At 37.2% G+C, this 72089-nt stretch overlaps 2 protein-coding genes across 3 annotated transcripts; both read left to right on the top strand.

Moving 5' to 3' along the window:
* The first annotated feature begins 22848 nt into the window (after window positions 1-22848).
* LOC148877965 (protein MOTHER of FT and TFL1-like) lies at window positions 22849-24043 on the top strand. The gene is made up of 4 exons (XM_088947339.1): window positions 22849-23167; window positions 23276-23337; window positions 23446-23486; window positions 23596-24043. The coding sequence occupies exons 1-4, from the start codon at window positions 22967-22969 to the stop codon at window positions 23817-23819; spliced, it is 528 nt and encodes a 175-aa protein (XP_088803465.1). The 5' UTR covers window positions 22849-22966; the 3' UTR covers window positions 23820-24043.
* A 15373-nt stretch (window positions 24044-39416) lies between these two features.
* Window positions 39417-59829, top strand: LOC148877966 (uncharacterized). 2 transcript variants are annotated; one of them, XM_088947355.1, is made up of 6 exons: window positions 39722-40061; window positions 42594-43652; window positions 43755-43932; window positions 48547-48816; window positions 50574-50729; window positions 59352-59829. In XM_088947355.1, exons 1-6 carry the CDS (start codon window positions 40054-40056, stop codon window positions 59469-59471), a joined length of 1791 nt encoding a protein of 596 aa, XP_088803481.1. In that variant the 5' UTR covers window positions 39722-40053; the 3' UTR covers window positions 59472-59829. The 2 variants fall into 2 exon arrangements, with proteins under 2 accessions (XP_088803475.1, XP_088803481.1); XM_088947349.1 differs by having other exon boundaries at window positions 39417-40061; window positions 42594-43932.
* Window positions 59830-72089: the final 12260 nt, after the last annotated feature.

The raw sequence follows: 72089 nt of genomic DNA on the forward strand, positions 1-72089 counted from the left end.
TCTCTTTCTGTGATCTGAAATCTGATCTGATGTTGTGTATAAATGGTTCACCCCCTCCTCCTTTTATAACCTTAAAGAGAGCTCCTAATCTCATTAGGAGTTTCCTAATCCAAATCTGTATTTGGATCAGGAGTTCTCTTTAAGAGATAAGGATAAGCCCTTATCTTATCTGCAGATTAGATCAGCCCTCTTAATCTTACTAGGAGTTTCCAGATCCGAACCTGTATTTGGATCTGAACTCTCTGAGTGGATAGGGATCCCAGATCTGCCCCTCTCTTTAACTAATCAAATTAAACCAGTTCGAATTGGGCTTTAGGCCCATTAAGCCCATGTGCTCACTTACCTTTCGATTAGACCTGTTCATGGGTCGGGTGGCCCGACGGGGCTTGAACATGTTAATAGGCCCGCAGGCTTAAACTCGGGCCAAAAAGCTTAACCCGCAATAAAATCGAGTTGGGCTCAGGTTTCGTCAAAATAGCACGGACCGAGCCCGGCCCGACCCGACCTAAAATTAGACTTAAAATGGATTATGTGATTATGTCCATTTGAATAAATTTTTTTATTTAAGAATGTAAAATTGTGTTTCAAAACGTAAAAGAAAGGGAAAAAACCATCTTGTAGGCCCATTGTTCATTTAAATAGGAAAAAAAACCATTTGAATTTTTAATTCTAATTTGAATAGGGAAAATTGTAATTTTTTTATTAGGTCGGGCTTCGAGCTTGGGCCCAAGTTATAGGCCTATTGGTCGGGTCGGGCTTGGGCTCAGGCCTAGCGTATTTTCATTAATGATGAGTAAAAGCTCGAACCAAGCTCGGCCCGGCCCGACCCATGAACAGGTCTACTTCCAATCTGCTGCCTAGTTGGGTTTCCTTGTATGGCGTGGGACCCAAACTTTGATCCACACATCAGCCACATGGGTTCAGCCTAGCCCCTATTACAAGGCCTGGCCGAATTCACTGTTATGGGCAGTGAACCCTTGAGCCCACCACCATGGGCTATTAATGGGCCCAACACTTACATTAAGTGGTCCTTAGGCCAAGCCACCTTATAAAAATCCAGGGAATGTGGGCAGATGCAAGATTAGCCCATCAGGTACTACCCTCAATGGTCTTACACATAACCTCTCAGCCCATAATGATCAAACACTGCCCGACAAGAGAGGACCTCTCCCTTGACTACAAGGAACAGTGTTGCACTCTCTACTCACATGGATCCCATGAATTAAAATCTTTTGCAAACATTTTGAAATCACATATATATATATATATATATATATATATATATATATATATATATATGTATATATTTATATAAATATATTTTGCAAAAACAAATTTCAATGATTGAAATCGGCTGGTGGCAGATTTGGTTTCCATCAAAGAGAGTGCATCCCCGATCATTACCTTTGTCTGACAAAGGGGCTAATCTTGTCACTATGATCACCCACTCAGATGAATTCTCGGATTGTCCCAATATAACCAGGTTTTGACACCCTCTAAGGATCTCACTAATTGGCATATCAAAGATAGCCCAATCCAACACCTAGTGCAGTATCATAATCGAGTCTAGGGGTCAGGTGTAACATTCCAGTTTTGCCCACTAATCACCAAGGTCGAGGGCAATACTGGAATTCCAGTCTGGTTCAGGGTTTCAAGTAAAACTACACTGCATGTACCTAGGGTCTCACCCTAGCAGCTGAGACAGGCTACCTCAACCAACTTGGCGGCACATCAGTGTCAGCCTTAGCAGGATAAATCTCCCCATACTTATCCAATGGCTATGAACATTCTAAACTTACTTCATCGCATAGGCTACCTCAACCAACTTGGCGGCACATCAGTGTCAGCCTTAGCAGGATAAATCTCCCCATACTTATCCAATGGCTGTGAACATTCTAAACTAACTTCATCGCAACCCATAACCTCATTGCAACCCATCACTTCATCACAACCCATAACTTCATCGCAAACTGTAACCTCGTCGCAACCCGGAACTCATCGCAACCCATAACTTCATTGTAACCCATGACTTCATCGCAACTCGTAACCTTATCGCAACCCGTAACCTCATCGCAACTCATAACTTCATCGCAGCCCATAACTTCATCGCAACCCGTAACATCGTCACAACCTAAAACCTCATTGCAACCCGTAACTTCAATGCAACCCGTAACCTCGTCGCAATCCAGAACCTCATTGCAACCTGTAACTTCATCACAACTCAATCTAACCTCATCGCAGACTAAAACCTACTCGACACACCTCCTTCCCGCTCATCGCACCTACATCGCACCCATCTACCCTTTCCGCACCCTATTATTGCACCGCCCCCCTATCATAGCGCACTAAGTGTCTACCGTGACTAGCCTTCGATAAAGCAATAAAACCGTACAATTCCTGTCTGCCAAGCCCTTTTCCTTTTTTTGTTTTTTTTTTTGAGGTTTTTTTTCTCTTCTTTTCCTTTGATAATCTCTCAAAATTTGTAGTTTTTGCTTTCTTTATAACTAAATGTGATTAGCTTAATTTTGGGTAGCAATAAATTGCATTTGTTCCTTATTTCTTTCCTTCTCTTTATTTTAAAGCATCTAGAGAACTTAGCTTCTATTAGATCCCCAAATATGGCCACCTGAAAACTTGTAGGATTGCTTGAAAGCTTAAGCATGTGATTGCATTCTCCCCTTGTTTTTCTTGTTTTGTTGCTTTCTTATCCAACTCTCTTGCATGCTTGAACACTCACAGTCACACACACTCTCATAAAATTGGGACCCCATTTCGCCTATTAAAGGAAGGGTAGTATGTGTGTGCCCTTGGATTTTGGTCCTTAAAGGCTCCACCAGAACCTTTAAACTAGCCACCAACCAAAGAAGCCCATTTGTTCAAGGGTATAGGTTTGAAGGCTAGCAACCTTGTTGGAACCTTAGAGTCTAAAACTCCCCCAACAACTTCATGCGTTGCACTTAGAGTACCCATAAATACGAACCTTAGATCGAAGTAGGATAGAAGGACCTTAGCATAATTAGGACTAGGACACTAAGAGGTGAAATGGGATTCCAATTTTAAAAAACATCAAAGTACCCTTTAAGCTATCAATGTTATCCAAGATCAAAATTAAAAAAAAAATCAATCAAATCTGAAATCCAGATAAAAATTCATTAAGTTCTCCAAATCTAAAATACTTAAAAAGAAAAAAAAAGTCTATCTTGCCACTCAAGGTTGTTGTTCTCAAGGCTAAGTAGATGCATGCCCTTATGAGATTAGCTCTTGAAAAGAAGTATCAAAATGCCAAATTTGACCTCTTAGGTGCTTCATCATATGCCCATTTCAAGGCTAAGTAGATGCATGACTCTATGAGCTCAACTCTCGAGGAGTAGCATCGAAAGGCCCTTTTAAGTTCTACTATTGTTCATCCTATGCCCATTTCAAGCCTATGTAAATGCATAACTCTAAGAGTTCAACTCTTGAGAAGTAGCACCAAAAGACCATTTCGACCATCTTTATTTCCTGCAGTATTTAGTAGGTATGCATATGGCAAGAGTCTAACCCTCTCTTGACCAATATTAAACAATACTTCATCTCACAGTTGGTGTACTTTGGCTTTTCCCTATGTATATGGTAAAGGGCCTAACATCCCTTTGACCAATACCAAAAGATATTGTACATAACCTTTGTCTAGAGGTATCTAGTAAGTACAAATATGACTAAAAGACTAATCATCCTTTAATCAGTATTAAATAATATTTCATTAGTGTTAATATTCTTTTAATTAAAAACTAAGGGTGTTACAATAATGGCCTAGTAACCATCTTCTTGTTTTTGATAGAAAATGGATCAAGCCTTTTTCAAATATCCAGGATGCTGTGCACCCCTTAAAGATCAGATTCTCCCAAAAGAAGGTGACATCAGAGCCATTGGAGGGGCACTCCATTGGGAAAATGTTATGAACTTATCACTGGTGCAGTTGGAATGGCCAATGCTTAAAGCAGCTTTTGAATATTGGGATCCAGAAAAAATGGTCTTCTCTTTTGAAGAAATTGAGATGTGTCCAACATTAGAAGAGGTAGCTTATCTCCTACGAATGACATAGAAGATGAAATTGCCTTCCCAGTTGCCAAGCAGGGGTACAAAGCAAATTTGTGCCAATTCTTAGCATGCAAAAAGCCCCAACTACAAATGGCAGATGAAGAATCCATTACAGTCCAGTTTCTTCTAAATCATAGCACCCAAGTCTCCAAATTAGATAAGTTAGAGAAAAATAGAAAAGGACAGAAAAATGCCTTATTCATGGCCACCATAGGACATCTCCTCTTTCCACTTGACCGTAAAAGGATTTATGCAAGACTAGTCACAGTGTTGCATCAAATCAAAGAAGCATCATCAGTCACCTTGTTTCCCATGATCTTAGCAGAAATTCTAAGGGGTCTAACCATGTTGCAGACACATAGAGCATGGTCACTCCGTGGATCCCTCTAGATCTTGCAAGTGTAGTTGATACAACATTTGTTGTATTTGGTTATCCACACTCAAAAGTTTTTATCTCAACCTACATACAAGGTAAAAGAAATATTGAGCACTAATCCACAAATAGTAGCCTTGACAAAGAAACAAAACTTGGCGTTATTGCAAAGGGTCACGGAAGGAAAAGTTAATTGGAACATGGGGTTGTCTATCAAAGAAGGGTGCAACCAACCTCGCTTAGCCACAGAAGTAAGACAATACATGGTTTTAGCAGGCTTATATGGATCAGCACCATACATCCCAATACGAGTCCTAAGGCAACTAGCCTTCTTATAGTTCATTCCAACCACCGATGACATCAAAGGGGGCATGGTTGATTTTATCAAGTATTGTGGGAACATGGAAAGAAGGTTCCAAGAGCACTGAGCTTCTAGTAAAAGGGAATTCTCTACTATGTTGCCAACCTCCAAGCCAATGTGTGATCATACATATAGGGATCGGGTGGGCAGTCAAGGTTTCCTGTCACCTCAAGCACCATCGCCCGAGCTCCCCACCCCAGTAAGGCCTCCATCCAAAGGTACCATGTCAAAGAAATCTCTCAAGCACCCTTCAGATGATCCATACTTGAAAACATCACTACAATTTCTTGAGTAAAATATGATAAATGAGGAGCAGGAAGTAAGGATCGGGAGGCACAATGATTCTATAAGGAAGTAGATAAGAGAGTACGTCAAGCAAAAGCAGAAAATGGAAATAGAAGAGTCAGATTTAAGGAAGGAAATTATGGAATTAAAAGAGAGATTGGAAAGTCAAAGGAAAAAGTTGAGTGAAGCCCAAGCAAGTCATTTTGAAACAATGAAAAAATTATCAAATTTAAGAGAGGCAAAGGTTGAAAGTCAAAACCAATGAAACTTGCCGCTAGCTCCATCAAGCTAGGAATGAGGCTACTAGTGCCAATATCAGGTATGAAGAATTAGTCAAGCACGTGGAAGCATACATGATGCAAGTGGCAAATTGAATGGCGATACTCGAAGGCACTTCGCGTATTTCCTTTTCTTTTTGAAAAAAGTGGATGTAATGAACAATAATGAAGGAGCTATCTCTCATTTTGGGCCATTATTGTCTCACTCAAATACTGACAAAATCGTCAAATTCATCGAGTCAACTCCTTAACTATCAAATTTGGCAAATTAACTCATCAAGTAACAAAGATCAAAATCAAAGAATCAAATCAACTCATCAAGTAGCAAAAATTAAAATCAAAGCATCGAACTAAGTTGTTAAATCAACTCATCCAATCATAAAAAATCGAAATCATGTTTCTTTAAGACAATTTGTTGAATATCAAAAATCAAGATCAAAGAATAAAAATCAAAATTAAGTTAACAAAGTCAATCAAATCAACCTATCAAATAGAATCAAAATCAAAATTAAAAAAATAAACAAAATCAAAAAATAAAGAAAATAAACAAATAAAGAATTTAAAAAATCAATCTCATCAAATGTTGAAAATTAATTCCTTTGTCTTCTCTCTAGCAATCAGTGAATAACTTTCGGCCTACTCCAAACCAACATGAGGACCAATAGAATTGTGACCCATTCCTTCACCCGCACCATGGAAACCGAAGGCATGACTCGGAGGGCTCAGTGCAACAAGACACGACTAATGTGGAGACCACTACACCCGCTACTATTTCATAGCGAATTTTTCTATCTTCAAGAAAAGCTTTCAGAAATGTCCACTCAGGTGGATTCACTCTCAGAAAGAAATCCTAACAACCCCTAAACCACTACCCAAGCTCAAACCTTTTCCATCCCCACCACTATTGAGTTTCCTACCCTGTTCATGTTCACCTCAGGTACCACATCGCCAACTCCAAGGCCACAACCTACCATCTTCACCAAGCAACCCACAGCTCCAGTAGTCAACCAACTTGATGATTTTGAAGAAGAAGACCCTCATGTCTCCTAGTCTATCCTCCCAACTAAACCATCCTCACTTACGAACAATCCTAAGAAGGAAGAAATGGAGAAAATGAATGAGGAAATCCAGAAATTGAAAGGGCTCATAACCTAGGAACTACGGACTTTAAAGAATTGTGCTTATACCTTGATGCAGTACTCCTAGAGAAGTTTAAATTGCTTGAACTAGAAAAGTATGATGGAAAAGGATGCCCATAAACCCACCTTAAGATCTTCTATAGAGATATGTTCCAATACGAATCAGATGAGAGTCTCCTTATCTAGGTTTTCCAGAAGAGTCTGATAGGAGATGCACAAACCTTGTTCACCATGTTGGACCCTGCAAAGAAGAGGTCTTGGAAGCAAGTTTTTGAAGCCTTTTTGGATCATTACTCCTTCAACATGAAACAAGTTCCCGATCGAGCCAAATTAGAAGCCTTGTCATAGAAGGAATGAAAAAGTTTTCTTGAGTATGCATATCGGTGAAGGGAAATGGCATCAAAATTGAGGTATCCAATGCATAAGGAGGAAATGGTAAGGTTGTTCGTAAAAACATTAGACAAATCATATTATTCAATGTTGATGACCAGCCTCTTAAGGATTTTAATGAGGTTGTCAAGGGGCTACAAGGATCGAGGAAGTCATAGGGGAGTAGGCCCGTCCCAAACCTTTGTCAGAAAACTCCCCATCAAGAAAAATTCAAAAACTGAAGTGCATGCTATTTCTCCATCCCCTCACCAACAAGTTCGGCCTAATTTTGTTGCAACCACTTATTATAGTAATCATCGACCACCATTTTACTTACCTTCTCCATCACTGCCAGCACTTGTCACACCCCAACCATTTCATCCAATGCATGTTCCACCCATACCAGCCACCCACTCCCAAGTAGCCACCAATGGTAATTGACCAAAACCCTCGTATCCAGAAAGAGAAAAGGATGGAGTTTACCCTCTGCCATACCATCACTCTCAGTTATTGCCTGCATTGGTAAAATAAGAGTACTTAAGTTTGTTGACATGGAAGCCGCCTCAGGAACCTAAGCCAAGAGGGTACAATGAAAATTGATGAGAATAAAAATTATCATATTTTTATCCCTAAATATACAGTTTTTTACACTTAATTAGTATTTAATTAGACTCATTGTTCTTATATTTTGATTCAGGGCATGAAAGAAGGCGTCAGGAGAAAAACAAGGCTAATCGGGTAATTTTGTACAGTTTCGGCGCCGTGTAGTAATCTGGGCATAACTCCCCCATCCGGACTCCTATTGAGATGATTCAAGATGAATTGGAAAGATAAGAAAAAACTCTAAAACTTTCATGTTTTGAGTTTTGATAGATTCGGACTGCGTCAAAGTCAAAATTGGGCCCAAAGTCTGAGAAAATTCGTAGAGAAGCCCAGTTCGCAGTAGAAGCCCAATACGAGTACAAGAATAAGGAAATTCTAAAGAATCCTATCAGATTTAATTTTCTTATGTAATTCTAGAAAGATAAAGGAGATTGAGATTACCAGATAAGAGATAGGATATGATTAGATCTAAAAGGAATTAGGACTTTCTATTTTTGAGAAATAACTCCAAAAAGGAGTTGGAAACAATCAATCTCTGGAGCAATCAAGGAGAAATCCTCCAAGAAAGCTTTAGCCTTCAAGAAGACAGTCAGCAACATAGGAGGAGAAAATGAGGAAGGTGGCAGCAAGGAGAAGACAAGCTCATCAATCTCAACCTCAAGGACGACATCATGAGTTCTTTCTTATACCTTGTTTGTTTAAATTCCTTTATCATGAATTAGTTTATTTATATCTAGGGCTATGGAAAGCCTAAGCACGACCATGGAGGAATTCATATAAGAGAGTAAATAACTCATAGTGTGAATTGAATGGTATATAAGAATATATATACCTGATTCATCTGATGATACAGGCTTTTCATAGAATTTAATGCACTTTCTATCTCGAGAACTCTAGTCGAGGAATCGAATGGTTACTTGATAGAAGTAGGTTTGGTATAACCTGAGAGTGAATATTAAATAAATAAAGAAAAACTTCAGTTTATGAAAATAACAAATTATCTTGGTTAATTTAATAAATTGATGTTCATTGGAATGGTTAGGTGGACCAATAGTCCTAGTGCTTTCAATTAGATCGTTGCAAGTTCAGTCACTGATTGCCCTTGTTTTTATTTCTTTTTTTTTTCCGTCTTTAATTTTCAGTAGTTAAATTTGTTAGATCCAAAATTCGGTTGTCCAAATAATCAAAGGGAAACTATAATTTTAGAACTTATTTTGTTAAATCTTCATGGGAATGATATTTTTATACTACTTGATAACTAGTGCATTTGCTAGGGTTATGTAATTGTAGCTATCAAGAATGCCCACTGCGCCTACCACCAAGGCCTAGGGCACGTGACCAATAGATGCTGGCAACTTAAGTATGTAGTTCAGAGGTTGATTGACGATGGACACATCACCGTTCAGGCAAAGCAACCGAAGCAGCAACTAATGGGGATCATTGAAATCCCATGCCAACACAAGTAGCAGGACCAAGCAAAAGCATTAATTGCATTGAAGAGAGGCAGATCATGGACCCCATTGTGTTGATTGTTCCGATAGGGACCCTACCAACAGTACCAGTGTCATGCATTCACCCACCTTTTGACACAATTTGCACTACTAGACCTCCCTTCTGCATCCTGGTCCCTTCTACATAGCCTACCAATACCCCTTTCACCCCTTTCACTATATCAAATAACGACCTTCTTCGTAAACCCTTTGTCATTCCCTACTCAGAACTCTATGGAGAAAATAAATCCAAGGTCCCATGGAACTATTACACTGAGCCAGTGGTGGCACAAGTAGACCAAACTAACCCAGAACATGGAGTCTTATTAAGATATGGAAGATTTTTGCCCCCAAAATAGGTGATTGAGACAGTGGATAAAGGGAAGGCTAAGATAGGGGAGGAGCTAGAAGAAGAGAGCAAGAACAAGGAGAATGATGATTTCCTAAAGGCCACTGAAAAGTCTCGATACAACATAGTGGATCAGCTGGCAAAAATGCCAGCAAAATTTTCAATACTTGGGTTGTTATTGTCGTCAAACAGGAATCAAGTTATGAAAGTTTTCAAGAGGGCTCTTGTCCTCCCAAGTATAGAACCAAAAAGGCTATCACAGATGGTCAGCATGTTTTGGCTCCTCATGTCATAACCTTTTTAGATGAGGAGATTCCGATAGATGATGTTATTCACAATTTTCCATTGTATATCATAGTCACTTGCAGAGGAATGAGGCTCCCTATTGTCTTGGTGGATAATAGGTCCGGGTCAAATGTTTGCACTCTCAGAACACTACAAGCACTTGGAATGGGTATACATGATGTGAAGAAGAGACCAATTGTGGTAAGGGCCTTTGACAATTCAATTAGGCCAAATTTGGGAGATGTAACACTTAATGTGACTATTGGAAAGGTTACTTACCAGATTCAGTTCTAAGTTCTAGACATTCAAGCATCTTTTACCTTGTTACTAGGGAGACCTTGGCTTCATTCAGCCGGAGCTGTGCCATCTTCCCTCCACCAAAGATAAAAATTGGTCCATGATAATGAACTCATCAGAATCCTTGGGCACAGTCATATTCAGCACCAGCTACAAAATCATCAAGTCATGTTCAAGAGGCAAAGAAAGTTCAAGGAAGGATAGCACCACCCCTCTGAATGATGGCTCATATGAAATTCGACCCTAGCAAAGAGTTAGGTATCAAGCAACAAGGGAGATTGAACCCTATTAAGGCTAAGGGATCTCTCCCTCGATTTGGAGTGGGCTATAAACCTGATGAACATGACTTGTCTATCCCACGAGGCAGGAAGAAAAAAGGTGTATCTCTTTCAACACCACTTCAATTTGTCAAACCCAGTAACCCAGCGACCATGCTTGAACCATCACCAACCTCTCAAGCCAATCTTGAAACCCCCCTTGACATCCCAAACATTTCACTACTTTTTCTTGAAGACCCAGAAGATCGGAAGGACATCAGCTTATCATAAAAGGCTTAGGAAGAAAAGGATACTGAGATGATCTATATGCCCTGTTGTACCATTGATTGAGGCACTATAGAAATCCCTATCAGACCAGAGGTAGTTGACGAGATTGAGGATCGTACCATTTGGGATTCCTATGATGGAGATGTATGTGCGATAGGAGGTGAATTCATGGAAGACCCTACCAAGTCAATTGTCCCTTTGCAAGAGCCCATTCGTAACTGGATGTCTTCTCCAACTACCTTGGGCCTAGAGGCCCCTTATCTTGAGGTTTGTTAAGTTGTAATTCTCAGTCCAGGGGGTCAATGATTTTTACCCTGTGTCTCTATCCTAAAAGTAGTTTTTGTACTCCATTGATCCAAATGAAATGAAAATCCTTTTGTTGAACTACGAATGGCCTGATCCCCCTCAAAAGGGTATGAAGATATCCTTGGTTCACAGCCTGGGCCCGGCCGCTTTTTTGGAAAAATCTACTTTTTGTCCAATTCTAGTTTCCATGTTTATTCCTCCTATTGATCTTACAGGAACCCGAACCCATTTCACAAGCCTATGACTTTGACCTTGAGTTAGACTTTGCTCTCATGGAGATAGAGGAAAAACCTCTTGAGGAGGAGATCCATAAAAGTTTCCTTGATCAGATTGAGCAACAAGAGGAAATAAAACCATAAGCTAACTCAAAAGAAGTTAATCTTAGAACTGACGATGACCCAAAGTTGATAAAAATTGGGAGCCATTTAATCCCAAAGCAGAAGCTTGACATAATAAAGTTGTTGAAAGAATTTAAGGATGTCTTTGTAGGTTCCTACAAAGACATCCTAGGATTGGACACCGACTTGGTGGTACATAAGATTCTCATATATCCCAAGGCAAAGCTAGTAAATCAAAAGTTCAGGAAGCTCCATCCCAAGTGGTCTTGATAGGTATAAATATAACCCTAGCAAGTGTACTAGTTATCAAGTAGTATAAAAATATCGGTTCCACGGGGATTTAACAAAATAAGTATTAGAACCATAGTCTTCCCTAATTATGTGGACAATCCAAATTCAAATTTGATCAAGAATTACTGAAAATAAAAACTAGAAAAAGAAAATAGAAGCAAGGGTGATCACTAACCGAATATGCAATTGATGAAATTGCTAGGGCTTTTGGTCCACCTAACCAATGTAATGATTATTAATGGATTCGATTAACCAAGATTACTTGTCATTCCTATAATCTGAGGTCTTTCCAATTTTATTTAATATTCTCTCTCGAAATATACTAAAACTACGCCCATCAGGTAACCCTTCAATCTCTCGAGTAGAGCTCTCAAGATGGAAGTGCATTAAATCCAAGGAAAACCATTAAATTCAGATGAATCATGTATATATATATATATACCATTCAATTCACACTATGAACTATTTAGTCGATTATGTGAATTCCTCTCTCGATTCATTCACATAACCCAAGTCAATTAAGAGGTGGCCAAGCTCTTAATTGCATTAAGCACAATAATTCATAGACTATATGGAAATCACAATCTTGGATAAATCATAAAGATAAAAATATACTCATTAACCTGGTTAGGCTTTCCACAGCCCTAGCAAAAACAAATCTGTTCATGATAAAAGAATTAAAGCAAACAAATGGAAAGAAAGAACTCTTGAATTCACCCATGGTGTTGAGATCTCCTCTTCTTGCTGCCACCTTCTTCTTGAGGTTTCTTGAATTCTTGATCACATTCCCCAAGTTTCTTGATTTGTTTTCTCCTTTCTTGATTGATTGCTCATTTGCTTCTTGATTCAATCCAGAGATTGAGTGATGCCTAAAGCTGGTCCACCCCCCCCCCTTTATATAGCTTAAAGGGGAGGGGGTGGTCTTCTACTTCCTCTTGAAGTTTATCTTGCAAGAATAGAAAGTCCTAGTCTAATCCTACTCTTATCTCTTTATCTAGTGAACTCAATCCCTTTATCTTTCTAAAATTACATCAAGAATTTAGATCTGGAATGACTCTTCTCAGTTTCTTGTTCTTGGATTCGTATTAGACCTCCTCTATGAATTGGGCTGCTACTAGGCTTTTCTGCAAGTTGGGCTTCAGGTGCGGATTGGGCCTTCCTATGAATTTTCCCTGACTTCAGGCCCAGATTTGACTTTGATGCAGGCTGAATCTGACAAAATCCAAAACACAAAAGTTGTGGATTTTTCTCTTATCTTTCCAATGGGTCTTGAATTAGACCAATCGAAGTTTGGGTATGTGAGTTAGGCTCAAATTACTGAACAATGCCAAAACTATGAAAAATCATTCGATTTTCCTTTCTTTGCTTCTGATGCCTTCTTTCATACCCTGAACCAAAATACAACAAATATGAGTCCAATTAAGTACTAATTCAGTATGAAAGACAGAATATTTGGGGATAAAAATATGATAAATTCTACTCTCACCAGGTCTCTGAATATTCAAGAAGATGTTAAGAAGTAGTTTGAAGCAGGATTTCTAGAAGTAGCAACATATCCTAAGTAGTTAGCCAGCATTGTACCTGTGCCTAAAAAGGATGGGAAGGTTTGGACATGTGTGGATTTCTGGGATTTAAGCAGGGCTAGTCTCAAGGATGATTGTCCCTTACCATACATTGGCATTCTTGTTGATGACATGGCAGGACTTGAAATGTATTCTTTCATGGATGGATTTTTGGGGTATAACTATATCAAAATGGCAGAAGAAGACAAAGAAAAGACGGCTTTCATAACACCATGGGAACCTTTTGCTACAAGGTCATGCCATTTGGGCTTAAGAATGTTGGGGCAACTAATCAAAGAGCAATCACAATGCTTTTTCATGACATGATACATAGAGAATTGGAGGTAAATGTGGATGACATGATTGCCAAGTGCAAAACGACAAAGAATCATTTAAAGGACCTCTGGAAGCTCCTTGAAAGACTCATGAAATGTCGCTTCTGGATAAATCCCCAAAAATGCATATTTGGGGCATCATTAGAAAAGCTATTGGGCTTTATCATTAGTAAAAAAGGGATTGAAATTAACCTTGCTAGGGTCAAAGCCATTGTCGATATGCCTCATCCCCAAACAGAAAAGGAAGTCAGATTTTTTGGGAAGATTGCAATATAATCATAGATTCATAGCGCAACTTACACCAATATACGAGCTAATTCTCAAGTTGTTAAGGAAGAATACTCCGGTGAAATAGAATGAACACTGTCAAGAAGTATTTGACAAAATTAAGGAGTACTTGACCAATCCACCAGTATTAGCTCCCCCTAGGCTTGGGGAACCCTTGCTTATGTATTTGTCAGTACAGGAAGATTCCATTGGATGTATACTGGGGCAACATGACGAAACAGATAAAAAGGAAAGAGTCATTTGCTACCTAAGTCAAAAATTCTGTGACTATGAGACAAGGTACACCCTGCTAGAAAAAAACATGTCTAGCCCTTGTTTGGGCTTGCCAAAAGCTATGCCATTACCTTTTAGCTCATTTAGTGTTGCTCATTTCTAGAATGGACCCCATCAAGTACTTGTTTGAGAGGCCTACAGTTACTAATCGAGTCTCCCGCTGGATCATGCTCATTTCTGAATATGACATCAAGTATGTGATACAAAAGGTGATCAAAGGGCAAGCCGTTGCAGACCATTTAGCTGATAACCCCACCTCGGAGTATTAGGCAATCCCAACAAGTTTCCTTGATGAAACCATTTTGGAAATACAAGTGGAGAAAAGGTAGAAGGCGTACTTTGATGGAGCATCAAACCAAAGCGGATGGGGAGCGGGATTGGTCCTTGTGGACCCCCAAGGCACTCACTTTCCTTTATCTATTTGTCTGGACTTTCCCAACATCGATAATACATGTGAGTGGTAAGTGGTGTGTCCGAAAGCGTGTCGTTAACCACTTTGGAATACCAGTTTCAATATTTATAAATTTTTTGATTATCAAAATAACTACAAAATGCAATTAATGGTGAGAAAGGGGTCGTATCCATAGGGAAGCAGGGGAAAATTTGTTATGCACTTCAATCCGAACAAAACAACAAGATTTGATATTGTAGAAACACAAAATTTAATTAACAGAACTGGAATCCATTTAAATAAAATTCTGGCAATGTTGAAAGTAAAAATTGTAGAAAAATAAATAAATAACATAAATAAAAAACTAAATAAAAAACCTATAACTCGGTCAGAGGTAATAGTCTCTAGATCTATCCTTTGACCATCGAACTCCTCGAGTTGGGCCTTCTGTCTTACCTGGCCGAATTTTAGATCTGCAAAAAGGAAGACATAAATTAATTTTTATAAAAATAAATTGTAGAAATAAAATAAAAGCTGAAAATTAAAGAACAAAAAGTAAAAACACGTGTAAAAAGCAAGTCTAAAGCTATGCAAAACTGGTTGGGATCCGGATCCAGAGGTGGCAGTAGTGGCTAGGCAAATTGCATGTAGGAACCCCTCCTCTTGCCTAGGCGTTCTCCTCTTCCTCTACCCTTGAACTTCTCAAGAACAACCTTCCGTCTTACCTGGGGGCAGAATCCAACCAAAATTAAATATAAAAGATTGCTAGAATAAAAATAACATAAAACAAAATAAAGAAAATGAAAGGGATGGTTGATCAAATCCAGTGCATGTAGTTGCAGATTGGTTGGACTTCTTGCAAGAACCCCTTCTAACAAGATCTAGGTGTCCTTTCTTTCTACAACCCATGAACTCCTCAAGAAACCTTAGCCTTGTGATTTGGGTAAGTTGATCAACCCCTTCTCTAGGGTCCTGGGGTCCTTTTTATAGAGAATGGTGGACAAAACTGGGATTAGAGAGAAAGAGAGGGGCATCTAATGGGTTTATGCAAAAAATGGGCGCCCCTAGGGTTTAGGAATGGAGGGATAGGATTAAACTAGAGTGATCCTACGGCTAGAGTGAAAAAGAGAGGGCGCCTATAAGTATGGAGGGATGGAACTTAAGCTCCTAAGATTGAATGGTGGAGATTAGGAGTTAGGTGGCGCCCTAGGGTTAGATTGCTAAAGAGATGGCACCCTAGAATGGAGGGTGGAGATTGAAAGGTGAAGATCTAAGGGTATGAAAGGTTGCTAAGGCTTGGATGGTTGAGACTAGATGTTAGGGTGGAGTGGAAAGTGAAGATTTAGCTGTTAGGGGAGGCGCCCTAGGGTTTACTAAGGAAAGAGGAATATGTGAATACAGTAGGAGGGGCGCCTTTCTGGGTTTAACAGATAGGAGGGGTCCTCTTGTGTTTAGCTTTTCACGGAAACACCCCTCTCTCAGTTGGAATTCTCACAAACTTTCCAAAATCAGCAGAAAACTCTATAAATTTCCCAATTTTTACCCAGAATTTGCACAGGGACCCTCAAAGGTTACAACATTGAATTTAACCAGAAAAGGGTACATATTAGTCAATCTAAAGTCTAAAATACCTCTAAAACGATGCCCTAAAGGGATCATAATACAGAGTTATCAAGAAGCATGCCTAAGAACAGTTTGAATGGCACTAGACTGGGGCATCGATGAATTGGAAATTTATGGGGACTCTTTCTTAGTCATCAGTCAAGCCAAGGGTAACTGGGATGTACAGGATGAGCGATTAGCAATGTATCATAACTATTTCAAGGAGTTGATCAAAAAGTTTAAGTGCATTTTTTTCAATTACCTACCTAGAGAAGACAACCACTTTGCAGATGCTTTAGCCTTTCTTTGATCAGCCATGCGCCTACCTCCCAACATGGCAGTAGAACCAATTGATTTAAGTTAGGATAGTGAGCCTGCCTACATGAGTAGCATACTAGCAACCACAATAGAAGATGACGAGTCAGATGGTAAACCATGGTTCTATGACATCAAAAATTTCTTGGAGCACCAAGCATTTCTAGAAGGGACAAATTCCAAGGTGAGAAGAACTATAACCAGGCTAGCAGGGCATTTCATCATAAAAGGAGGAGTACTATATCAAAAGTCCCCAATATTACCTTGGCTTAGATGTTTAGATGAAGAAGAAGCACAAAGAAAGATGGAAGAGGTACATTGTGGTATATGTGGTCCTCACATGAATGGGCATATGTTAACAAAAAGGTTGCTCCGAATGGGATTTTATTGGATGACAATGGATGAGGATTGTTGTTGACAGGGGTAGAGATGTCATGCTTGTGAAGTCTTTGATCGAAAGATAAATGCACCTCCCTCAGAGCTATATCATTTCACTACACCTTGGCCTTTCTCAATATGGGGAAATGACATGGTTGATCCACTGCAACCTGCAACGAATGGGCATAAGTTCATTTTAGCCTCCATTGATTATGTAGAAGCAATGTCTAGCCCCCCAACAATAATGAAGATAGTTCAATTCATCAAGAGCAACATCATTGCCAGATATGGAGCACCTTGCGAGATCATCTCAAATAATGGAAAGTTTTTCATTAGAAAGGAAGTCACAACCCTCTGCAATCAGTTCAAGATTAAGAAGTTGCACTCATCCCCTTATCGGCCTCAAATGAATGGAGCAGTAAAGGCTGCAACCATGAACATTGAAAAAAATCTGAAGAAAATGTCTCTTACCTACAAGTCTTGGCAAGACATGTTACCATACGCTCTTTTGGCTAACCATACGTCAATCAGGACATCAATTGGGGCAACACCATATTCTTTGGTGTATGGCATGGAGGCAGTCATACCAGTAGAGATTGAAGTGTCATCTTTGCGTGTGATATTAGAGTTAGAGGTCCTAGAGACAGATTGGGTCCAAGCACGTTATGAGCAGTTGGTGTTCTTAGATGAAGCACAGCTAAGAGCTATGGCCCATACTCAAGACTATCAAAGGTGAATGACACGTGCATTCAACAAGAGGGTACGGCCCTGAGATGTGCACCCGAGCGAATTAGTGCTCAAAAGAACTATTCTGAATCAGCCGGAAACAAGGGGCAAGTTCACTCCCACTTATGAAAGCCCTTACATTGTTAAAAAGAGGTTATATGGAGGAGCACTAATACTCAGCAGAATGGATGATGAAAACCTCCCATAGCCAGCCAACTTAGATCAAGTGAAAAAGTACTATGCTTAAATTGTAGTCCATTCCATCTATCAATTTTTATCAATCAAATGAAGGAAGGCCCTCTTTGGCCATTTTCTATTACCTTTCCTTTTGTCCAACGCAATTGTAATAATTCACTAATTAGACATTTGAGCTTTGTGACTTTTTCCTTAAATGTCCCAATATGCCGATACTAGCACTCCTCGAAGATAATGCAAAGGGAAGGAGGAAGTAAAGGAAGAAGCAAAAAAAAAAAAAGAAGAATAAGAAGAAAAGAAAAAAGGTGGTGAAGAAAAAAAAAAGAAAGACAAAAGAAATACAAAAAAGAAAATGAAGAAAAGGGAAAAATTAAGAAGGTTTTAAGAATTTCAGCTTCCTAGTAACCCATTAGCCAAGTTGTGCTAGTATCCCGCATACCCCTGAGCCTTAGCCACATTCCGTCCTAGTACTAAGACCTCCCTAATCAGAGATAAAAATAAGAACGTGGAATCAGAAAACAAAGAAAACGTCTCCCTAATCCCCTTGTGGCAATGATGGGAGAAGGAGCAAGTGGAGAGAAATAAAAAGTAATCGCGCGGCTTGAAAGGGCACTCAGAGTAAAAGCATCAGGCCATGGCAAAACCAAATTTCGCCGGCCCGGATGAAAACCAATAATAGCTCCGGTGTACAACAATTAGGCGACACCCCGGCTCAGTGAAAACTTTGATTAGGGCACTGAGGGAAAAAAAAGGGTAAAAAGAAAAAAAGAAGAAAAAAAATACAAAAAGGGGGTCCATCTTGTCAATAGATCGAGGAATCCTATCGTTAGTAGATTCTCCCCTCTATTCATATGAATGCAAAGTCTTTTTCTTCCTTAGTTTTTTAAAAGACCTTACCTTAGTGTTTGATATGCCTCCTAATTCCGACAATTACAGCAAGACTAAAGTTAAATCAAGGTTACATAAGGTCTCATGACTAGACGGAGTTAACATTGACCTCGTCCTTCCTATAAGTTTATGTACACACAACATTCTTCAAAAAAAAAAAGAGTGATAATAACAATAAATAAAATCCAAAAATAAGAAAAAAAAAATCAAATATCATCATCAAAGATAAAAAATATCAAATCATCAAATTCATCAAATATCAAAATTATCAAATCTTCAAATAATCAAATATCAAATATCAAAATCAAATAATCAAATTCAAATCACTAAATATCAAATATCAATCATCAAAATCAAATAATCAAATTCATCAAATATCAAATTTATCCAATATCAAATATCAAAGTCATCAAATTCATCAAATATCAAATCAAAATCGAATCCTCAAATATCAAACATCAAGTATCAAAATCAAATCATCAAATTTATCAAATATCAAAATTATCAAATTATCAAATCATCAAATAATCAAATATCAAATCAAAATCAAATAATCAAATATCAAATATCAAACATCAAAATCAAATCATCAAATTCATCAAATATCAAATATTAGTCATCAAATTCATCAAATAGCAAATCAAAATCAAATATCAAATTTATCAAATTTCAAATATCAAACTCATCAAATTCATCAAATATCAAATATCAAATTATCAAGTTCATCAAATATCAAAGTCATAAAAAAAAATCAAAATCAAATCATCAAATATCAAAATCAAATCGTCAAGTTCATCAAATACCAAATTCATCAAATATCAAAATCAAACCATCAAATATCAAAGTCATCAAATATCAAAATCAATCATCAAATATCAAATCAAAATCAAATCATCAAGTTCATCAAATACCAAATTCATCAAATATCAAAATCAATTTATGAAATATCAAAGTCATCAAATAGCAAATCAAAATCAAATCATCAAATTCATTAAAATCAAAATCAAATCATCAAATATCAAATATCAAATATTAGATCATCAAATTCATCAAATATCAAATATAAAAATCAAATCATTAGACCATTAAATAATTAAATATCAAAATCAAATCATCACATATCAAAGTCAACAAACTCATCAAATATCAAAATCAAATCATCAAACATCAAATTCATCCAACCAAAATCAAATCATCAAGTATCGAAAATTTAAATACCAAAACCAGATTACAAATTCATCAAATATCAAAATTATCAAATCATCAAAAATCAAAAATATCAAATATCAAATGTTAAATTTATTAAATACCAAATTCAAAAGTCAAAATCAAGTAAAACTCATCAAGTCATCAAAAATCAAACATCAAAAGACAAAATCAAATGATCAAATATCAAACTTGTAAGATTCATCAAATATCAAGAATAAGACTCATCTAATACAAAAAATTCATTAGATGACAAAATTCAAAATCAGGTTTCCTAAAGTTACAAGGGTTCAAATCGTCAAATTCAAAATTAACAAATCCAATCAACAAAGATAAAAGTTATCTATGACTTCTTCTGGGATGACGCCACTTTGTTGTTTGTATGATGCTTGCATTTACCCACTGAGGCTTGGGATGGTACTACGCTTTCCAGGCGAGGGTATTGCACTATATCAATTTTGACCTTGACCAAAATTCTAGGTGCTTCTTTTTTCCTTGTTGTTCAACAACTCGCTACCTTCAACAAAGAAGGACAGCTGTTAGCACCTGAGTTTTGTTCAATCCCTTGTTTGGCCCATCTCCTACATTCTAGATGCCCAATTAGACCACACCAATCACTTTAAAACATGCCAAAACCCTAATAAACCCAAATGCCCATAAATTCATCGTTAAATTTACATGATTCCTTTTTGATGGTCTTGATTATGCCATTTCACCACACCTGATCCTCGAGCAAAATCCATCATGTGAAACAAAACCCTCAAACAAACATTCACACAAATTTTCAGCCCTAAATTCCAGGATTTATCCAACACCTATAAGAGATTCCATTTCAACGTGTTTAACACTATGACGCTCCTCGAACCAAAAACGCATGATCTGTACATGCTTAACATGATCAAACCCTTTCAACAACCTCATAATCCTGATCCATACCTACCCACCAAATTTTATCCCAAAATTCTCTCATTTTTCCTAACGTCAAGCATTGATTTTGTTTTGTGAAATCTTATTGATTAAAAGCTCACCTGTCACAAATTCCATCATCCAAACCTTATTTGACCAATCAAACCCCACCACCATTTCACAGACCCAAAGAACCACAGCACATCAAATTTCATGACCAAACACTTCCATTTGACTGTTGAAAAAGTAAGATTCCATTTTGGACCCTCTCATTGATTAAAAAACCATAAGACTATGATCTGAACTGAACTAGTAAATCTACACCTTTGATCAAAGATTGATCACTTCCATCAGATTTAAGATGTTTAAAGATGCCCACCCACCAAATTTTATCCCAAAATTCCCCCATTTGACCTTTCATCAAACAAATATTAAATTTTAGCAAATCTTATTGATCTGAAATTGTCAGCCATAGATCTCAATCTTCCCGACTCAACACTAGAAACGTCCAGCCTAGCTTCTGCCTTGTTCAAGTTTCACTTAAAGTCATTTCAGCTGCTGGAAAGCTTGTTTCAAGGTCGTTCACGAGAGGTAAGCCTCTCATTCCACCATCTCTTTGCGTTTAGTTTAGTTTCAAGTTGCTTAAAGCTCTAAAAAGTTGGGAAATTTACATTCACAACTTCCTTCGAATTGAGAAAAAGAGGTAGAGAGGCGATGGTCTTAGGGAAACTACTACTTAAGACCCGATAACATCACCTCAAATCAATTCTTTGTGAAGTTGGGAACATTTTTGTCAGATTTCAGGAGCTTTGAACAATCTTGTTAGTGTGTATTTTTGTCGGAAGTTGAGCCTAAATTACTCCCGTATTTGGCTGCTATAGCAGTTTGGAGAGGGTGCCTAACACCTTCCCTCTCCCAATCCTTTGAACCAAAAGCCTTTCGGTTCATGCCTTTCTTTGGGCGAAGAATGGATTCACTATCAAGGCAAATAAACTATTTTTCAAATCTAAAAATGATGGTACATTTCCTATAAAAAATGGATAGCAACTCCATCTCTTTGAATCGACCATATAAACTTTCCGTAAGTCTCAACAATAAACAAATACACTACAGCAGGTCTAGACTCACTGTGAGCATTCATGGTCTTGTGATTCCTCCACTCCGAAAATAGAAAATTTGCCTTCAGTGGCCTTATTTAATAAAATGAACTCATCTTTAATTTCGCAATAATCAATAGGCCTATCAAGATTCCCACTCTCAGCCGATAAAAAGACCGAAATCAGATTACTACTTCGTTGATGTATACTGGATTTTGAAATGAAAGAAAATGTCATTCATTAAGATGAAGAGATAGGATTCTCAATACTGTTGAGATCTGTACCCTTCTTGAATTTACTCGCCCATCTTTAAGCTAATTTGTCCTTTTGCTTTCTAGTTTCTAGGCCCAGCAGATCATCTTGTTTTGCGGCATTATATAGATCGTTTCCTCCCACTAGCCGCCCTCAAAAAAATGGTTAATTCTGGGAGACGTCAATGTCTACAAGACTGGAAGTGATGAAATATGGAGAATATATTCTATGGCATTTTGCTTGCTTAACTGAGAAGCATCACGAGCACGAAAGCAACCCGAATTTAAGGACTTTCATAATTCCGGTTGGGTTAGGATTGACCGCAACCAGCTGACATATTAGCTTAAAGATGGGCGCTCAATAATATACAATCCATATAAAAGTGTTTAAGCTCAGTTTGGATGCAAATATATACAATACAAACACACAGGATTTTGCATCCTACATGCTTCTATTTATTCCTTCCAAACTGAGCATTAGCAAAGCAGTTTTTAAGTTAGCATGCCCATTTAAGGCCTATTACAAATTTACAACCATGGACCTGCAAGCTGCAACTAATCCATTGAGGCCATGGTTCAAACTATATTTGGATTTTGGACCCCGGAACCGTAATGGGCTAATCAGCGTCAAGTCCTAAATAATTATTTAGGATAAGTTTAGAGCTTATCATGAATAGGGTAGGGAGCAGAAACTCAATTCAGTAGGTTTTGGGGTTGTAGCCAATGGACGGTGGAAGACCTCTCTAGTCTCTCTACCAGTTTCTAAAAAGGAGAATGCGGCCTATTTCAGTTGCGGAGGGATGGCTCGTCTCATCAGTTTTCTCGAATCCTATTCCAAATAAAGCGAAATATTCGTCCACTTGTAGAGAAGTTGCTGGTCAGTGGACCCCACAGCGAAGGATATGTTTCCCAAGGGACAACACGTGTCATCGCAGTGTGACATCCGTGGCACTCGTCGTATAATCTTGCAACATGTCTTTCCTTTCGTTCTCTCTCACTTCTCGCAAGGACATATTTTAAACCAACTCCTTTCTCCCTTCTCTTTCGTGTTGGGTTGACTGGAGTGAAAACCTATCAGCTGCTCACGCGAAACTACCCATTTCTTACCTTATCGTCAAGTCTCCATCGCTTGATCACCGATCGTCTCTCACCTCACTGATCTCTATGGGTCGGTCCATAGAGCCACTCGTCGTCGGGAAGGTGATCGGAGACGTCCTCGATATGTTTACTCCGACCATCGAATTCACCGTCCATTACGGCTCCAAACAGATCGCTAATGGATGCGAGATCAAGCCTTCTGTTGTAGCCAGTAAGCCTAGAGTTCATCTCTCCGGTTCTCGTCTCTCTAACAGCCTCTACACTCTTGTAAGTATATTCTTCTGTCTTCATACTGTCCTATACAAGCTCTCATCTCGGAACATCATCCTTCTTTTCTGTTTCTAATAGTTTTTTCCTCCCATAATTCCTGGGTAGGTTATGACCGATCCTGATGCTCCAAGTCCCAGTGAACCCAATCTGAGGGAATGGCTCAATTGGTAATTCTCTCTCTCTTATCTCTCAGACAAACTTGGAAGGGCAAGGGCGCAGTTTGTAAACATAAGGTTGTTGTCTTGAACTGTAGCTGCTTTTTATGTTCTTTGCAGGATCGTCGTAGATATTCCAGAAGGTTCAGATGCCACAAATGGTTTGTTTTATTTCTCGATTTAATTAGTATCAGAATACTGGGAAAAGAGATCAACTGTTATCTCTTCTATTTGTCGTGGTGAATTAAAAAAAAAAAAATGGGATTGCAGGGAAAGAGATGGTAGTGTACATGGGACCTAGCCCTCCGACCGGCATTCACCGATACGTCTTCGCACTATTTCAGCAAAAAGGACCCATGACTGAAGGGATTCGACTGCCGGTTGCCCGTAGCAACTTCAGTACTCGTAGTTTCGCTGAAGAAATCGGATTGGGCCTTCCGGTTGCAGCCGTCTATTTTAATGCCCAGAAGGAACCAGCTTCAAGAAAACGCTGAATAGAGAATCAGAGACTCCTTTCACGTAATTTCTACCGGGGGAAAAAAAAAAAAGATTCCTTTTCACGTAAGGTGACATTAGGGTGTTTGTTTTGTCTGCCTGTTTGTTGTGTGTGTAGTTTGGTCTGCCTGTATGTTGTGTGTGTAGTTTGATAAGGACGCTTTTTGGTTTTCAATTAAAACGAGACGATCTATACAGTTATACATTTTTCATTTTCTCCTTCTATGTTCTCTGGCTGCTCCACTTGTGCAATGAAATTGCAAAAGATGAGGAGATGACATGACAGAAAGGGTCAGCTCACTGGAATGGAAGATAGCACACCGAAATTACATGGAAAATTGGAAATTCCATCTTTCCCTGTCTAACACACATTCATGGTCTAATCACATGAAGAGTGTAGATGAACCGTTTGGGATTTTTCAAAAAAAAAAAAAATCCAGGGTTGGCCCAGTTGGGCCAAAATTGTGCTAATGGGCTTCTAAGGCTATCTAGAACAACATGGCCCAGTTGGACCAAAATTTGAGATCCATTAAGGAGCACGTCAAGGGCCGAGGCCCGAGAGTCGACAACAATGTGCCAGCTAAAAACGCCGAGGATTAGACCTTTCGATTCCGATCCATTGATATTAATTAGCTCCTCTCGAACTCAAAAAGTTTTCAAATGCATAACAAATTTAACAAGTGAAGCCTGCTAGAGCTAGGAATGGCAACGGCACGGGTTTGGGGTGGGGCACCCCCTCCCCGTCTCCGCCCCGAAGTCACGATACTTTGCCCCATCCTCGGTGGCGGGGCAGGTCCAGGGATGGGGCATTCATTCTCCATCGAGAATGGGGAATCTCAAAATTTTCCCGTTTTAAGATAATTATTTAAAAAATATTTATAATTGAATTATAATACTTTAGGGATAATTCAAAAATAAAATTATGGGATCCAAGAATTTTAAAATTTTAGGGAAAACTTAGAAATATTTTAAATATCAATATTAGACTTAGATATATTTTACTAATTTGCCTTCGGGTTCGGGGCGGGTTTGGGGAATTATATATAAAACCCACTCTTGCCCTGTACCCAATTCGGGAAAAATTTATTTTCCCCGTCCTCGCCCGTCCTTGTTTAGGGTCAGGGAAAACCCACCCTATTTGGGGTGGGGCGGGGTGGGGCCCTGCTTTTACGAGGGAAATTGCCATCCCTAGCTAGAGCTTTCTTATTATTACTGATGTTACAATTAAAGGGAAAATTCACAATTAGTATCCCGTACTTTGGGCCAAGTGCCACTTTGGTTCTTGAACTTTAAAATACAATATTCAGTATCCAAACTTTCAAAATGTGTCAATCCAACATCTATCGTTAATCAGTCGTTAAGTGGCATTTAAAAAAACACAAATGCCCTTTGAGTGTCATCTAATTTTCTTTATCAACCATTCAAACATTGATAAAAAATGAACAATCTCAAATCCTTGCCTATTCTATTTAAGAAAGTTGAGATCACCAGAATGCCTAATGAGAGGATTTGGGACTATTCATTATTATCAATGTTTGGACAGTTGATAAAGAAAGTTAAATGATACTCAAAGGGCATTTGTCTTTCCAAATATCACTTAACGTTTGATTAACATGTTGATTAATGACAGGTACAAAATTGACACATTTTGAAAGTTTGGGTACTGAATTATCACGTTCTAAAATTTGGAGACCAAAGTGGCACTAGGCCAGAGTACATGGTACTAATCAAGAATTTTCCCATAATTAAATATCACACCTACGTGATTGTTGTCAATGTCCTTAAATGTTTTAGCATTTGTAAGAAAATTAAGGGGGAGATTTAAGGATATTTGCATTATTTACCACAATAGTAAAAAAATCAAACACCCTATGTTATATTTTGATAACAAATAAGTAACACTAGTTGACAACAATAAGTAAAAGTAGAGCTTTGATCGATGACGAAGGCATTTTTACTTCATATATTAGTTTTTATGTCCAATAAATAGGTGGAAATAGTTTGAGTAGTAGTTTATTTGGGCCATTAAACACTTATTGACATTTGGGAAATAAGCCTGAAATAAGTGCTTATTTTTAAAATAAGGGCTTTTTTTAAGCCCAAATTCATGGATGGTTTTTGATTGGTCAAAACTCTTTCCTGCATCATAGATTTTTCCTTTTTTAAGTATTTATTCAATTTTTTCTTTCAAAATTATCCCTAGTTGAATTTTAAAATACCACTTATAAAAGTATCCCTAATTGAATTTTACAAAAGTACGTTTATAAAAGTGCTTTCATAAAAGCACTTTTCATAAAATTACTTTTATAAAAGTGCTCTCATAAAAGTGCTTTTATAAAGTGCTTTCATAAAAGTACATTTACAAAAATGCTTACTTAAAAGTGTTTTCGTAAAGTGCTTTTGTAAAAAGTGTTTTTATAAAAATAATTTAATAAAACTGCTTTCATAAAAAGTTTTCTATAAAAGTAATTTAATAAGTACTTTCACAGGAATATTTTGAAAATTTGAATGAAAATGAATGATAAAATAGTCACATATGCTTATTTAAGTGCTTATTGGAGAAAAAGACTACCAAACACCCAATATGAAATAAATTATTATTTTCTAAAATAAGCACTTGAAAAAATTGAATGCACATACAAATAAGTGCTTATTCAAATAAGTGCATTCAAAAGTTGAATGCACATACAAATAAGTGCTTATTCAATCCTTTCTGCTCAACTTAGATGATGACGACATTAGCTTTTATATCATACATTACTCAAGTTACCGCCTAGAAATTGAACCTTACATTTCTAGAGTAGTTTGGAGTCTTTTCCATTATATTCGAGTTGTCTGCACTATTCTAGCCACTCTATAAAGTTCCACTAATAGGGTTTAGAATAGATGTAGAATTATCTAGAAGATTTCTCGAACATTCATAACTATTGGATTGATGGCAAGTGTTAATATTAACCACTCGTATTCATTAGCGAAGTGGATGTGGGAAGCCTAACCCATATATATGAATGTCCTCCGTTGTAACCAAGCAATGCATTTGTAACCAAAGAAGAATTCTGGTAATCAATACGAAGTTTTGTTTCAGAGCTCCCTTTTTTTGGTAAGAATTGGAGGTCTGCCCCAAGCATCACAAAAGAAAATGTACATTAAGTCACTAGAAGATCAGAAATACAAAACAAAGAAGGGCAAAAAGAGGAAGAGAGAGCTTTGTTCTCCATCATCAATCCGTAGCTTGGTTAATTTTCTTCCCTGTGAGAGTGTTGTAAGAGATGCCACACTCAAGACTCTTGGCCAGCTTCGAGCAATCGATGGCGATGGTCTTAAGCTTCTATGGAACACTCAACTTCTTCTTTAGGTAGGAGATAACAAGGAAGGAACACCTTCAATACAGACATGATGATTTCTAAAGCTAAGAACAATATTGTGAACTTCCAAAGCAGTACAAGTTTCAGCAACATTTATAGATGTCTTTCCAATAGAGTAGGCTTTTGCATCAAGCACATTGCCCAGATGACCCTAGCACAAGTCCCTTCCTAGCTCTTGTGTTTTTTTGGCATTTGAGTTCTCTTAGCTATGGAATTTAAGGAATTACTTTGCACATGTGACCAAGGGGTTACACAATTATCTTCAGGCCTGTAATTAGGCTTGTAAGGATACTATGCTAGACGTGATAGATGCATACAAAAATTAAGAATAGTGAAGGCAAGTTCAAAATGAAGTAGAGTCTAGGGATGCCATTACTACCTTCGAGGATGAGGTAGAGCTTGCCATGGTTGGTATGTGCCAAAGAATTAGCACATGACTAAGAGCTAAAAAAAGAAAAGAATAGAATAGAAAAGGATACCTTGGAAGCTAAGCTTGATAGCATGGTTTTTAAAAACGAAGCGGAAACAGAACCAGTCAGGGGTCTGGTTTCCGGTTAAGTGATTCAACCATCCGGGTTGAACGGTTTGACCTGTGACGTTATAAATAAATTAAAAATAAAAAAAAAATTATAAATAATAAAAAATAGCATAAATTAAATAAAAACAGAAAAAATAAAACTATTTAAATAAATAATAATACAGTACAAAACACATAGAAAATATAAAATTAAAAAAAAAACTCTAGAATGTTAAACCCTAAAATGCAAAAATCATTGACCTAAAATCAAGATTCATAGGGATAGATTCCCCTGGCACCAAAATAAAAGGGGAGAAGTAGGAGCATTCACTCTAGAATGTTAGATTGCTATGCAACCGAGATTGATCTCTAAAAGACTTCAATATACATTAATTTTACCTAATTGATCAAAAAAACTACATTAATTTGTACCTAAGCACCATGCCAAATGCTGCTCCCTAAGCTTCAACAAGCAAAAACTTTAAAACTTTGTGTTTTCTTCAATTTCTGAGAATTTCTTTAGAACTGCTCCTAGGTGTCAAAACACTCACAATCGATCTCCAAATCTTTAGAACCGCCCACCACCACAAGTTGGCTGCCATTGCAAACTCGCCTACCACAAAGCCTGGAAGTGTTGCAAATTGCAAAAAACGCTGGCCACCGCAGCAAACTTATCATCGTTGATTGTCGTTAATCGCCATTGGTTGATATGTATCATCGTTGAATGCCATAGGTGTTGGCCACAGGTGGTCAGTTGGGTGTGAGGGATGGCCACCGTTGCAAACTTGCCGTTAATCGCCGTCAGTCGGTGTGTGTCACCGTCGAACGCCTGAGGTGCTAGCTGCCGCAGGTGGTCGATTGGATGTGAGGGCTGAAAGGAGGGAAGAACGAAGGGTTAGAACGAAAATGGGGTTCTAACCCTACATTCGATTAATCGATTTGGGATGGGGATATTAAAGTAATTTTATTTTTTGTTTTTTATTTTATTTAAAACAGTAAAAATAAAAAAAGAGAACCCGCAAATCACAACCCGGGTCAAACGGTTTAGCGATCTAACCGCCCGATTAGTGATTTTCTCTTTTTCAATGTTTTTTAGAGATTTCCGGTATTTAGTATAACCGGACCCAGGGGCCTAACCAATTACCCGTTTTTCTGGTCCGGTTTTGAAAACCATGCTTGATAGACAACACAATATAGAAGCCTAAATTGAATGTGCTTAGTAGATCCTATCTCCTCTTGTGTATTCTTTGTGTTCTCTTCTGATAGTTAACTTCATTTGGTGGATTAAGAATTTCCCTATGGGATGAGTGGAGTTCCACATGACTAAGGTTAACATATAGTTGAATTATAACAATTAACAAGCATACTAGGTTTGAATCCATCTTGAGGTTAGAGCGGTTCATGTTTTTTTTAGATCTATTATTTAGGTAGCAATTCTAATAAGCCTTGTGGTTGGATTTTTCTAATTAATTGACTTGAGAAACTAAGGTTGTGGTTGGTTTGAAGGAAAATGTTGGGAAAGGTAGGGAATCTTGCAATGAAGGGAGTCACAAAACACATATGTTTGGTACCGTTGTTATTTCTACTTGAAATGTTTTGGGTTGATCAATACAAATTGGTAATTAGATATATGTGTTCTTACATTACATATGTGTAGTACAATAAAAATTGGTGACCAAAACTAATGAGCTTGTACATATGCATTAGACTTGCATGCAAGAGTTGAATACCATCTTTAACCCAAAAGCTTAAATTGTTAGGTTGTGGGCTAATACTTGTGCACAAGCCCTTTACACTTTATATTCCTTTTCCAATGTAGAATACTTCTCTTCATACACTAACACTTGCATTCCAACAATCTCCCTCCCCTCACATGTGAATCTCCTTCCATGTTAGTTATATTGTACTCCTGAAATAAAAGTTGTTATCATACCACCAAGTTTGATGCACACCAACAAAGAGCCCTTTGTTCACAACCATATGAGGATTCAATTATAGGAGCACATTCCCATGGATGAATCCATCAAGTCAGGTCAACTTCTCTTGTTAACTATTTGAGCATGGGGGAACCAATAAAGTTATGCCACTGCATACTTATGTCAAAACCCGCACCCAATTGAACCTTCGACTTTGATTTCACTATTATGCAATGAAGGGAGTTGCTAAAACCAGCAAGGAGCATGTGCACAAGCCTAAAACTTGTACACTTGGAGTGGCCTTTAACCCCAAAAGCTTTAGTCATTAGATTGTGGGCCAATCCTTATATATAAATTCCTTACACTTACCATTCCTTTCCAATGTAGGTCATTTTTCTTCATACACTCACATGTGCATCTCAACAATATGAGTCACTTTAGCTAGAATGAGTAGACTTCACCCTTGGAGTAATAAACACCAATTTGACATTATGAGTATAAATTCAATCATCAATTCCCCACATTTTTAAGGTATGCTTGTTTTATAGACAACCTCGATTACATTTGTACATCAATTTAGATTTTTCAACCCAAAAGACTTTTGGTATAAACAACAATGATACCAAACACAACCTAAAATCAGGCTAGGTCAAGTGTTTTGGTTGTCTTTTCTATTATCCACACTGTAAACCTTAAAAGTCTTTGAGTTGGGCTTTTTATTTGACATAGGAAGCTAAGTTAAATCCAATTTATGATTAAATTTAAACCAATAAACACCATGTTTTTTTAAGGGATTATAGCAGTTAAAGGCAACTTTTGGGCCCCAATATCAATAAAAGTAATATTTTTAATAAATTCAAAAATAGGTTAACTTTTTAAAAATAATATCAAATAAGGGCAAAAATACTATTCATCTTCTTCCTCTTACAGATCATTCATTAGCACCGTTGCCTCCGCCCACCTTCGCAGAGGCAGAGACGGCATTGGTCTACCATCCACCAGCATCGCCGCCACCTCTGCCTCTGCCCACATCTCCAACTCCTCCTCTGCCCAACACCACCACCTCCGCCTCTGCCTTCGGAGGTGGTGGCGGTGGCATTGGTGGATGGTAGACCACCGCCACCACTGCCGCCTTTGCTTCTGCCCACCTCTGGAGGTGGAGGCGGAGGTGGGCAGAGGTGGCGGTTGGTGGAGGTGGCGGCGGGCGACAAAGCTAATGAATGATCTATAAAAGGAAGAAGATGAACACTATTTATGCCCTTATTTGATATTGTTTTAAAAAAGTTAACCTATTTTTGACTTTTTTTTAAGAAAATATTACTTTTATTGATATTAGGGCCCAAAAGTTGCCCTTAACTGCTATAATCCCTTTTTTAAATAGAACCCATGTCACTTTATATGGGACCAAAATTATTTACTCTCTTTTCCAAGAGGGATGTCTAGCCATGTGTTTGAAGGAGAAGCTCCCAACCTCATGTATAAGAACTGGGTGGATAAGTAGTTCAGGGAGAGAGTGCAAAGAAGTTTATGAATAACAATGCAATGGTTAGGAGAGAAAAGTGGTGTCAATTCTTTTATAGAGAGAATGGTCGTAAAGATTAGGTCTTCAACTCCCTAAACTTTATAATAGTTGATGGTCACTTAATACTGAGTGTAAGGGAACTATAACTACATGCTTTTATTTGGGACCCATTTATATACCAAGTAAATTTAGGTAATTTCTTTTTTATTTGATTTAGAAGACTTAGGTTTGATTAGTTATTAGCCAACCCACTTCTTTTGAAAGAATATAATCCACAATAATGTATTGAAAGCCTTTCAACAATTTTTTTGTTTGATTTAAGAAACTAAATTGGACTTTGTTTGTTATTAAAAATAATGAAATAACCTTTTATTGTGTTAAAATTTATTCATTCGTTTTTGGGTGAGGTTGACCATGTGTTTAAAGGAGAAACTCTCTTGTCTTAGAGCTTCGCTTTAATATGTTTGTTAGATAGTGTATGCCCTCAACTCCAATAAAACTATTGTACTCTAATATTTATTGTTGAATAAAATAAAGAATTCTTATTTCATATGAGTTTTGGTAATGTTTCAATGAATTACCCCTTAATCTGAACATTTATGAGACTCATGTTAGCTTAGAATGTTCTTAACCATTTGAAAAATTGGAAAAATTATAATGCCAATGCTAACACTATTGTACTGCCAAATTGGTGAAGTAGTCTATCTCAACTACTAGGGTTAAACCTAAGTTACAATAAGTGAGTATTTAGTAAAACACTAAATAGAGAACATATCTAATTATGCTCGGACCTTAGAGACAGATGGCCAAAACGAAAAAGTTGCACTAAACCCCTAACTCAATAGTAGGACTTCACTAAGTGTTGGACTGAATTACTTTTAATGTACTAGTAAGATCCACTTGGGTATGTTGGAGCAATTTGGGACAATGCCAAAATAGGTGATCATTATGATAGGATCAACTACTTTTTCAAACAAAGAAAATATCTTGATTTACATCTTTTCTAATGGAAACCTAAAAGTGTTGTTAGTGGATTTCAACTTATTTTTTAGATTAATTTGCAAAATGTATTTATATCTATAAATGGTTTATTTTATAAAAGGGTTTGCAAAAGGTTTTAATTTTAAGATCCATTTAAATAGAGGGTATGACATTGTATCTTGCAATCAAGGAAGAGGTCTTTCTTTGTAGGTAGTATATTGATGTTACTGGCTGAGAGGTTAAGAACAAGTCTTTGTTTGGATTGAATCCTGATGGACACTTTTCTTATGTTAAACCATTAGGTTTGGGTTCATAGGATGTATGAAACCCAAACTCTACTTATATTTAAGTGTTGAGTCAAATTTGTGCCAACAGGATTTGGGGTGGTTTACTAAGGCTATGTTTAGAAACGGTGCAAATCAATGTTCAAATTAACAGACTAGGCATAGAACCAGAGAGGGGAGAGGTTCATGGGTCAAAATTGTTTAGTCGGTTTTCTGTTTAAATCAATTGTTTAGTCGGTTTTTTAATGAAAGCAGTTATTGGGTATGACCGAACCAGCCAAGGTCCCGGGTCCTAGTTCAATTGGTCTAATTGGCCAGTCCGGTCCAGTTTTCTAAACACTAGTGCAAATAGAGTGTAAATGCCGGTTCAGTGTAAACTTGCACTTTGATTCAGTTTTGCTAGTGTTTAACCAAGGTTCAAAATTTCACAACGTATCAAACCGTATCGTCCGATACGTATCATTTCGTTACAAGTTCGATACACGGAAAACATAGAAATTATCTGTAGTGTTCCTTTTCGTATGTATCGATCTGTATTGGACCATTTCGGGCCCTATATCGGACTGTTTCAGATATCGATCTATTTCAGATATCTCAAATTTTATATAGACCATTAAATTACAGTTTTTTACTTTTAAATAACTTATTTACAATCATCTAAAACTTGTAACTATTGTTATTAATATATTTTTTAGGATTTATTTAATCTTTTTAGCATATTTATGCTTATCTTGATTTTTTCGTCCGTATCCATACGTATCCAAAGCATCCCGATACGTCTCTTAAAATTATCTTTCCGATACACCTTATGTTTCTGATACTTTGAACCTTATGTTTGACAATAATGCATTTATGCATTGTCATTGACAATGATAGAAAGCACAATTTCCAAGGCATGTTTACATCGAAAATGAGATGTAATTTTACATAAAAAAAATGAAGTAAATTTACATTTAAAGTGGGATTTTGTTAAAAAAATGTATATTATTTTATCCAAATAAAAGTTGTTTGGTAGAAGTGTAAATTAATTGTCATTGCAGAACGAACCCAACTTTACATTTGCATGGACTGAAATGTAAAGGTGTGAAAATATAAGATTACTTAAAGGTTCAATTTGTTTTCAATAGGACTAGTTTGACTAGTCACTTGCCTAGTGTGATGAAAAAGTTAGGTAGTTGGAGATTATGAGTCAAGTTAGGGAAACTTGTTATTCTCTCATGTTCTTAAGTTAGGATTATTTCATAATTAGAAATCATCTAATTCACTTAGAAAGTTGATTGGTAAACTCCTTTTAGGACTTTAGAAATGCAGTTCTACGTAAGGTAGAGTGTAAGAGAATTGAGGGAAGTAATTCACATCAAGAATTGATCTACCAAAACTTTAGTTTGATCAAGGATGAAAAGAGACCTCTTTTTATCTCTTTGAGTTTTTCCAGCAAAAGCATAGACCTTTGAGAGATTAGTTGCTGAAATCAATTGGAGATTTTTTTGAGAGAAAAAAAAATCAATTGGAGATTTGATCAGTCCATTGAAGTGCACAACATCAACATTGATTCACACCAATCGACTAGGATCAAATTCCAACAACTTAGGTTGTGCTATCGAGTTAGATTTTAATTCTTGATTCAACTCAACCAATAGGAAATCGAATTTCCATGAGAGAATGGTTTTCTCTCCTAGGATCGGATTAGAGTAATCATCATATTTTGTTTTAGAGATTGGATAGAATGTTACCTAATTTGGATGCCACAGATGCAACTCTCAAAGTAGTATAACACGCCCAAAGGTTCAGCCTACCTTTCCACCCACTAAGGTTCGACTTTTTTGAACCAAGATCAGCCCTTTCTTCGATGTTTGTATTATATGAACAAAATGAATTAGAAATAGCTTTTATGAAGGTGAAGTCTATGATTCTTTAGTAAGCATACAACATTTAAAGTTTAAACCAACTTTAGTAATAAATACAATATACATATTTTTACGTAGATATGAGCACATATATTTAAATATGGTCAAATTGGATTATATATTGGATTTTATCGGGGTGGATCCATATCCAATTATAAACGCACCCTTAACTGGTTTGAGTTTGGACCAACCTATATTTTTTGTAGCCCTACGAGGACTCTCTTGGTATCCCATAATTATTTTCCTAGTCACCGTGGCCTTTCCGTTCGTATAAGAGTTTTGTCCAGTTGATTGCTGTATAGATGTTTAAATTTGTATTTAGAAGAAGATGCATATGAAAGAAGTTTTATTTTGGCAATTGACAATTTCTTAGAATAAATGGATTTAAAGCAAGGAGAGGAATATGGAGGACTCATTATAAATTTAAAACTATTTTTGCCACATCGAATATTCTTGGGTTGTTTAAGCCCAAATGACCTAATTAACAAACCTTTCCCCTAAGCATATTATTCACAAAATTTCTTTACCTTTTTTTTGGATCAATATCTTTTAACATAAGCCCAGTACTCTCTTCCCTCACCTATAGGAATGGCAACGGGGGTGGGTTCAGAGCAAGGATTATATTCCCCATCCCCAACCATGATTTTGGAATAAATCTCCATCCCTAACCTCGATCTCCATTGGGGATAAAAGTTGTCCTCCATCCCCAATCCCTAACGGGGATGGGTTCCCCAAGGGGACCCAAATCCCCAATTTTTTAGTTAATAGTATTTTTTGAACATAAATAAAAATTTTAAAATATAAATAATATTTTAAATATATTTTGATATATATATATATATATAATATAATAATATATATTTAATATATATAATCGGGGTTGGGGCGGGAACCTCATTCCCCATTCTCAACCCAACCCTGGTCAGGGATCCCTATTAATCCCCATCCCCATCCCTGCCACACCAAAGCAATCTCCATCCCTAACCCCATTTCTACCCACCTATACCACTTCTATGACCAACAAGAGACTTTTTGGCCATTAAGTGCTTGTTTGGCTCAACAAGAGACTTCTTTGTAATCAAGTCTTTGTTTGAAGGGTTTTCATGAGGTAGCTTTTTGGAAAAAGCTTGGAGAGCCAAATTTTGTTTATTGTACAAAACTCTTCCATTAGCTTCTTCAATAAGAGTCCAACTAAGGCTGCATTTGGCATTCCTCGTTTTAAGGACTTGTCTCTTTTTTACAGTGAAAAAATAAATGTTTATGAGGGAATTTTAACTACAAAAAGGAGATAAATCCTTAAAATAAGGAATGCCAAATGCAACCTAAGTGTCCATTTGGGAGGGCAATGAGGAGGGCATGCCTTCTAGTATTCTTAAACTGGGTCCCACACGGGAATGTTAGAATTTATATTTAATGAAAATCCAGAAGCATGCACTGTGTTCCAACGTGAGGAATGCAACTATAATATGAAGCTACTCTAGATATCTTATCTAGAACACAAGTATTCAACCACTAAAGGGCTTGGCATCACAAGTCACCATAGAAGTTGTACCAAAAAGGCTCTAAAGTTAATCCCTCCCAAGCTGGTCATAAAAGTACATGTAAAGATTATACTTTTCCATTAGCGTTAAAGGACCCCATCAACAACGGGAGATCCATCTGAAAATAAGGAAAATATATAAACAAAGATAAATTTCTTACCCTCCCCATAAATGCTTTAACCTTCATTGTAATTTTTTATCTCTCTAAATTTCTCTTTTGGCATTCCACATAAATTATGCATACAACTTCAATCACTTTGAAGTAGGGCTGGGTCAATTATGCATACATCTCTTAATCCCAACCCATTTGTAATCCATCCATTTTATTGGCGGGTCAATATGGGTTGAGTGACCCATTAGGGCCAGGGTGGGTTGGGTCGAGGGTATCCACTAGAGTCAAAATGGGTTGGGGTCAATTGGGTAAAGGAAGGGCCAGAACTCAAGAAAAAAAGGTGAAGGATCAGAATTTAGAAAAAAGGGTTAGGATTCTTGAACTCTCGATTGAATCTGTTCCACCAATCTCGATGGGATATCTTCCATCATCACACTTTGAAGTTCGGTATTCACCTCCACTGTTCTCAGTACCTGATGAGCAGAACCACCGTCGATTTCTTCTTCTTCTTCCTCTTCTTCTTCTTCCAGAGGTTGTGTTCAGGTAGATCTCTCTTTGCTCTTTTCGCCATGGCAGAAAAGTAGAAGGTTTTCCCCTATTAGAGTGATGAACGACAAGTTCAACATTAAATTCGCAATAGATTTGGTTTTGAACCAGACCTATGTTCGTCGTCTTTCTCTATTGAAGATAGGATAATGACAGATCTGTCATCAATTTCCCCATCAGTCGAAAAGGGAGAGAGGGTAGAGTTTGTAGGTAAAATTAACTTTGCTCGGTTTCTTTCTAATACTTTGTTCAAACAAAGTCTTGTTTTCTTTCTGGTTTTCTTTAAATTTCTTACATTTTCCTTCATTTGTTTTAAAATTCTATCAGTTTCAAAAAATTGATAAAAATTTATATCAAAAAGATTTTCCTACATTTCTATCTTTTGTTTTCTTATATTAAAAAAAAAATCTATCAATTTCTGTAATTTCCTACATTTTTTATGCTTGGTTTTCTTGTACTTTTGTTATTTATTTGCAATTTTTTCGCTTGACTAACTTTTGTTTTTTTCCTGCAATTTTTATTTTTTTTTTCAGTTTTTTGTATTTCCTGTAATTTTGTATTTTCTTTGCATTTTAGTGTCTTTTTTTTTGCAATTTATACATTTCTTGTATTTTTTGTTATTTATTTACAACTTTTGTGTTTTTTCTATAATTTTTACAAATTTTTCTATTTTCAACTTTTATATTTTTAAAATTCTTCATTATTTGTAAATTTTTTTACATTTTTTCTGCAGTTTTGTATTTTTTTACAATTTCATGTTTTATGTGAAATGATACTTTTATTTAATTATGTATTATTTTTTCTTACAATTTTTTATGTTTTACATAAAATCTATTTATCATTTTCAGTGTTTTTGAGCATTTCTATTTTAATTTGAAAAATAATTTTTGATTTTTTTTCATTATATATATATATATATATATATATATATATATATTTATTTATTTATTTATTCAACCCTCACCCAACCGAATTCATCCATTTTCTACCCCTTCTTTGAAGTTAAAGGCATAACCCGATATAATGATGTCATGGGTTTAAACACTTCAAAATGTCTAATTTGCTCCAGGATGGTGATATTTGAGTGTTCTATTGACTGAAATTAATGCCCCGAAAAATGCCCATCCACCTAAAAAGAACCTTTTTGGGTATCCGGTCAATAATGTCATCCATAAAAAAATTATAAGTATTTAAAAGCATGATCACCTCAAAATAGACTTTTATAGGAGCTATTTTGATCAATGGGTGCAGCCTCCAATATTTTTGGCTTGGTTCTAAGGTCATTGAGTTGACATCAAACTAATGGAAGGGTCTGTTTGTATAATTTTTGTTAAATATCAGAAAAAATTTGCAGAGATCAAACAAAGTATAGGAAAGGAAGGGGTCTGTTTGTTTAATTTTTTAAAATGTCAGAAAAAGATTTGCAAAGTTTATAGGAAAGGTTATAGCATTTCTTAGAAAACATAGGAAATTTGAAGGCAAGAAATAAAAAAGGTGACCTCATGCCCATTGTAGCCATAAACAAACTGAAGGGACATAATGTTATATTTGGAAATAATGCAAATGGAGTGTAAATCCCAGTTCTAGGTAAATTTGCATTAAGTTCTCTTTTGTTTGTGTTTGACAACATTACATTTATGCATTGACAAATGACAGATCAATGCATATTTATATTGATAATAAAATTAAAAGTACATTAGTACAAAAGTAAATTTGCATTCAAGTGGGTTTATGATAAAAAAAAATCATAATCTTTATCGGAATTCATGTTTGCATCCATTACAACTTATAGGTACATAGTGGTTGTTAAGACCATCAAGCACAGAGGGTGTCAAACCAATGCTACATGAACGCCTACGATGAATCTATAATCCATTGCACGTTTGTGATGAGTTCATCGTAGATTTGTGATTACAATGAATTCATACATGGGACATGTCGCAATAAACTTTGTCTAGCGCAAATCTGCAATAAAGCTAAAACATACGTGGGTTTGCAATGAACCTCGAACACGTGCGGAGTTGCGATGAAACCCGGACACGCACGGATTTGTGATGAACCCCAAACATGTGCAGAGTTGTGATGAACCTAACACTATTACAGAACTGTAGAATCACATACGTGTGTTTTTAAATTATGCATGCAGGTTTAATGAAAGTATGCCTGCCAAACGATGACGTCACCCACGCCACGTCAGTATAATAGGGTCACATATGGAGAGAATCTGGAAGCAATAGGATTTTCTAATATTGATCCTTTAATAAAATCTCATTTCCTAATAGGAGAGACCCTTTTTCCTAACAGGAAATAATTCTTTCGTTGATAGCTTTAACTCTCTCTATAAAAGGGGGAGAGCAATTCTTCCCTAGAAGACAATACAATATAATTACCTAGGGTTTATGAGAGAGAAGCAACTCACTTCTCTCCTCTCTTCTCTTCCTCCTTCCCCACATCCTTTCTCTATCTTTTTCGTTGCCATATCTGGACTTTTGGAGAACTGACCAACTGCCAAGAATCTATAATGAAAACACAATTAGAAGTTTGTTTGGTAAAAAGATAAATTTATCAGTACAATTGTACAAAACTAATCCAATTTTACAATTTATACGAACTATTTTACACTACATATTTGCATTGACACTTATTTGCATTGTTTCCAAACACAGCCTAAAAGTTAAGGGTTGGTGGCTTGGTGCCAAGCCCTAATTGGCCCAACCCAAGGAACCAAGCCAACCCATGTTCGCATATCATTATCGCTTGGAATTTAAAATGGGCAAGCTTTCAATTCTTTACAAAATGAAAGTGGGTGCAGGCGTGCAGCTTTCGGTTGGGAATTTGTTAAATTTTGAATGGGCCCCAACATGGTTGCGAGCCCGACTTGAGACGTTGGTATGAATTTGAATTTAAATCATCTACGGTTATATTTGTCCAATCATGACATGCCACATCAGTTCTAAATACATGGATGATGGATCCCACACGTTAAGCTGACGTGGTGTACAATGATTGGTCCAGTATGCTCCCGTACCAACCTCGTCCTTTGAATAGGTTGGGTTGCGGTTGAGATCGGACGTTGGAAGCCTTCAGGCTTCACCCAGACCCATTACCCAACCGCACAGGACAGGATGTCTGTGTCTCACAATCAGACACGAGGGAAGCCTCAACTCTCAAGTCTGTCAGAGTCGGACCAAGGCACCAAGCCAAGGTAAACTTCAAGGACGAGGAGGCAACGAGGGCCAACAGGCCAAGAACTCGCCAAGGGGTCGGTGGATCGTTCCTATATAAATTCATCGCATTCAAAATACCTTTCTCCTCCTCATTCTCCCTCTCCTGCTGGGTCACCTTTAGGTCTCCGACGCCCGCTGCCTCTGAAACCCCAATATAAGCCATGTCACATCGAATGATGACGATGAACAAAGACGACGGTGGGACGGGATGAGGAGATTAAGATGATCTTCTGCGCGAACGGGAGAAAATGCCGGTGGGAAAAACTCTTCGCCTAGGTATTTTAGTCGGAACACCTAGCTGCGACAACAATCACCATGTCAAGGTTGGTAGCTGCAGCTGAAAAGAGCTTCTCTTTGCTCGTATTATTTGTTTCTCTTTTGTTTGCCCAGTGGGGTTGTAATTTTCCTGCCCTGCCCCCTCCCCCGGGTGAAGTTATGAGATTTAGAGGCATAATCTTCTTAGACGTGTTATTCATCAAAAAAAAAAAAATCTTCTTAGACGTGTTCGGTTCCAATTCTGTCTCCAGTGTAGCACTTTGACATGTATACCTTAGGGCTTTAACAAAACCAGAGCGTTTTTCTCGCGTTTAGTTTGTGAAAAAGTTCCAACTTTTTAGCTTGTTCTGATATATTTGTAAGAATTTATAGGAAAAAAAAGCTTGTACGCCAATCATTATTCTGTTTCTGATAGCGTGCATGCATGTTTTACAATACTTGTTCGTGCATTGGGTTGAATGCTTTTAGGTATGGAAGTTTCATATTGCGCTGGTATCTTTTTCTTTTTTCTTTTTTTTTTTTTCTTTCTTGACTTCTATTGGATACGAGGGATTCAAGATGGAATGTAGCATTATTTCACAAACGGGGATAATGTAGAAGACTAGAAGTTTTTAGGCAATTCACCTTCAGGCAACCGTAATTGATTACAAATTATTATTAGGTCTGTATTGAGTCCACCCCTTCAGTCACCAGTCACCTATCCAACAAGTTCAGCTGTCTGTAAATTTAATGTGTTTTGAGAGAGTTATGACCATTTTACGGTAGGGTATTACTTTGTGCTGGGATTTGATATTTTTCCCTATATTTTTTGGGTCTATCTTGGAATTGTTTTTGGTATAATTGGTTTTACTAGGATTAGTAATGGGCATGTCTTAGTTTTGAAGCAAGACAAACATTGCAAAAAGTTCAAGCTAAAATGTGATTATGGCGAATGGTAGATATTTGTTGCTTGAGGAATCAAGGGAGTTTTGTGAAGAACAAGGATGGGGAATTAATAAGTTGGGTTTGAGGAGCAAAAAACAAATGAGGGGAAAAAGATGTTGCTTTTTTATAAAATATATACACACATCTGTGTGTAAACTAACATATGACAGTAAGCCCCATATGTTCTTAGTTTCAGAAGATTTAAAAAAGGACCAAATGTAGATAAATTTGTTAAACATTACTGTTTGACCATGAAGCATAAGTTTCATCTATGCTACACATGATATGTTGAGACAATAGGCATACACCTTGGCCAAGTGAGGCATAAGCCTCATGTCTTAGTGTCAAAGCATATATGTTAAGGCATTCTTATACTTTCTTACCCAAGGCATATTACCTCTTCTTGCGATCTGAATGCCTTTTAGAGTACTGTCAATAATGAATAATGTTCTATTTTATTAAGACTCTGGTGGTGAACACAATGAATAATGAATAATGTCCAAAATAATGTTCTATTTTGGACAAGGACGGAAAAACTGACTCACCAATAGAGTGAGAGGATTTCCAAATGCTTGAAGTTTCGGTTGGTGGGATTGGAGTCCATCTAGGTCGGAGAAGAAGTGTGAACAAGGAGGGAGATGTTGAGCCTCTAGAAGGGGTGAAGAAAGCCAGAAAGACAAGCAAGTTTCATTTTGTCCATGTGTCAAAGGTTTTTCAAGGCTAAAAGATGGATTGATTGGGGCAGGTCCTTCCAATAAACATAAGAAATTCTACAGGAGGAAGATATTAAAAGTTATATAATCGAAGAAGAAGGGTGATGAAAGGAGGGGGGAGGGGGGGGGGAGAAGCTTCAAGCTGTAGTAGGTGAGATAACGTCGACCTCGACAGAGGAAGGTCTGGAGGTTAGGCTAGGGTCAGGGGATAAGGAGGGAGGTCAAGCTGGTGGGAGTAGTCTCACTTTGTTTCAACAAGCTGGAAAAAGGAGGGGAATAAAGTAGAGATTAAGAACCTGGTTGACAGGGAGGTTAGAATCGGCAAGATTTTAGGGCTTTTTTTTTGGGGAGGTGAGGAGTTCGCTAGAAGAGTTCTTGAAGTATTTGAAAAGAATAAAAGGGAATAGAGAATGTAGAACTTGTTAAGGAAAGAAGAACAAGTTTGGGACGAGGGCGATGACAGATATGACGAGATGTTTGAAGCTGATGACTAGCTAATTTTTGACTGGGGGGTTTCTGTTTTTCTTTTTGCTTGTTTTGTGTCTTTCTAATCCTTCTGTTGTGGTAGTTGGATTGGGTGTTATCTTAATACCCCTGTTTGGGTTGTAATCAGTTTTGTAAATTTTATCAATAAGATTTTATTTTTACTTTTCAAAAAAAATGAACACATGTTGCATAGTGCACCTATATATTCAAATTTTAATCAAACTACAGCTTACTAACTTGGCAAAGCCTTATGCTGGATGCCCAAGGAAGCTACAATCAAATGGTTCACTTCCATGTGTTTTCCAAATGCCCATTATTTCTGACATATTTGATTGCTTCAAAGAATTGACATATTCTTTTACACTGTCTTGCTTATGTGGTTCAATTTTAGTTCATGGTTAGTTCTGTTTTGCTTAGGCCTGCATGGGAAATGTGATGCTGTTGTTGAAAATGCAGGTTTTTTGCATTTGGAAACATTAGGAGAGTTTCACACCTCATTCTCACAAACCAGAGGGCCAGTTATTCAGAAGCAAAGAAGCATGGGACACTTGTTACAGTTGGACTACCTTCCTCTCTATGCAGATTATACTCACAGTATAAATTTTCTGGCAGTGGATGTTCTCAACTTACATTGCACAAGGCAAAGGAAAATTTATACAAGAGTAGTTATTATAAGAGCTTCCCTATCATCTCAGCAAGTAAGACTATGACAAACCATGCCCAAATTGCTTGGAAAAGGCTTTCGCAAATATGTTCTTATAGTGGCTCAGCTTTTCCACCAATAAGTAGGTTTGCCTGTGCTATGAGTTTGGCATTAAACAGGTCGCACCTAGTTGCTCCTAGCATTTTTGCTTTTTTTATCGGAGAGGTAGCATGGACCCAGAAAGCTTGGGCCGATACAGAGTATTTTCCAAAAGGGAAGACTCTATACATGCATGCACAAGATGGGCATGTTTACTTGACCTCATTCATTTTGTCACTCTTGGAGGGTTTCATTTTGCTCCTCAGATCAATCTATTTGGCAGTTTTGTTCTCACCCATCATGGCAATGGCACCATTTGCAGATTGTTTTGGTGTGCAGTTTAGGAAAACATGGCTTCATCTTGTCCATCTTACCCTAGAAAAAGCTGGTCCTGCTTTCATTAAATGGGGTCAATGGGCAGCTACACGACCCGATCTCTTTCCTAGAGATCTATGCACTGAGCTATCAAAGCTTCAAACCAAGGCACCTGCACATAGCTTTGCCTACACAAAAAGAACTATTGAAAAAGCATTTGGTCGCAAGCTTACTGATATTTTTGAAGAATTTGAAGAGGCACCTGTAGCATCTGGAAGTATTGCCCAAGTACATCGAGCTTCCTTGAGATTTCGATACCCAGGTCAGCAGGTCAAGCCTATCTTAGTTGCTGTAAAAGTTAGACATCCTGGAGTTGGTGAAGCAATTAGGAGAGATTTTGCCATTATTAGCTTGGTTGCCAAAATTTCAAAGTTCATACCTACCTTGAAATGGCTGAGGTTGGATGAAAGTGTACAGCAGTTTGCTGTTTTTATGATGTCTCAAGTTGATCTTGCAAGGGAAGCTGCGCATTTAAGCCGATTTATTTATAATTTTCGCAGATGGAGGGATGTATCCTTCCCAAAACCTCTATATCCACTTGTGCATCCTGCTGTCTTGGTGGAGACCTATGAGCATGGGGAAAGCGTTTCCCACTACGTTGATGAACTTGAAGGGAACAACAGAATTAAAAGTGCTCTTGCTCACATAGGGACTCATGCACTTCTGAAGATGCTTCTGGTATAGTTTCCATAAATTATTCTTTTGTTTTACCTGGAATAGTTCTTTTTGTTGCTCAATGGTGCTGATAATTATGAGTTTCTTGTCTACTACTTTTCTGTTGATGATGGCTAAAAATTATTATTGCTGTGCCTTCTAGGTTAAGTTAGGTTTTATATATCGTCTGATCTTAACCAGTCAATCTGACCTGTGAAGCAAAACACTACCCATGATCCATATTTGGAATCTTTGATGATCTTGTCCCAGAGGTAGTTTTGCAGATGAATGACATACATTTATTGTTTTCTTGTGATTGTTTATGGCTGTAACATGACTTAATTGTTGTCTGTACTCATATGTGGAAGTGCGTCTCTGTGCCTCTATGGCAGCTTAAAGGTTTGCCCATAGTCAGCTTCCTCTGGTTTTTAGTTTATATTACTGGCAACTGAAGCAGTTGTAGCACCTTAGAGTCATTTACACACCACATACATAGATCCTTAAAATTTTGTAAATTCAAGAAACTCTAGGTCAATAGTCAAAATCTCTCAGTTCTTGGTTCATGGAACTCCTTCCACAAATTAGTGCTAAATTGGTCTTAAACTCTTGATGATGGGGTATTCATACTCTCATGGTTTTATTTGTTTCTCATTTATTTCTCAATATGCTTAATGCTTGGATAATTTTCCCTTAGTGTAAGTGATCTCTCTAGGAGTCCCATCTTTTACTTTTACATGCTTCCTAGAGATGGGTTGGAAGAACCAAAATGTCACACAAGAGTTCTGTATATTTAAACTTTAAAGAATGTGGGTGTACATCATTGCGGGTCCCAAGCCTTGATAAAGGAATAGGGTTGTGTCGGGTTTGTAGCGGGCATACAAACCTTAGCCAATCCAATATGAATACAGATGGAAAGTAACTACTGACAACGTCATAGAGGAAAAGGTCCATATGATTCCTTTCTCCCCATATGGACTGTTGTTGCTAGTATTTTTTTGGAGAAAGGTAAGGTAATCATTCTATTAATCTTGAAGCACTATCAAGAGGAATATCGAAGTATCAACTGACCCATATACAATGACTGAATAGAAAGTATCAAGCTCCTCAAAATATACAAAAAGATTAGCTTTAAAACAAGAGTATCCACAGAAAAGTGAGAGAAATTGGCAATTGATGGAGATTCTCAAGTTGTAATCAGGTGGGTGAGGGCTGAGGAATCAGGTCATTGGTTGTATAATCTCAATTTTTTTAAGGGAAGGCTGGGAAGCTACATCTTTGGCATCCAGCATCAGCAACACCTTGGCCAGGTATATCTAAATATCTGGTAGATTTTGTGATGGTTGTGTATTTTGGGTTATGCTATTTGTTGGGTTTAACTATCTGTTTCAGTGTGGCTTATTTTTTTCCTCCTTCCCTATTTCTCTCTTCAATATAATCTCTTTGATACGTTATTTATCATGAAAAGAAGTAATTGCGAAGGTGTCCTCCTATGACATCCAGATGTCTTTAACATACCCATGTCAGGCATGAATGCTATTATTTATCCAATATGAAACTGGAAACCATGTAGAAACTTTGAAAGTATATTTTGTAGCACTATTATGTAAATGTCATATTTTAGTCAATGGGGAACACTGCTTGGTATAATGGAAAAATTTTGGGCTGTCAAATGTGATAACAAGAGTTTGAGTATAAGAGCAGCCACTTCGTGCAAAAAATGCCAAGAGTTAGGACCATATCCAGTCTAGACCTCCCAAGACCCCAGATACCAACATTGGGTAATAGCCTTATTCATCATAAAAAAAAACATTGGGTAATCATATTTTAGCAAATCATACTATAAATAATCTATACATGTTATAGAAGCTTAATAAAATTTGGCAGGATGTAACTAATTGAGAAGTGATATTTAGCAAGCATATCAAAAGACACTTGTGCCCATAACACATGCTTTTGGGTGGTATAGTTGGGTCGTTAGCAACATAATGGTTCTTGACTCCTTTTTTTTTTCTTTTTCATTTTCCGTTTTATTGGTAACCGTTCACTTTATTAATATGTAAAAATAAGATATTTAGAATGAGAATATAAATTAGTGGATTTGGTTGGAGGGGGGGGTGATTTAGGGGTCAGATGCCATTAGGGAGCAATCCCTCTTGAGCCGATTTAACTTCAGGTTGGGTTAGGGGTGAGGCCTTGGCCAACCTAACCCAATCCAAACCTGACATGTCTTTATATTTGTATGTATAAATCTTGCATAAATATGTATGTATGTATGTATTTATGCATGCATACATAATAGTTCTTGACTCCTTTTTTTTTTCTTTTTCATTTTCCGTTTGATTGGTAACCATTCACCTTATTAATATGTAAAAATAAGATATTTAGAATGAGAATATAAATTAGTGGATTTGGTTGGAGGGGGGGTGATTTAGGGGTCAGATGCCATTAGGGAGCAATCCCTCTTGAGCCGATTTAACTTCAGGTTGGGGTAGGGGTGAGGCCTTGGCCAACCTAACCCAATCCAAACCTGACATGTCTTTATATTTGTATGTATAAATCTTGCATAAATATGTATGTATGTATGTTTTCATGCATGCATGCATTCGTGAGCATGTGTACTTGTGTATATGTATAAATGAATTTAAGTTTGAAGGCAAAAATATTCTAGTATTATATAAATACAGTACTCCTAAAGCACCATGACTTTGTCCTTGTACATATTATATTGCTAAAGCCAGTGAACTTTAATAGGTCTTAGATATAAGAACATTTTAACATAACCCTCTGATAGCTCGGGTATAGACCTTCCAGTTCTGGAAGTTTGGGGCAAGCTGATCCCCCCAAGGATTGGTGCTTTTTGTTGGGAAGCCTTTTTGGGAAAATGTAACACTTGTGACTTGCTCCAGAGAAAAAGACCTAATTGGTGCATCCTTTGTAAGGCAAATGGTAAGAGTTGCTATCAGTTACTAATATCTTGCTCTCTTGTTTCATATATTTGGGAATGGTTTTTCTCTTTATTTGGTTGCAGATGGACGCCCCTGCCAGATGTACAAAGCTTGTTCGCCTCTTCCTTTTTTCAGGTGGCTAAAGAAGAGGGGCAGAATTCTTTGGAGATGTGTCAGAGCTGCCATATGCTGGACAATGTGGGAAGAAAGAAATTTAAGGATCTTTAATGAAAAGGAGAGGAATAAGGAGGTCATTATTGAAACAATTACTATTAGAGTGGTGCATTGGGTGAAATCTCTAGATTTGTTTGAGAATATCTCCGCAGATATGATAAGAAAGAAATTGGAAGGAAGTGGCCAACTCAACACCTGCTAAAACCAAGATAAGTCCCATTTGGTCTCCCTCGACCTTTGGCTTTACTGAGATGAACTTTGATGGGAGTAGTGAAGGTAATTCGGGGCCTTCTAGAATTGGAGGAACCTTTAGGGATGAAGATGGGAAAGACAATGCTCTATTCTCTAGCCCTAATGGTGTAGGTGATTCTCTTTGAGCTGAGATTTTGGCTGTGATGGAAGGAATGAAGGCGGCGCTAGAGCTGGGCTGCCACAAGCTCATTATTGAAGCTGATTCAAAATCGGTTATAGGATGGCTGCAAGAGGAGAAAAGTGGCCTTTGGAAGTTTGCTAATGAAAAAAGAATGTTCAACCAGCGAACACAAGGTGTGGAGATTCAGTTTCAATGGGTAAAAAGGTGTGCTAACTCTTTTGTGGATACCCTTGCTAAGCAAGGGGTGGGAAGGGAAAAATTGTTTTGGGCCATTCTGTAATTGAATCATATTTCTTTGGGGAGGGTTAAGAGAGTTTACCCCTTCCTAGTCCTTTGTACTTCTTTCTTTATTGAAAGTTTAATGAAGGTTTGTTATAGATCTAGAAAAAAAAAGAAAGAAAGAAAAAAGAATGAAAGAGGAAAGAAAGAACATAAGTATAAAGAGGTTCTTTTTTTCTATTCTCTCTCTCTAATTAAATAAAACAGAAATTTCATCCTTGTTTTTTTTCCTATTTTACTTTCCATTTTAAATATTTATCATATGAAGTTAATAACTTTCTTTAACTGCTAATTGTTATGAGTTTGCTCTATTAAATACTTATTATTGTTGTATTATTTTTGAAAATAATGAAATTAATATATATATATATATATATATATAAGATTTTTATCTTTAAGATGTGATGATTTGCCACATTTTAGAGGAAATTTAATGTTCTTAATAAAGAGAATTGCTATTTTTTTCAATTAATATACATGCTAAATGGTAAATAAAACTTGGGAACTAGCTAAAAGTTCTTTTGTAAAATTCTTATCGCCTAGGCGTTGCCTAGGTGCCCAGTGTCGCCCAAAAGTTCTGGTTTTGGTGATTCCTTGTCACCAATTTGTATCTTTTTTTTTTGTTCTATTATAAAACCCTCTTTACAGTAAAAATATACAATGAGAATGGTTCTGGATTCTGATAATTAGTAACAAACTTAGCGAATTTGAGTTGAGATGTATCATTTAAGAATCAATAAGAAAATTTGAGAGAGAGAGAGAGAGAGAGAGAGAGAGAGAGAGAGAGAGAGAGAGAGAGAGAGAGAGAGTTTCTTGTCTAACAGAAATTTGAAGCCTTAGTTTAAACAACTATTTATTGTTTTTCAGGTGGACAATTTTATCCATGCAGACATGCATCCAGGAAATATCCTTGTCCGTGCATCTCAGAGCAAATCTTCACGGAAAAGGCTTTTCAAATCCAGACCTCATGTCGTTTTCCTTGATGTAGGCATGACGGCTGAACTTTCTAAGAGTGATCGAATTAATTTACTGGAGTTCTTTAAGGCTGTTGCCCTTAGAGATGGCCGCACAGCAGCAGAGTGCACCCTGAGATTATCAAAACAACAAAACTGTCCGAATCCAAAAGCCTTCATTGAGGTAATAAAAGATATCTAGTTTAAACGGAAACATATTGATTTTACACTTCTTTCTGGAATTTTTCACTTGTCCAAAAGCCAAACATATCTCTTTTACTCAACCTACAATATTGTGCTTTTTAATTTCTTAGGATAGATTGTACAATTACCATGCCTAATTGGGAAATTTGTGTTACTTGATTCGTGGATATGAAAGATCTTGTGTACCCAAAATGTTGGTAGGAGAATCTTGCTACCTTGATGATCTTGATTTTCCTTATGTTCCATCTTCTCTAGCATATGATGCAGGAAGTCCTGATTCATAATGAGCTAGGTCTTACTTGATTTTTGTTAGTGAACTAGTCTTGGGGAAGTATGTTTATCCCTTGTGCGATGTCTAAGACTTTTGTTCTATATGTACAAAACATAGTTTTGAAGCTGTGAAGGTGAAGCTAGGTGACCAAGGAGTGCCTAGAAGCCTAGGTGCCCGCCCAGTGATGAGTTTTGCAAGTAAAAACCTCTAAATCCTACATCGATTTCTTATTTTGCATGGTAATCAACAATTATCTAAACTGATAATGAGCAATAATATTCAAAACATAAAAATAATCATATTCATGAGGAGACATTTAAATTTATTAATTTCAATATTTCAAATATAATATTGCAATAGAATAATAAAGTAAACTCTGAATATGGTACTTCTATACCAATCATCCCTCAAGTTTTTACATAACTTTTCTTAAAACATTCTCAAGCACATAGTATTCACAAAAAGACAAAGGAAAGTCATAAGCCAATAAATCATGTGTTATTCAACCATTTCATCATCCTTTATCAAACAGCCCCTAAAGATAAGTTTTCACATAATTTTTCTTCAATTAAAACATTCACATAATCTGCTTACATGATCTTAATTTAGATTTTAGGGTATAAAATTCCCAAAGAGGAAAAAAGGCATTCGTGTATAATATAAATAGATGCAGAAAATATGCTGAAAGTTAATAATTATTCAGTGTATCATAGTGCAAGTTGAAGGGGCTAAAGGGTCTAGGGGCAGACCAAAATGGGTTGAAGTAGTAAGAAATGGTTTAAGCATTCATAATTTAACAATGAAAATAGCAATGAACAAAACGGAATGGTGAGGGGCTAGGGGCAGACCAAAATGGGTTGAAGTAGTAAGAAATGGTTTAAGCATTCATAATTTAACAATGGAAATAGCACTGAACAACGGAATGGTGAAACATGATTCATGTAGTCAACCCCATATAATTAGGACAAGGGTTAGATGATGGTGATGGTGTTTATTTTAATAAACTGAATCAAGCAATCAAAATATGCTTTTTTTGATAGGTAACCAGTCAACCAATCAAAATATGTTAAGCTTGTTTTAAAGTGCCTTCCAACTTTCCTTAGTGCCTAGGTCCCTGCCTATGCCTAGGCATGTGCCTAATGGGTTTTGAGATATTTAATTGAAGGTGCTAGATCTAGAAATTAGAGCAGCATTCTTAAGGCACATTCAATCAAAGCTTCAACAGTGGTCTGAAAATGCACAACATCTTGAGTTTCATATTATATTAATGAATTCTTTTTTTTTTAATTTATTGTGTGTGTTTGTGTTGTATTAATGAATTTTGTGCATCAGGAGTCAGAACTTGTTTATTTTCTGGTCTTCTGGTTCAGAAATGCTGTACAGAGAACAACTGTTTTGCCTCTGGCAATTAATATATGCAGAGATATATCTTTTTGGCTTTGTTTTTACTATATATGTTTTACCAGGAAGTAGAGAAGTCATTCAATTTCTGGGGCACTCCAGAAGGTGATGTTGTCCATCCTGCTGAATGCATGCAACAATTGCTTGAGAAAGTCCGGCGTCATAAAGTCAATATTGATGGCAATGTTTGCACAGTGATGGTGACCACATTGGTTCTTGAGGTAATTTCCTTTCATTCATTTGTCTTTCATTTTATATTTTTGTGTTAGCAATATCGTTATGTGTACCTGCATGTCTTTGACTTGTGAATGAATCAAAATTAACACATTATTAGAATGTTAACCATGCATGTCAAAAAAATATATTCCTTTTGAAAATCTTTTTATTTTTTTGAAGAAGGTAACAATTTCATCAAAATATAAAAACATAGGGTACATGAGGACATGTACAGCTGCAAACAATGACTCTCCAATGAAATTACAAGGGTAACATGCAGTCATTTTACTCAAGGCATTCACTACTTGAGAGAATGGATCTCATCTCCTTGCCTTGGGTTTCTAGATCCCTTTTAAGAGTCACTAGGAAACACACTGTTAACAAGAAAAAAGGAGACCATAGAGATATAATTATGAATTTATTTCTTTCTTTGTCCCCAAAACCAATGATACCTGGATGCCTATACTAGTATTATCAAAATTTTGACTTGTTGATCAACTAGTTAGTTGAGGGCCATGCTCATTGCATCACTAACTGGTCTATTGATACACATGATGCAGTTGACTGGGGAAACTATACATTGACTAGGTCAACTAGTTCACCGTAATGTTAATAGTAGAAATCACTAATTGCAGATTTAGTCGAGTTTCTTGTGAAAGAAAAGAGGGGGAAGATGAAGATTTCAGCAGTAGAGAAGAAAGGAGGAGAAGAAAAGAGTAGGAAGTCAACCAGGATTGTAAAATTAATCCTAGCCGCCTACCTCTCATTATATTTATACTTAACTTAAAGGATGAGATATTACATGGATGCCCTTAGTAGGGCGGCTACTAATATAGTTGAGCAGTCACAACTTAAAAAAAAAACATAAACTAATGGGCCTAAAGCCCAACAACTTCCTAGCTAAATAAAAACAACTCGGACCAACTCAACACTCCCCCTCAAGTTGGGAGTAAATGTCACACATTCCCAACTTGCGTAGATCATGCTCTAGCTTGTTCTTTGCAACACCTTTTGTGAGAACATCAGCAAGCTGCATATCAGAAGCAATGTATGGAAGACAAACTTCTCCAGAAGTTACCCTTTCTCTGATAAAATGTCTATCCACCTCAATATGCTTAGTTTGGTCATGCTGAACTGGGTTATGGGAAATGTTAATTGCTGCCTGGTTATCACAGTATAGCATCATAGGTTCTTTTGCCTGTACACTAATTTCTTTTAATAGGGAACGGATCCAGAGAAGTTCTAAAACTCCATGTGCCGTGGTCCTATATTCGGTTTCAACACTTGATCTTGCCACCACTGTTTGTTTCTTGCTCTTCCATGAGACAAGGTTACCCCCAGCAAGGGTGCACACTCCTGAAGTTGATCTCCTGTCATCAAGGCATCCTGCCCAATCTGCATCTATATAAGCCTCTAGTTTCAATTGTCCATGATCAGTAAACAATATGCCTCTGCCCGGGTGTTCCTTCAGATAAGCAAGAATCCCGTCAATTGCCTCCCAATGCTGGACTCGTGGAGCATGCATGTATTGACTTACTACACTTATTGCATAGGAAATGTCTGGTCTTGTCATACACAAGTATAGCAGTCGACCCACAAGTCTCTGATATCTCCCAATGTCCTTTACTGGTTCACCTTCTGATGCATTGATTTTATGGTTCTGATCAATAGGGGTGCTGATTGCCTTTGTTCCAAGTTTCCCTGTCTCTTGAAGAAGATCCAAGACATGATAAAAATTCCATGTTTTAATCTTGCAATTTCAATGCCTAAGAAGTATCTTAGTTATCCAAGATCCTTAATTTCAAATTCTTTATGTAGATTCCTTTTCATACCATTAATCTCACTCAGATCATTCCCAGTGACAACAATATCATCCACATAAATAATTAGGATAGACACCAAAGATCCTCGTCGCTTCACAAACAAGGTCTGATCGGATTGAGTCTGAGTGTAGCCAAAAGCAATCAAGGGCCAAGAGTATGACTTCTTAAGCCTGCATACCTTTCCCTTTTCAGTATCATTGCAAAAGCCAACAGGAAGATCCATATACACTTCTTCTTGCAGATCCCCATTTAGGAAAGCATTCTTCACATCAAGTTGAAACAAGGGCCAAGAGTATGAGGCAGTAAGAGAAAGAAGTATCCGAACAGAGGTCATCTTTGCAACTGGTACAAAGGTCTCTAAGTAATCAATGCCATAGGTCCATGTGTACCCTTTTGCAACAAGTCTTTCCTTGTACCTTTCTATATTTCCATTTGCCTTATATTTTACTGTGCAAACCCATCTGCATCCAACTGTCTCCTTGCCTTCTGGTAGATCTACAATGTCCCATGTCTGATTCTTAATCAAAGTTGCCATCTCTCCCTGCATAGCTGTTTTCCACTCAGGTTTGGAGAGAGCCTCACTAACACCCTTGGGTATAGACACTGAATCAAGAGAGGAAAGAAAAGCACGGTAGGAAGGAGAAAGTCCACTGTAGGATAAGTACTGTGAAATACAATAAGCAATACACTTTCTCTTCCCTTTTCTGAGAGCAATAGGGAGATCAAGGTTATCTGTAATAGTGTTAATAGAATCAATGAGAACTGAAACAGTAGCGGGACCAAGAGGAATACCTGAATCCATGCTAGCTGAATCTGGAGTCTCCAAGGAATCGACAGGAAGTGATGTGAGTTCTGTTGTAGTGGAATGAACCTCCTTGTGAAGTCTCTATCGTAAGTAATGCTGAGAAGCAGAACGTAAAGGAGGTGGCAAGGTAGGTGACACAGGGTGGTGGTCAAGCATATGAGTAGACACAGGGACTAGAACTGGGAGAGGAATAGACTGCTGATTCACTTCCCCAAAACACTCCCCCTGAGAAGGATTCTTTGAGAAGAAGTACGTGGATTCAAAAAAGGTGATATCCATGGTAACATACCAGCTTCCAAAGACTGGATCATAGTAGCAGTACCCTTTTTGATTCTTTGCATATCCAAGGAAGACACACTTCTTTGCCTTGGGATCAAGCTTCGAACGGCGAGGACCAAAGATATGTGCAAAGCAAATACACCCAAACACCCTGAGAGGAATGTGAAACATCTCCCTCTGAGGAAAAAGGAGACTAAATGGGGTGCTGAATCCAAGTATACGAGAGGGCACCCTGTTAATCAGATATACTGTTGTGAGAACCGCATCACCCCAAAACCGAACTGGAGCTGTAGATGTGATCATCATGCTTCTTGCAATCTCAACAATGTGTTTGTTCTTCCTTTCTGCAACACCATTCTACTGTGGACTATAGGGACAACTGCTCTAATGGACAACACCATATTCTAACAGATACGAGGCAAGGTGTCTTTCAAAATATTCCTTGGCATTGTCGGATCAGAACACCTTTATTCTTGTTCGAAACTGTGTTAGTACCATCTGATGAAATTGTCTCACCAAGGATGGTACTTCATCGCGGGATTTCATAAGGTAAATCCAAGAGTATCGTGAGAAATCATCCACAAATAAGAGAAAATATCGATAGCCTCCCATAGAAGGAACCTGGTAAGGGCCCCATACACCCGAATGAATAACATCAAAAGAAGATCATCTTTTATTACTAGGTTTAAATGAATGTCTACAATGCTTTCCAAGTTGACAACCTTCACACTCTAGACTTGACAAACTAACAGACTCAAAAAGTTTTGGAAACAAAAAACTCAAAGAAGAAAAAGGTAAATGGCCCAAACGATTATGCCAAAACATAATTTGACCCACAGACCCTGACTCACTATCCCTGTTGACATGATGACTCTGATGAGGAGGAAGTACATCCAAGAGGTAGATTCCATTCACTTCATGACCACTCCCAATCGTCCTCTTTGAATCCAGATCCTGCAAAATACAATGACCAAGAGAAAAAATTACTGAGCAATTCAGGTTCTTAGTCAAACTACTAACAGATAACAGATTAGTGCTCAATCTGAAAACATGAAGGACAGAGGGTAGTGAAATAGAATCATTAATCTTAGGGTAGAGAAATAGAATCACTAATCTTGACAGATCCCTTCCCATCAATAGGAACATGGGATCCATCAGCTGTATTGATCCTATCTCTACCAGAACAGAGTTGGTAAGTTGAAAAAATAGTAGAGCTCTGGGTCATGTGCTTCGAGGCTCTAGAATCTATAATCCAAGGAGGTCCCTCCTTACCTGAAGTAGAAACATAATTTGTAGTGATGTGTGAACTACCTGTGTGAGTGAAGGAAGTAGAGTGGACTCCACCAGTGCCACCTGTACCTTGCTGTCTGCTTGCGGCTGAATTGGAACTGGCTGTATCCCGCTAGTTCAGAAGTAGCCCATACCTCTCAAGTTCGGCCCTTACTACAACAGCTGCAACAAACTCCAGAACAGCTGTAGTAGGAACAGCCAGAATGTCACCAGTAACTGCCATGTGTGCATTTCCCTTCTTATTTTTCAATCTAGTCGGCACAAGATGTTGGTGAAGCTACCAACAAGTATCTCTTGTGTGTTTAGGCTTCTTACAGTAGTCACAGATCAAATCTCTTTTATCTTCCTTCTTGATTTCACTGCCACTCCGATCTCCACTTTGTTTAGGTTTCACAACACTTACCATGGCAGGCTAATCAGGAATAAGGTTTTTCATCATCACATCTCTCCTGCACTCCTCCCCTGACACAAAGGCATATGCTTGGGAGATAGTAACACTGTCCCTGGAAAGAAGGTGCTGTCGTGCAATATCATACTCAAGATTAAGGACAACAAGAAATTCAAACACCTTATACTTCTCTAGATGTTTCTGATAGGTAGCTGCATCCTTAGTGGTTTCCCAAGCAAATGTCTCTAAATGGTCGGTCAATCTCCTGCCACAAGGTTTTAAGGGCTGAAAAATAGGCTACAACAAGTCTATCTCCCTGCCTTGTAGAAATAATCTGATTTCTCAACTGATAAGCCCTAGCAACATTCTCCCTATGTGAATAGGTTTCTGCAACCCCATCCCATATTTCCTTAGCTATATTTTCCCATAAAAAAATTTTACTTATATGGGGCAACATGGAATTACACAACCAAGTCATCACCATATAATTCTCCTGTACCCACCGGGAGTTGCTAGTTTCAGATTTCACCTCTTCACCAGTGATATACCCTAATTTCCCACGAGCACCAATGGCCATCTTTGCAAATTGTGACCATTCTAAGTAATTTGCACCATCCAACCTAACTGTAGTAATGGTCCCAGCCCCGAAAGGGTCTCTAGCACCTCTTCCCACTGGTCCCATTTCACTCCTGGGCTTATTTTCAACTCCGTGGCCCTCCATGCTTCTCAAAAAATGTAAAGAAAATAACTGAAATTTGCAACAAGATCAAACAAAACACTTTTTGGAACCAACAACACCTTTCTGGTGTCTTAGACTTTCTTCCTACAAAAGATTCATTTTCTATGGGACGGGAGAAGAGAGAGAAGAGGCAGCCGCTCTCTCTAGAAGCCTCCAAATCAGGCAGGACTTGAATCGCCCCTTACAAAAAACTCCAACCCTAAAAAATTAGGGCGCCACTTCCTAGGTCAAAATTGAAGAGTCCAATAGAAACAAGACTCTTTCCCTTTCTCCAAATTTTCTTGATTTTGATGAGAACCCTAGACCAAATACAAGGCACACAGATCCACCAAAAAAATCCAAAAACTGGGCTTACCTGAGAGCTTCGATCAGCCTCTTAAGTCACCATGCAGTCGGCCAATCTAGGGCTGCATGAGAGAACAACTTCAAGGAACCTTCGGCTCGCTTTGATACCAAGTAGAAATCACTAATTGCAGATTTAGTCGAGTTTCTTGTGAAAGGAAAGAAGGGGAAGATGAAGATTTCAGCAGTAGAGAAGAAAGGAGAAGAAGAAAAGAGTAGGAAGTCAACCAGGATTGTAAAATTAACCCTAGCCGCCTATCTCTCATTATATTTATACTTATAGGATGAGATATTACAAGGATGGCCTTAGTAGGGCGGCTACTAATATAGCTGAACAGTCACAACTTAAAAAAAAAAACATAAACTAATGGGCCTAAAGCCCAACAACTTCCTAACTAAATTAAAACAACTCGGACCAACTCAACATTAATTTAAAGCTCTATTTGTTTGTATTTGCCTCTAATTATTTAAAATTATATAATATATACTTTGTTTTGTTAAATGCATGCCGTTGCTTTAACTGTTTGTAATGGAGCATGGTCAGCTGATGGTATATAAAACATAAATAAGGTATGAAATACAAGATGAGTGGAGGGGAGGTTCTTTTAAACTATTTTTCAATCAATGGTGTTCTGGTATGGAGTTGCCACAAACAAGGGGAACATCAAATAATTAAAGGTTCAACTTTCTTTTTAAATAAAGGCTGTAACCCCCCATCCTGGCATATTCTGTCAAACTTTTTTTTTAATGTTCACAAGCAAAAACTGTAAACTAAATTTTTATTATCATTCTTTTATTGCATATTTGCAGTCTATTTCAACTTATTTATGAGATAATATCAGTATCTTAAATTGAGGATCTATCTTTTTTGGGTTGGTGATGAATCATGTATATGGCCTGTACATGTATAGCTTGCTGGTGCCAGACACGATATGTACCTGATGTGACACCAGATACTGCATGGACACTTATAGAATATGCTTTATTATTAGCACTTCTAAAATATGTAAAATATTATGCCTTTAACATATTGTACTATGAAAATCTTATATGCTATAAGTTTAATTTCACTTTTGCAAGATGCAAGTATCAGTAAATGACGCTAATCTTCAAATACTAGTATTAGAAGAATGGCATTAGCTTATTAAGTGGGTACATGTACCTGTACATATATCCTTGTTCATGATGATATTTGCATCTTAACAAAGTCCAATTGACACGTAAGATTTTGGTGGTGCTTTTTCGTGTGAAGTTTACCTGATTGTGTAAGAGAAGCTACTAATGTCTCTTGGAAGTAGTTTTTAAAAGCACAAGGGGCTTTTTGTGCCCGAGGTGCAAGGTGCAGGATTAGGCACACACCTTTTTTGAAGCAAGGCACAAAAATTTTGAAAAGGTGAATGCCACCTTTAATATGGTAGCCATGTAAGACACGTCATTTGGTGCATTCCTAGGTGCACCTGGAGCATGCCTTTTGGAAGGGGCTGTGCTGGGCCTGGGTGAGGCACATGCCTTGAAATGTGCCTTGCCCGTGCGCCTAGGTGTGCCCTTTAAATCATTGCTTAGAATGGTATATTTATATCTCATTTAAAACATCTAAGGATGCTAGATGAGATAGGATTCTAGTGTTTTAAAGTTTCAAGGCTTTCCTGACTTTTCCCTTTTCCTGATATGTAATCAGAACAAATTTATTAATTCATATCCAACCTATCTCAGCCTTAGTCCCAACTACATGAGGTTGATTATGTGAATCCTTTTTGCCATTCTACTCTATCAAGAGTCATGTGTTCTATCAACTTCTATGTCCATATTTTGTTTCTTACCTCTTCAAACTACATTGGTACAATCATTGGTTGTCTATGCACATGACTAGTCCATCTCAGTTGAATTTCCCTCATCTTGTCACTAATCTAATATATATATATATATATATATATATATATATATATATATATATATATATAGATAGATAGATAGATAGATAGATAGAGATAGAGATAGAGATAGAGAGAGAGAAAGACCTATATTAAAGGAAGGTTTTCAGGCTACAGCCCCACACTATTCAAACACGTGGCCTCCTCATTTTTCTGAAAATCTAGACATGTTTCATTTTCTGAGAAGTTGTTGTTACCACCATTCAAACAAGTGGCCTTCTCATTTTCTGAAAAGCTAGACACGTGGCAATTTCTGAGAAATTCCTGCTAAAGCCCACAATCCACTACCAGGCTACAGCCCCCACCATTCAGACATGTGGCCTTTTCATTTTTCTAGAAAGCTAGACATGTGGCATTTTCTGAGAAGTTGCTGCTACAGCCCACTACCACCATTCAGACACGTGGCATCTTATTAATTCAAGAAATAGGATTAAAAAAGTGGGTAGTTTCACTCCTAAACATTCTCAATAGGCAGTTATTTATTAGCTTAACACATGTTTATCCATAGTCTATTAAATACAAATGGTGGGACCCATTAAAAGATTACCATAAACCCACGTTTGTTTTCAAATGATTTTTTTTTTCAAAAAGAATACTTTATTAATTACAAACTTGATTTAACTTTTAGGAATCAACCTAATTTAACTTTTAAAAATAAATAACTCAAAATAGATTTATTAGATAAATAGTGAATACCAAATAAAGTGGATTATTGTTTACCAATAAGATCTCATTTAATATCTCAAATCAAATTAAAAAAAACATAAATTAATAGTGGGTTTCAAATAAAAAGGCCAGAATAGATTGTCAATTACAAAGATGTAAGACCCATATTAGCTTTTTTTAATTTAATTTTTGATAACTAAATAGTAAACTTCAAACTAAATTATACACACATTTTGTTACCCTGTACTTAGTACAGGGTCATTCTCTAGTTTTCATAATGAAGGTAAAAGTATGGTGTTTGCTTTTCTGACATTTTCTTTGCCTTTTTTCCTTCTTTTCTTCCCTTCCGTTGATACTTTCATAGGGATGGCAGCGGAAGCTTGATCCAGACTACAATGTGATGCACACACTACAGACATTACTGTTTAAAGCTGATTGGGCGCAGTCTCTCTTTTACACAATTGAAGGGCTCATGGCCCCATGAAAGGTGCTCATTTATTGCTGTTCCTCTCAAACAATTTTTGCAGAGTGAGAGTAAAAAATGAGAAAAATATACATGTATCATGGTGGTCTACAGGAGTAACATCATGTTTGGTTTTCTATCAATAAAAAAATCACATTTTAGGCATGTTTCTACATTTTTTGGCTGCTCCATGTTTGCTTTCTGGTAAGGTTTTTTGTGAGCAAGCTATAAGCCTTTTTGTATTATTTTCTGTCATTGCTTTTTATTACTGCTGTTATTTTTTCATCGGTGCTATTTACTTAAGCCTCACAAGTTACAGAAACTAAAGGAGTTGCACAGGAAAGAAATAAAGTTGACATTCTTTTCCTTTTTCCATTCATATCGTTTCTATTCGCATGTATCTTTTTCTGGAGTTTCAGTTCAATGTCCTCGCATTGCATTGTTTTTTAGAATGAAATGAGTATAAATCATCCACAGAAGCAGCTTGGTGCAGACTCGTCCAACCTGCCTAACCTATCAACCTTTATGTCTAGTTGAACTTGCATTTTCAGACGTGTGGTGGCTTGGGATGAGCATCCACAAGTGAATGGTAATGTTGGGTTTGATTTGATGCCTTAGGCAACTTAAGTTGACTTGATGGTAAGTTTTTTGCTGTTACTAGAGTGGATGTCATCCAGGATCAAAAAGTAGTTTGTGTTGGGTTAAGTGGACTAATTTTGGATTGGTTTGGGACATGTTATGTGTTATGTTTTTGTAGTTGGCTTGGGTTACCACCCAACCTGATGTAAGCTTTCAAGTTGCATCACCAATCTCTGAGACTTCTGTATGGCATCTTCTTTAGTTCTGCATTTTTTTTATTAGTAACTGATTAATTATAAGAAACGTACAGAGTTAGTGTATAAGGTGTACAATCTTATATACAAAACAGAAAGGTTGAATACATCTAGCAGAATGCTGATCATTTTCCCAATAAGAGATCTCCCCTCCCATACATAAATCTCTATTAGCCCCATGGATATTCACCTTATCTCAATTGCTGTCTACCTGCTCCTTCAAGGGCAAGAGAATCTGCAAATGAGTTAGACAACTAAGGGTTCTCAAGGAATTTCTGCCTGTGCCTTGTCGTGTAGGTATTTATTCAGTTATGTATTATACGATATGATATCCGAAGAACAGCTGACTAAGTGTTATTTATCAAAATTCATGGGTGGGTTTTGATTGGTCAAAACTCTTTCTATATCATATCTTTCCCGTATCATAGATTAATTTTACTTATCATCTTTGTTTGAAAAGATGATGGGTAATGTCACAAGGATACTATATTATGTGGAATGATGCATCATGACCACGTGTTGCATGACTATTACTGAATATTAATCCGATCTTTTATTTTTCTGTCTATTATTGTCTCTTAACCTGGTAATCGCTGTGTACTTCAATAATTTAATGCTCTCCAGTTAAATGTATGCTATTTCTAAGTTTTATCCACTGATGCTATCTTTTCATCAGTTTATGTTTTACCAAGTTGAATGGTCTTGACTCTTGAAGTTAGAACATTTTTAAATCAAATTAATGCATATCCATGTATTATGACCATATCGTTTAAACAATCTTAATGTTTCCTTGCTAGTTTAAACAATCTTGAAGTTAAAATGGTCCAAAAGGAATACTATCTTTGAATTCGATTGGCACGTCGTATATATCTTTAACAATGGAAATATCTCCCGGTTTCTCAGAAATTTACTAGTGGTCGAACAGTAATTGATTCAGATACTACCACTTGCCCATTACCTGGAATTGGTGCTAGAGGAGATTGGTATATTCAAGTTATACCTGCAACATGTTCTCAGTGGGGGTATCAAGAACAATTTTCACTGGCATTTTACAATCATGACTCGACCAAGTCGTTAAATCCTTAAAAACATCAGGATTAAGATTTAAACTTGCAAGAAAGTCAAAGAAATTAAAAATATCTTGGAACCCAACTCAATGAAAATTCAGACCCCAAGGACTAGCAAAAGTTAAAGCATGCACCCAATGGCAATTCACAAATAAAATGGTTTAATGTTTCTTGATTGGTCCCGCAAAAAATGCAATATTCTGAAATGAGGCCCCAGTCACAAAGTTTACTTCTAGTTACGACTAAAGACAAAACCCTGGTTAGTCTCAGAGAAAAAGTCTAAACCTAGGTGGGATTTTTAGTTGCCAAATTTTCTGAAGAATGGGCAGAGAAGTCAAGCTTGGAGTTCCATCCTCTTGTTCCCAAAAGAATTTATACAAAACTTTTGCGAGTTTGTCCGAACTACACCTTTAGTGTCCTCGGTCCAAAAAAAATTCTCACTCCGGTTAAATATGAGTATTCATAAATATCCTGGAAATCCCTTGCTCCCTATACCAATTTCGAGTGCGAGTGCTTGGAACTTGGAAGTTGAATCAATGAGCTTTTTCACTCGAGTGTTTGCCGAAGATTTGGGCTGAGGTCCCAATGGCCTTCTGATCCAGTTCCAGTTTGAATCCATTGGACATCCCAAATATAGTATTAATCTGGGATGAAAGAACTCCTGTATAACAGAAAGGGTTTTGCAGTTCTTTCTCAATGGATTTCTGAATTGGAAAAGCAGTTACAAGAATTTTCCTCAGAAAACAATGATTATCTTTCAGGTATTTTCCTTAAGGATCTGCACCCACAGCACTATTTTCTGATAGAAATCTTTAGGCTCGCTTACAAAGAAGGGCTTTGTTTGATTTTCATTTGTCTAAACCCTAATCACACGACAAACTTTGGAGCACAAGGGTGATGCCATTTAGCCCATCTAATGCGTCTATGGTCCTTGGAATCCCCCACCAAAAAATCTTGGAAATTCTTTTAACCTTAGAAATTGTTTTCTTTGGGAATTGGGTTAGGCCCATATGAGCCATTTAGTTGATTGATTGCATTAGCACCCATTTCCGTCCAGAGGACAGGGGTTTAGCCCTCTAGCTACTTAGTTTAGTTCTAAGCCTATCCAAAATAAAGGCCTTGTTTGGCATGTTCGTGTGAGCTGTTGGCTGTTTAGAAGCCCAACAATCCGTATTTTGGTCTTTTCCTATTTGGTTGTAAAAAAACCTAGCCACCAAAAGATACCACCCCGAAAAGATGCATAAAGCCTGTATTGGGCTACTTTTGAGAAGATCCAAATGGAGCTTTTCAACTTTTATAATCATATCTTCGCGTGAAAAGATGCACCTTAACCAAACGTTGTTCAGGTTGCTAAGATCTTAACGCAAAAGCTCACATCACCTTTTGGTTGTCAGGTCTACTTGAAGATCTTTCAAAAAAGACTTGCCAAATGACACCAAAATTTAGAGACTTAGACTTGTTTCTACTCGCTAGAAGATGGATCCCTTGGTACGACGTTAGGGGTTAAATGAGGCATTTTCAGCTGTCTTCTTATCATTCTAGCTCCCCTAGGAGGGGTTTTCTTGTTGAAATAAATTCTAAATGTTTGAAAATTTACAATTAAATCCGATAAATTATGGAAAGGCTGAATAAGCTCAGCAAAAACAATAGCCTCTTCTCTATTGGCATTCCAAAAGGAGTTAACCATCATCAACAAAGAGTAAAATAAGCACTTATTTTATTTAACTCCTTGCAATTTACTATTCTCATTAGCTTTCTCAATCAATGACATAGGGTATGTTTGGGAGTTCTTATGTTAAAAATAAGTGCTTAGTCAAATAAGCACTTATTTGCATTTGGCACCCAACTTTTTCAATAAGCACTTATTTCATATAGGGTGTTTGGCAGCATTTTTCTCCAATGAGCACTTATTATTTCAAAAGACAATTTTAACCCTCACTTCAAGAGTGCCAAGCCTAAAATCAAGCATAAGTAATAGTATTCATGGAATTCGGTAATTTCAAGAAGACCCAAGCCCATTGGGTGTTCCAGTGGATGGTAGCAAACCACCCCCTTGAATAAAAGATGCCACTGTAAATTGGGTTGCCTCTATTTCTGTTTTTGCATAAACCACCATAGACCAGAGTGTTGAGAACTGCGATAGAAGTAGACTTGTTCATGGGCTGGGTATCCCGACGGGTTGGCCCAGTCTAACCTAATCTAAGTTGGGCTTAGACAGGATTTCAGGCCCGTGGGCTCAGGATCGGGCCTAAAACATCAAGCCCGACCTTTTTTCAGGTTGCTCTCAGGCTTTCTCAAAAAAGCCTGACCCGAGCCCGAGCCCAACTTGATAATGTATTATATAGTAAAAATATTATATATGTTAATATTTTTCTTTATTATTCTTCTCTCTTTTCAAGTAATAGTGAGATCTTTCATTATTTTTTAGGTTTTGATGTCTTTTAATATAAATAAAATAGTTTTTAATTGAATAAAAAAGGAAAAAAATAAAATTTCCAAATTTCTGGCCAGGTTCGGACTTGGGCTCAAGACCTAGGCCCGATGGTCAAGCCGGGCTCGGGTAATGTAAAGGAAAAGCCCTGCTTGAACTCATCTCAGCTTGGCTAGTGCACAGGTCTAGATAGAATTCAATAGTCATTTGTGTCTTTCTATCTTGTTTTGTCGAATAGAGACTCAGAGAGCTTAGAGATGGTGCATATGAAGTAAACTGCAAGAAAATCAATAAGAGGGAAGACTCCCTGAAAGAAAGTAGCAATTAAGGTGGCTTAGAAATCGACACAAGCAATTGAAGGAGGGAAGATGCCTCATAGATTCAGGCCTGGAACCGTTGCTCTTCTTGAGATTAGGAAGTACCAAAAGAGCAAGGAGATCTTGATCCAAAAGTTACCCTTTCAGCATCTCCATGAGATTGCTTAGGACTTCAAAACAGATCTACATTTTCAAAGAAATTCTATCACTGTTCTTCAAGAAGTCGTCGAGGCCTACTTGGTGGATTTCTTTGAAGACAACAACCTCTATGCCATTCAGGACAAGAGGGTGAAGTTCTGCCATTGGTTGGAGAAGACGATGGAGAAGGTGAAGTTTTTTCACTGGTTGGAGAAGACGATGGAGAAGAAAGGATTGAATGGCCAAACCTTATGTTTTTGGCGTTCGAAGGGCAACAATGGCCAAACCTGAGGTGGCTTCAAGATGACCCTCAAGGGTGTCATTGAATAAAATTGAGATTTATCATTTGACATTAGTCATTAAAAAATAGAACTTATCCATTTCATGAAAACTAAGAAGGGTAGATGGGGTCTAATGGCAATAAAATACAACTTTATCATTTGACATTAGTCATTAGAAAAACCTAGAGATTTCAAAACTATCAAAGGTAATCCCATTCTAGAGAGTCATAAGCCTTAGAAATATCTAATTTTTTTTGCCATTAGACCCCATCTACCCTTCTTAGTTTTCATTAAATGGATAAGCTCCTGTGCCACCACCACATTATCCTATAATTGTTTTTCAGGGATAGAAGTTTATCAGAAGGGATATATAATTTATGGACAATCACATTTAGCCTATTTGCAAGCAATCATGTGATGATCTTATATAAAACATTTGGGCCTAAAGTGCTTAACAATTCTAGGATTAGCAATCTTGGGAATTAGCATTATGAAAGTGTAATTAATCATTCTCACAGATTGCTTATTTTGAAAAAATTCCACCACAAAATCATAAAATATCATCTCCCACATTTTTTCCAAAATTTCTGATACACTAGAGTTAGGATACCATCCAAACCTAGAGCTTTTAGTAGGCTAATTGACATAACAACTTCCCACCTCTAGAGTGGGAATAGCTACAAGCATATCATTATCCTTAGTCGTCATCATAGGGGTAAAGAGGCCCTCAATAAGTTCAAAAGAGTTCAGTCTATTTGAAGTATATTGATCATTAAAGGCTTTCTCCAAAATTTTTGCAATATCCTCATGGTCTAATTTTCATTACCCCTATCATCCAATTTTAATCGGGATATGCTATTCCTCTATCTTCTAAATTTCACATACTTATGAAAAAATGAGGTGTTTTGATCACCTTGAGATAACTAAGTTTGTCTATATTTTTATCTCCAAGAAAGTTCCAATTGAAGCAAAAGATTTTCCTTTAAATTTTTAATTTTCAGAATTTGGTCTTCGTCCAATCTAACCCCCTCCCTTGATTCAAGATCAACTAAATAGCTATTCATCCGTTCCACTTTTTTTTATTAGCATCTCTAAATTTCTCCCAAGTCCACTTTTTAAGATTCTTCTTCACCTTACCCATTTTGTAACCACTCTAGATCTAGCATAATTCTAAACTACAAGTTTCCATGTGGCTTTAATTATCTCATGGCATTCCTCCTCTACAAGCCAACTTAAAAAAAGCAAAATGGTTTGCTTTTAAATTAGATTTTAAGGTTCATAGGTATATGAAGAGATTTATGACCTGATCCCCATCTAGGGCCCATCTAAGCCTATATTTTGACATAGTTTGTAGAAACTTCATTGAAACTAACACTCTATCAAGCTTTTCCTTAATATGACTTAGGCCTTGTTGGCCATTTGACCAAGTCCAATGTCTTCCTTCCCCTAAATTTATTTTCTAGAGATGCATTTAGTTTATAAAAGTTTGGAAAATAGAGAATAAGCTAGTTTTCTTATAGGATTGACTCTCTTCCTCTTGGTCATCTTTTACAATATTACAATCTATGTTTAAATCCCCCACAATTAGGTAAGGATGGCAATTTCTACCATACATGGTGGGTACCCACCCCAACCCTCCCTGACAGGGCTTTTTTTTAAAGGACAGGTTTTGGCGTGGGGATGGGTTTTAGGATTCTACAACCTGTATGGGTACAGGTAGTGTATGGTAGTAAGCTAAACCGGTCCTCCCTAACCCACATATTGTTGGAAAGCACATAAACTTTATGTACCAAGTGTTGAATTTAATAATATTCTGAATTTTATGTGAAAGATAATTGATAGTTTATGTGTTTTCTACATGTCTTAATCAAATAGTTTGAAATTTTGTTGTTTTTTTTGTGTTATTTTACTTATTTATTGCTTATATATGACAAGAAATAATTGGAAATTAGATATGGATTCTAAATCCCCGCCCCTACCCTTGAATGCGGGGAGTGTAGGGTTGGGGAAGGTTTATTTTCATGTACAGGTAGGGTTTGGATTCTCAAAATCCAACACGCTATGGGTTGGGAGGTTTAGGAAGGCAAGTAGGTTTAGAATTTAGAAAACCTGCCCCATTTCCATCCCTACAGTTAGGTAAGGTTGCCCTAGATATTATGGGTTTGAAAGAATTCTAAGAGGTCATTCCAAAAGAGAATCCTTTGTTTCTTATTTGGTTCCCCATAAATGCAACATAGATACTAAGAGACATTAGGAGGAAAATAGTTGGTGTTAAGCAGAATGTACCAGTTGGATGTGGCTATCACTTGAGAATCCACTCCCTTTTTGTAGAAAAGGGTAAGACCCCTCACTAAGCCTTCGAAAGGAATGAAACAAGCATTGGGGCAAGTTATTTTTAATTTAATTTTCTCCATGTGGGGAGTTTGAGCTTTTGTTTCTATTAGGAAAAGGAAGTCCATTTGTTTCAATTTAACTAGGGAATGCAGGTTTTGAAGAAAATTTTTCCTATAAACACCTCTGACATTCTATGAAAAAAATTGTAAGCCTTTTCTATTTAATTCTTTAAGATTCAAGGTACTTGTTAAGTCATGGAAGTAAAACACCCTCCAGATCTTTGTTGAGGAAGAGTAGGTGTCTGATTGGAGCGACTAGAATAGCAAGGTTTCTTCATTGTAATCCCTAAAACCCCACTAGCTACCACCATAAGAACTATCACATTTTCTTTTGTTTCCTTGTCTTTTTGCCATTATCCTAATATCCCCGATCACCATAGGGATATCTAGACTAGTATCCTACTGCAAGTTTACCTCTCCTACATTCTCCAAATCCTCACTCTAAGAAAGTCTATGAAGTCTCTTTGGTCCCATAGTCCCACTTCCTCTCAAAGAGCACAGACTTGAACTTGATTCAAAGCTATAACCCAATTCGTAGTGGTGGCATAAACCTAAATCGATATCATGATCCAAACTCACACTAGCTTCAATCCTATCCCTTCTCCTTAAACCAAATTTTGATTTGATCCCAACAGTCCCAATCAAGGAGGGCTCATGTGAAGTGGGCCCTCAGTATGATGAAATTGACTAAGGATCCTTTTAGCCTGCCTTAGAAGATCTTCATTATGAGGGATTCCTTTTAGACTTACCCTAGGTCCTAAACTACTCAATCTTTGAGACCCTAGAGATTAATCCACATCATTATGAAACCTGCCACCACGTTCTCCCCTGATCTCGAGGAACCACCCACCTCCCATCACTGGTGTTTGATACTACCTTGTCTAGCACTGTCTCCTTGCATCTTCCTCTCTCCTTAGGTTCTCTCTTTAGCTGCTAACCAATTTTCTTGATTTTGTAAAATAGCACAAAGGATTTGTACACATGAACCCTAAAAAATAATGGATATGAATTTTTTATATTTCACATTAATATTTTATTGGGGAAAAGTAGTAGGGGAAATTCCTACCCCTTCCCCTCATTAGTATTATATATGTTTGTGTTCAAAATGTTTATGCTTTTCTAATATTTCTATGAAAGATTTTTGTTTAAGCCTGTATGGTGGAGCATGTGGTGCATTTGCATCAATTGGTTGTGGTTAATTTTCTTGACTTCTACAACATTGATCATTGTCTAAAAATAGATGTGGTAGTGATTAATAATGCTTTTAAAGAGGTGTAGGGGTGGAAGGAGTATAACTGGAAGCACATATCCATGCAAGGCACCAAAAACCCTACGATGCATGGACACCTCATGCAAGTTCAGATTTTATCATCACAAATCCATCTTCACATTATCCTCGCAACATCAATAGTCATGTATTGGGAATATCTCAATATTTTTTATTCATGTGGAGATATTCCTAATGCATGGCTGCAATGGCTATGAGGACAAATTTTGTGAGGATGAAATCCAAATTCACCTCATGCATGCCTTGTGCATAAAGAAAGAAATAATGGAAAAAATGAAGACTATGCCACTGAAGCAAAGTGAGGAACCATGGTGCTAGTTGAAAGAGGGTGGTCTTGTTAAAGTTAAGCAAGCTTGTTGAAGCAAAGTAGGACCCTTTCACAAAAATCCAAATTGGGTTGCATAAAAAATGTATTAGGGGGAGGGGGTTGGGGCCTCCTACACAACTCATGAAGGATTCAAATTCTATGAGCAACTTTATTGAAGTTGTGGAGAACGAAAACAAAATTGCACAAAGAATGTCAACATAGGCTATAAAAAGTCACCCTATGAGTTTCTAACTCTTCATGACTTAGGAAGGATTCTAATTTGTGAATTTGAACAATGGAACTTAAAATAATATCAAAAGTGGTGATAAACAATAGTCTACCAATAAGGTTCAAAGTATCAATACATATCATACCAAATCAGTTTTCATGGTTGCTGAAATGTCAAATACTGAGATTTAGGTCTTTTCATAGACTATGTTTGAATTATTAAAGTTAAAAAAATTAAAAAAATAAAAAAACAAAATTTGGATGATTGAAAACCTTGGAGTATCGATATTTTTAACCATGTGCATCGAGAAAAAAATGGATAGATTAGGGTTATTTTTGTGTTTATTCATCTTATATCACTTGACTTGATTAGCCAATCCAATAACGTCCACTTTGGATCGGCATCAATTCTACAATCAGTACCAATTCCAAACCTATCTAGTTTCATCTCTCTTGCATGACACTGGAAAAGCGATGCTCCATAGTTTCTATACATCACCACACTGGGCACATCTCATCGAGCTTCTAAGAGTATTTGGCATGGGTAGCCAAACATCTCCGTGTATGATTCAGTATCTTGACCATTAATTGTGAGAGTTAATTTGTTATTGAAGTTGATCGTTACTATTAGACATGGACTAATATAGATCCCCATAGGCTGAGGTTTAGGAATTTGGATGGGTGGACTTTTGCTGCCTTTGATCCTTTTCTCCCGATGAGTGCAATTAGGTAGTGATTTGCTTAGTCATCATAATTTATATGTTACAGATATTCTCTGGTATGGGGTGAGTGAACACATGGTTTGGTGCAATGCTGATAATTTGCCGCATGTGCCACTTCCAAGAATCAGGATTTTCTATTGATGGGTTCTTACTAGCGGTGGCAATTGGGCGGGTTGGGTTGGGTTTGGTTTGGGTTGAGCTTCAACCCAATCCATCTAATTCGCGAAATTATTAATGACCCAGTTATATAAAATTAAATGGGTTGGGTTCAACCTGAACCCGCTTTAACCCAATCCAATCCGCCCAAACCCATTAATCTTATATTTATGGATTAACTCTCTCTTAACAAATAAGTTGGTCATAGCTTAGTGGTAATTGTAGTTACTATTTACATAAGTGGTGAAGGTTCAAATCACATTACATGCATGTTATTTTTACACAAGCAACAAAGCTATTTCACTATGTTCGGATTCCGGGTTTGACTGAACCACTTAAGTTCAAACTAGTAAGACCAACTTGAACTATCTTATTGGATTACCTTCGAGCTAATCACATAAAGGGTGGTTGAACCGTTTAGATCTAGATCAGTTTGGTCGGACCAGACCAGACTGGTTCAGTCAATGGTGGATTGAATTGGACTGGACCATATCAGGTTTGTGCACAGGTTTGGGACCTAATCGACTTACCCAAAGCGAGTCAACGTAAGTAAATCGGGTCGGTCTAGATTCAGGTCGATTTGTGTGGATATCGGTCAGACGGACAGTCCAAACCAGGTAAAGCACACGAACACCAAATCATCTCGCCCAAATCCGTTTCAGATTTGGGTCGACCCATATCAACTTGTACCAGGTCGGGCCGGGTTGTGTGAATACCAGTTGGATTGGATGACCCAAACCGGGTAGAGCAAGCAGTATCGAACCATCCCACCCGGGTTTTATTTCGGATTCAGGTCAACCCGGATCGTTATATGCTCGGGTCAGACTGCGTTGAACTGGTCCGGACTCGGGTCAATTTGATTTGGATTTATGTTGGGTGAAGTGTGTTGATTCAAGACAAAACTAAATTTAGTTAATAATTAATAGAAAATTAATGCATTAATTATAAATTATTTAATTCAAATGAAGAAAGTTAAAAAAAAGGCTAAGAAGTTAATACTTATGTCTGTAATGGTTAACCCAATGGTTATCCACAACCCAACCCATTTAAATGGGTGGGTTAATCACACAACCCACCAAGTAAATGGGTAGGTTGGGTGGGTTAGATAGTGGGTGGGTTGGGAGAAAAATTGCCACCCCTATTTCTTACTAAAACATCGGGTATGCCAAGATCAGGTAGGGATATACTACCAATAAAATAGTCGCAACACTGTTTCAACAAGCCCTCGCACATTAGGAATAGCTCACTTGTCAGTCATAAGGAGATGTTCCCAATGTTCGACCACCATGGATAATTAGGACGATGTAGTGAGTGTTTATTGGTAGATCTGAACTCACCAAGTTCAAATAATTGTAGTTGTTGTTTTAACCCTTTATTTGGGTTAATGGGGCTACACAACAAGGAGTGGCCTATCCCCCATCCCCCATCGACCATACCCATATCCCCTCAACCTTGGTAGGAGTATCCTATGTCATGGCTACAACAAACCAAAAACCCTACCAGCTAGAATTTGGATTTGCTCCTCATAGACGACTCCTCACATCGACCTTACAACATGTCCCAACAATACATTGGGAACATCTTCTCTACTTGTATGTTATTGTACATGGGGAGATGTTTCCAATACATGGTGGTATGTGGCTGTGAGGTTAATGTGAGGAGTGCTCTGTGAGGAACAAATCCCAATTCTACCAACTAAGCCATCATTTATATCTATATATTAAAATGCAACGTGCCAAGCTTGCACTTTTTGCTTTGTGGTTTATTCTAAAAAGTCACTTATCTTTTTTTTCTGTTTTTTTTTTTGAATTTTTTGAATTTTAAAATTGAACAAAATATCTAAGTCACCAATCACCTTTAAGAACTATTTTAATAATCTATACTCATTAATTATGCCATTAACTCTCTCCCTCAATAACGCATACCACTAATTTCTTCCATCTCCACCACTCCATTAAATTGCATAAAAATCATTATCTATATCTATATATTAAAATGCAACGTACCAAGTTGGCAGTTTCCTGCTCTGGTTTATTCTCAAAGCCACCTATCTCTTCTTTGGTTTCTTCTCAAAGGCACCTATCTTTTTCTAGTTTTTTGAATTTTCTAATTTTAAAATTGAACAAAATAGCTCAAGTGACCAATCACCTTTACGAGTTCTAATACTCATTAAAACACCATTCTCTCTCTCTCTCTCTCTCTCTCTCTCTCTCTCTCTCTCTTTCTCTCTCTCTCCCTCCCTCTCCTCTTTCCCATTAACTCTTTTAGTAATCTCTCCTCATTAATTATGTCATTAACTCTCTCCTTCAATAACTCATGCCACTAGTTCTCTCTCATCTCCATTACTCCATTAAATTGCATAAAACTTGTTAATTTTATCTATCTATCTATCTACCTACCTACCTATATATATCCAGTTCAATTTAACTATATATATAATGGATATATTTGCATTAAACTTTAATTATGAGTAAATAT

This window comes from Nelumbo lutea, chromosome 1 (genome assembly GCF_056320005.1).
Source record: "Nelumbo lutea isolate HS-2025 chromosome 1, American lotus-T2T, whole genome shotgun sequence".
Classification (NCBI taxonomy): domain Eukaryota; kingdom Viridiplantae; phylum Streptophyta; class Magnoliopsida; order Proteales; family Nelumbonaceae; genus Nelumbo; species Nelumbo lutea.

Excerpts from the sequence above, each read along its gene's own strand:
- LOC148877966 (XM_088947349.1), top strand. Across the intron at positions 48,817-50,573 it reads ATCCAAAAGCCTTCATTGAG|GAAGTAGAGAAGTCATTCAA; the intron begins GTAATAAAAGAT and ends ATGTTTTACCAG. Across the intron at positions 50,730-59,351 it reads TGACCACATTGGTTCTTGAG|GGATGGCAGCGGAAGCTTGA; the intron begins GTAATTTCCTTT and ends ATACTTTCATAG.
- LOC148877965 (XM_088947339.1), top strand. The coding sequence starts at position 22,967 with ATGGGTCGGTCCATAGAGCCACTCGTCGTCGGGAAGGTGATCGGAGAC. Across the intron at positions 23,338-23,445 it reads CTGAGGGAATGGCTCAATTG|GATCGTCGTAGATATTCCAG; the intron begins GTAATTCTCTCT and ends TGTTCTTTGCAG. Across the intron at positions 23,487-23,595 it reads AGGTTCAGATGCCACAAATG|GGAAAGAGATGGTAGTGTAC; the intron begins GTTTGTTTTATT and ends ATGGGATTGCAG.